Genomic DNA, 60,948 nt, shown 5'->3' with positions numbered 1-60,948 from the left:
CGTACAAATTTTCGTTGCAAGGACTGTAGGCGGGGTAATAACATACCATTTCCACGTCAACACAGTTTCAACATTGATAACGTGAGCTGAGAACCGGCCAGTGCCGCGCCTCCGCCAGTACAACTGTTTGTTTACGCGCGAAAACGCGTGTTCCGTGATTTGAAATTGAAATTTGGCGGGCATTCGTTTTTTTTATGAGGCCAGTGTTTCGAATACTTAGGAAAAGTTTTACTTAGGAAAATCTATGATGGATAGTGAAGGTAATTTTTGTTTTTTAATTTTTATTTTTTGTGTAATTTCTAAGGTATACTTAAGTTCTTTATTTCAAAAATTATATTTAATTAATCATTACAAATTGTTTTTGTAAAACTACAGTATTAAATTATTATTTATAAAATTTTGTCTTTACTACAGTATTAAATTATTATTTATAAAATTTTGTCTTTACTACAGTATTAAACTATTATTTATTAAAAACTTGTCGATATGTGTATAAAATAAATATGTTAAATTAGTGATTATTAAATTAAAATTCATTTTATAATGTTCGTATTTTTTCTCCAGATTATGAAATATAACAAAATAAAGTATAGTTATAAATTTCAATATTTACGATGTTACTATACTTTGTGAATATTGTAATTTATAAGACACATTTAAAAGGAGTTAGACTTAATAAATAAATAAATTAAATAATGATTAGAAATTATAATACATACATTTTTTTATTTAATAAAATTTTATATAATTATTCTATTCTTTAGTAGATGTAGATATTAATAAAGAAGTTGTTAAAATCTCGTGAAAATATCTACATAAATTAAAATACTAATCAGTTTCACTTGTTGATGATTAGGAGATTTCCTGGTGGCTTGCAAAGAATCGTTCACTTTCTATTTATTTTTTAATTTATTTTATATATATGGTTATATCCAATTGACCCAAAATTGCTTACCTTATATTAAGGACCATTACTAAAAAGCGACCGAATTTTATATAAGTTAGAAAGTAATTTAAATAATTATGTATTATTTTACCTATTAGCAATTTTCAAAAATCACGTAATTCTAGTGACGTAAATTATTAATCATTAAGTTTATCTATATAACTTTTTAAAAATATTTATTCAGTATTTAATTACATATATTACATACCATCATTGATCACATTTTTTTATAACAATGTTATGTTTTATAATATACTAGCTACCCGCCCTGGTTTCGCGCGGGTGTACATGTATTATACACAAACCTTCCGTTTGAATCACTCTATCTATTGCTAAAAACTGCATTAAAATCCGTTGCGTAGTTTAAAAGATCTTTGCGAACAGACAACGGAAGCGACTTCATTTTGTACAATCTAAGATTTATGTGAAAAATTCACAGGTTACTTTTTTTTAAATAAACAATTGGTGTTTATTAAAAAAAATGTGACCATTACTTTTCTCCAAGATGTCATAGTATAAGGAAATAACAAAGCAGTGTACGAGGAAAATTTTATACTAATTTCTTAATCATCGTGGTCGTTAATTTTTTTTATGTAACTCCAATGACAAACAAGGTGACTGCTCACCACATAGTAAATGGAAAGTACAGGTTATAGAGCCATAACGGACGATCGACGACCTCGGTGGTCTAGCGGTTTAGCACACCGTCTTACTTACAACTTACTATGGTCACAGGTTCGATTCCTACCCCGGTATAAACATTTGCATTAATAAGCTTGATTATTTGTATTAATTATACAAATAAATTATACAAAAAATGTAATAATAATAAGTAATAACAAATAAATAAAATTGATCTGTCTGTTTATAATTTCTAAGTAGGTAACAGCTTTATACTAAATGCATGTGAACGTATGTACATACGTTACTTACAGAAAAAAAAACCGTCTGTTTATTCTTGCTAATCTCTGAAACGGCTCGACCGAATTGCCTTCTGAATATTTATATTTTTTGAAACTACCAGTGATTCGGAACGAAAACTCATCACAAGGAGAATGCGAAAGAAATTGCGTGTTGTTCTTTTAATAAATGTTGTTAATAAAACTTATATACTAGCTGTTTACCATGAGTTTATCTGTGCGACTCCTTTTTAGCAAATGCTTATATTATAGTTTGTTATAAAAATCCTATGTACAAATGCATCTTGACAGTTATAGCTGTACGTGGATAGTCAGGACATACGATTTTACGCATATAGCTAGTACTAGCTGCACCCGCGACTTCGTAATTTTTCTAAAATAAAAGTAGCCTAAGTTACTCCTTATTACATCAGCTACCTGCCAATAAAGTCCCGTCAAAATCGGTCCAGCCATTTCAGAGATTAGCCGGAAAAAAAATTGTTATTTTTGTGTATGTACCGTATGTATATTAATATGCATGTAGTAAAAAACGGTTATTTCAATGTTACAAACAGACACTTAGATTTTATTTATATGTATAGATTATATTGAATCAGGTGTTGTTTTGTTTACTAATAGTCGGAGTTTGATCTCTAATAAGGTCAGTCTTTGATACTAGTCTAGTTGTAGTTCTCGCCACTCTATGGTTGTAGTCTCATAACCACTTTGTATTATAGTCTCATCACTTGTTCAAATATGAAGAAGTTTAAAAGTAGACTAGGCTGTACGGTCTAAGGATCTTTGCCTGTTCCATCACTGAAAAGGAGATGGACGAATATGGGAAAAAAAAGTCTCTGGTTGGACACTGTTTTTTTTTTTCTTTAAAAGGAGGCAAAGGATTTTGCTTATTTGATAAGTGAAGGATTTGTTTAAGCTTGTTGGGTCAAAGAAACATCTTAATCTATCTTCTATATATAATATATATAAAAATGAATTACTGTTCGTTAGTCTCGCTAAAACTCTAGAACAGCTGGACGGATTTCGCTATCTTTAGACTTGAAATATTCGTGGAAGTTCAAAGGTTTAAACGGTGATAAAATAAATATGAAGAAATTCCTTATAAAATAGTAATTAGTAATTTTTCTATATAAACTTCTGATACCTGTCAAACAGGGTGCGTTCAGAAATTTATTGCGTATCTAAACTTCAATAACATTTGACATATTGCATTTTGAGGCGGAAGGGAGTTCACGGTGTCAGCTAGATGTAGTTCTCGTCATTCTATGGTTGTAGTCTCACAACCACTTTCTAGTATGGTTGCTTGTTGGACACTGTTTTTTTTCTTTAAAAGGAGGCAAAGGAGCCTGCTTATTTGGTACGTGAAAGATTTTGTTTAAGCTTGTTGGGTCAAAGAACTTCTTAATAATATTATAAACGGGAAAATTTGTGAGTATGAATGTTTGTTACTCTTTCACGCAAAAACTACTGAACGGTTTTTGAAACTTTACAGTATATAAGCAATACTTTTTATTGAAATTTAACGCAGGTGAAACCTCGGGCACAGCTAGTCTTTTATAAATCTTTTTTTAACTGATATAAAACTCAAAATGTGTTTATATTTAACTTTATACTGAATAGATAAGCCACTCTTTTTTACTACTTATATAGACATTGATACATCCTAAGAAACGCATTTTGATATGGTTTTCAGTAAAATTTCTAGGAAATTATCGTGAAAGGTTTCTTTGTATTGTATATTACATACGAAAATTGACCGTACAAAGTTATCAGGGTGGGTATAATTTTATACCTATTTGACGGCATTGATGGTCTAGCGGTTTAGCACACTGCCTTACTTCCAATGGCCGCGAGTTCGATCCCTGGCACGGTACAAACATTTATGATTGTTATGATTGTTTCTATCGGTCTGGGTGTTTTCTATGTATAATATGTTGTTTATATTTTTGCAACATTTGGTTTTGTATCGATATATATATATATATGTATGTATATTAGTCTGTAGGTCACCCTCCCACATGTTTGCATTATAGTTGCAGTTGTCGTTCTATGTCTACGAATGACGTATGTAAATCATGTTTGTCTGTCTGACATGTATGACATATATAAAGATTGCGTTTTAGTCATATGACTACGGTACCATGAAAGTGATATATCATATAAGACTAGATGTGGCATCCGCACACTCGAGTAAAATTTATATTCAATGTGTTATTCTGATGTATAAGGTATATTATTGTAAAGTTTCATCAAAATTCATTCAGTAGTTTTTGATTGGAACAGTAATAAACATATATAATATATATCCATCCATACTTACAAAAGCTATGTACCATGTCAGGTTGACCACGCGGTTTGCCCTGAAAAACGTGACAAATTTACCAGAAATTGTCACAATGCGCTAATTGATCTGACCTCATCTTCATCTTTCCATCGTAAACCATTAGTGCAGGCGGGTGCACCATTCCATTGTCATCCATATTAAATGTAAGGTACTATTCATCAAGTTTAGTCAACTATTAAAGTTCAATCCTTCAAGTGAAGTCGCTGGCAGACATTTGTTTGCTTATAACAATGTTATTTTATTGTTAATACTTAGGACAGTACAATTCTTGGAAAATTTAATGCGTCTAATAGTCATATAGAGATTAAAGTATAATTAGGTTATTATTATTTATATGTACTTAATAGATAAACTCAGTTATCGTGTTTACTGTTTTAGAGACATCGTATAACTAACAGTTTATTATAAAAAAAAAATAACCTTAACCATGACAGAAATACCAACAGCGGATTAAACCTGATTACAAAAAGAAGATCGTAATAATATATTTTATAAAAAAAAAAGTTTTTCAAACCATTTATTTTTCTAGTTGTGTTGTTACTTTATAATTCTAATCGATTTTTCACCCGACTTCAGATAAAGAGGATTTCTCGACTATATTTTGCTTTGCGCATGTTGTCTCATAACTTTTTTGTACGTCTACTGATTTTCATAATTCTTTTTTTTTTCAAGTTGGTGCTTTTTTGAGTAAGATCTGAGTAGTATGTTATAATAATTTATCTTAATTACGTTTGAAATCGGTTTTTCATGTCCTGTTCATTGTATTGTGCCTGTTAGTACATAATACAATGAACTACCCTATTCTTTGTAAAATGAAGGATTAAGATCGTTTTACAATTATTGAAGATAAGGTGTGACTAATATACACAAATAACATATACACGAAAACAAATAAATACAAAAAATATAGTTCAATCGTAATATGTAGGTGATAAGATACTTATTTATATATTTGATAGATTTTTAAGAAAAAAAGCAAAAGTAAAAACGGAACCACTATGATGCGAAGTTACTCGCCCATCCATCGTTCATATTCGTTCATCTAATGTTTTTTTTATTATCTTTTGTGTTATTACTTTTACTTTTTTTAAATATACTATTTTGTTTGTAATTAATTTATACAAATTAAGATAAATACGGCATAAGTAGAATGTCTAATGGTTTTTTTCTTTCTTTCTTTTTTTCTCTGTTCTTAGCTAGTATATCATATCATATTGTTTTTAGCGTTTTTTTAGTGTATTAGGCAAGTATTTATATGCATTTTTTACCATAGTTATATAACTGTTACCTCAGATATCTATAATCTATATATATATATCCATCCATCCATTAAATTTGAATCCATCCAGTCTTATGAGTATGATTTAGTACCAATATAAATATATTATTATTAATTGTAATATGTTTATAATCTTTTGGTTTATATATTTATCACATATACAATATTAGTAGAATCTGTAACTTTACGTGAGCAGTAGAAGTATCTACACTTCTTTAATTGTTTAATTGCAACTGATTTGTGTGTATTAAGAGTGATTTTCCTTAAAGAAACCTAGCAAGTTGTCAGTTATTATCGTCTAGTCTTGATATTATGGATTATGTGGGATTTAATAACACGTCAACGAGTTGATGCGAGATTGTATCGCGGTCGGCCATTTTGTTTGTCTATGTTGTTTGTTGGTTGATGCTAAATGAACGTGTCAGCGTAAATAATTTGCGACAAGGACTTTACCGAGTTACATTGTAATAATGTAAACAAAGTACTGAGATAGACTTTGTACAAAGTGGGCTGCGTCTTATCTATTCATTAAACAGCTTTGTATTCCGGTTTAAAGGTTGAGCATATGAAAGTATAGTATACTAGCTGCGCCCGCGGTTTCATCCGTGTTAAATTTCAATAAAATATATATGTTATTCTGATACATACGCGATATTACTGCGAAGTTTTATCAAAATCCGTTTAATAGTTTTTGCGTGAATGAGCAACATACATCCATCGATACTCACAAACTTTCGCATTTATAATATTAGTAAGATGTGTATGTATATCGGGGTCAGTCTCGAGGGAAACCAGTGTTGTACTAAACTGGTCTCTATATTAGCAATCAGTCAGATGAGATTATGGATTTATTAATTTTTAATTAACCCAAGTCATGATTATGTAGCAAATACATAAACACTAATATAGGTATAGCATTGAAATTACAAGGGTTTAGGAAGGAAAAGGGAATTGTTAGTAATGGGGTAGTGACACCATTGTTAGCAATGTAATGTTAGATTCCCACGTGGGCCACGTGGGAATCTAACATTTGGAACCTTAAATTCCTGACTTAAAATACCTTAAAAAACCTCTGGATATACACTGTTTTACCTCAGGATACCTTAAATTTACCTAATCATACTCCACCCGCCTGCAATAATAGTATTCGCTCGTGGGCCAGGGATTGTTAGGGTAAGCGGGTTATCTCACTCGGCTATTCTAAGAGAGAACGTTGCCCGTATCTTGGGTACACAGTCTCCATGTGACGCGTTGGATTACAAGGATTGTTGTTGTTGTTTTATGTGTGAATTATATGAATTCTTTGTTCTTTTTATGGCAGTAAATGTCAAAATTATATATTAGTCAATTTTTATATTTACTCCCTTATAAGTGGCGTTCTTTCTTTAAAGCTTGAAGGGTGAGATATGGTATTGAAATTACAGGGTACGGATAACGTCTTAGTCCTCACACATGGCAACACATGAAGGGTAATAAGAGGTAAGGCTATAGGTAAAATTAAGAAAAATTACGGCATCATAACACTTTTATTGAATTCCCGATATTTCAACTGCCATGATTGCGGGTAACTGAAAAGAAGCTGGTAGAGTATAAAAAATTATGGGCTGGTATAAAACGTGGTAAGATCTCTGTTTTTCTTAATTCATTACTTAAGTAGTAGCATTGTTTTGTTAGGCATGCGAATTTGTCCGTTTGACCCGGTCACTTTATTTGACCGACCGGGTCAATAACCAAGACACCTCTGATGCCTGCCTTCTTGAAATTGAAGGTCAGCGCGCGGTCGAGGTATATATTTGTAAATAGAACCTTCATGTAATCCTCTCAACTAAAGTAGCTAACAAAACTGGATGGTAGGGATAGCAATAAAAAAATTCACGAGCATAAGTGGTAAAAAACGTATACTTATATTATAGACTAGCTGACCTGCGCAACTTCGTCTGCGTTTCATTTCCCCGTCTTTTACAATGTTTTCATTGCAGCTCAGCTCCTTGCTCCTTGGTCGTAACGTAATGTTATTAACTATATATATTAACGTAGATACGAAGGTGGATTGTATTATAATTGAGGACGTACTTAGAATATCTTTTATCTCAAGGACACCAGACGCAGTCACGAGTAGCAACTAGTGTTCTATATGAATAAATTATTTTCACAATATTACCACTTGATTACACCGCCTATGGGAAATACCACAGTAATCGAAGCGAGTTTGCAGCAGACGTAGTCGTCTTTCTAGGTACCCTTTCATTTTCCTGTTATGCATGAGCAAGCTTGTTTTATGTTTGAATGGTGAACATATATATATACTGTGTGGGACTGTGTATAGGGCGCTGGGGTCGGTGCAGCCAACGATGGTGGTAATTAAAGATGCAATATGTAAAAGTAATAGTATATTATAAAAATATATGTCCTAACAAACTATATGAAAGCAAGAGCAATACAAGGAATAATATAAGGAATAACAAAACCATAACAACCGATCTAAAACATAAATATTTAAAAATAAGGAAGTCGTACTAGCCAGCGGCCCGAATGTAAGGAGTCCCTGTACTACTACTAATATTACAAAGAGAAGAACAATTTTTTTGCATGTTAGTTTGTTTATCTATACTAGGCCGTACTAATACTGCAAATACGAATAATGTCTGTCTGTTTAATATATTTTATAGAATCAACAGCCGAACAGAATTTAATGATATTTGATATTTAAATTATATTTCAAACATCAATAGACTCAGAATTTATATAGAGAATTAATGCGCGCGAATTATTTGCGTATTGATATCCGCATTTGCGACTTTTTATTTTCCGTCAATAATTAAAATATTGTTTAGGTAATTTTAGATTTTTCCCTCTATAGGAATATTAGCGCTCTAACTTAAGCCTCAAATAAATATTATTTTAAGAAGGTATTCCAAAATAGAAATTTTTTATGTGTTAGACAGTTCGCAAATAATTTGATTATTACCTTTTTGAAGGATTTAATTCTATAAACCACATAGTCACACAGTAGGTCACGGTAGTAATTTTCGTTTATTAAAATACACCGTATAATGTACACATTGTTATTGTTATTATTCAATATTTAATTATATCAACCGACTCTTAATTTTCCAAAGGTAAATAACCTAAATAAATGTTATTACGTATGTATTGAATTAATCTGATACTGCTGCGTTAATTGACCACTGACCTAAACATACAATATTGCATTACAATCTCGTGCTATGCAATTAAAAACTTTAATAGCTGTGTTTGTGTAAAACATTAAAAAATTCATTCACCTAAAGGACAATCACAGGACAAAAAGCAATGATAAAATTATATGAAACTTTTAGGGTCAATAGGTTATAAATCCATTTTAGTTTTATGTTTTCCTCATATAGATAAGATGTAATAGTTATGTATTTTAAACCGAGACAATAAGAAATGTAGAAGGAACTCTTCGTACAATAAGAGGTTAGCCCCAAAAGTAATAAAAACATATAAGCTCAACACATCATATTTACGGTATAACCATGTTTTCGACAAATTTGTCAAAATTTTGTGACAATTATACATTTTTTTCAAATTGACACATGGTTCAGGGATCAGATATGAATCTGATCACGCTTATCATATTTAACCCCTACCATTGTCCTCATGTAGGTCTTTCCCATAGTATATCCCATAACTGCTACTTGGATTATATGTAATTTGGAATGGCAACTAGATAGGTCACCTAATAGTAACCATAGACCACATACATGAACAGCATTACCAACACTACGTCATCATGTGATTCCCGTGGTACGTTTTTATTCCGAAGCAATAGGATACTTCCCCATGCTGTAATTAAATTACTTTATCTCACCAATTAATCGAAGCACATTTTAAAAACCAAGGTGCACGGCGACAAAATTAGATGAGACAAATGTAATCAGTAGTAATTACGCAGGTCACTTTGTGGAAAGTCTACCTCGATCAACACATAATTTGTAGTGTGGCTAAATGTACATGATCATTACGATATCTGCATTTGGCGAAATTGTACCTACAGTAGCCCATTTGGCTCCGAATCCACTGTGTCCCACTTTCATAATTATATATGAGCACTACACTGTAACAAACAAATATATATATACAGTAAGTAAGCAAAGATGGAAGGACTGTGTGTAAGATGATGTGCATAAAAAGTGAGCTCAGATATGACGACTGATAGGGACTGGTCAAAGAAATGACACACTGCGCCGACCCTAAATAATGGAATGAAAGCAAGGCAATGATGATTATGTATAGTAATCAACTGCTACGTATCCTAATGTAGTAAGAATGTAATGTAATAATCCTAGAAAACTTACTGATGGAAAGAATTGACATAAAATACTAACAATGTCACTAATAGATACGTGAAAAATATGTGATATTGACATTCGACTATTAGCTACACTTCAAGTTTAAGTAAAAAATGACAAACGTTTATCGGTGGTAAATCACGCGAATATTTTTCTGGTTGTAAATACCATGTATGCATTCATTAGCAACAACACCCATAGAATGTTACTTTAAGTAATTACAATTATCATTGCCTTGCATTCGACCTATTATTTGGGGTCGACGCAGCATATCTGAGCTTACTCTTCTTTTATGCTATTTCACAGACCATCCATCTTTTCTTCAATCGTTCTCTTCCTTACATCCATCTGCGTTCATATTTAATACCTTCCTAACATAGCTTAGTCTATGTTAGGATGGTATTAAATTTCTAGCTTACTCTCCTTTTATGTATATCGTATCACAGTCCATCCATCTTTTCTACGATTATCTTCTCTCTTTCCTCTATCTTCATATTAAATACCTTCTTAACATCACGGTCCCCATTCTTCTAATATTACTATACATACTAGATAACTTATTATATCATCTTTCACTTACACTCCATGCATGGTTTCTTAGGTCGTGCTCTCTCTACATCCATTTACGTCCATATTCAATACCTTCTTTATATCTTGCTCTTCAAACCTTACTTTGTATTGTATATTGATAACTTTTTAATAAAAGATTTTATCTAATTTTCTCGGAATACTTGCAGTAGTCACGTCTTCAAGTAGATTATTGTAGTTGTCACGGCATGATGTATTTCAGCGTTACTGCGTCTTATTAGATAATGGATTGCACGAGTTTAAAATGACACATTCTAAACATCTTTGTTAAAAATATCACTATTTAAATATGCAGGTAAAAATTGCTCCTCTAATTATTATTATCTACCAAACTTGTTATTCATTCTAATCTAAACAGGTTTCGTGTTAAATATGTAGGCAACTGAACTTAGTCTTTATTTATGTTTTCTGTGAACAATCGTGTGTCTTAAACGTGTTTTTATTTTTTAAATGATTGATTCCTTAAATTAACAATTTTGTTCACCAAATAAAACAAGGAAAAATGTCTGTTTGACTATGTCCACACATTTATACGATTTTATATTAGTAATATACCAGTCTGTTTGTTACCTTTCACGGCTAGACTACTGAATGGATCTTAATGAAATTTGTCGTGTAGATAGATTGTATCTAGAGAACCCTTCTCGAAGTATGATATATTTTATCTCTTATAAAAAACAGATGATGTCACGGGTAATACCCAGCCATTAATAAGTGAAATAAACTTGTGCATTTGTGTTAATAATTGCTGGGTAAAACCTAATCTAAAATTATTAATAACGTTATTATCTGTATACTTACCATATAAAAATTATATATTTAATTGCCATTAGAAGGTCTTGGAGGGTTAGCGATATAACACTTTACTTTCGGTGCATAGTGCAAACATATCAATTTTTTTTTATCATATAGGTCTATTATAGACTCTTATGATATGTCAAATCTACCGTTAGTTCGTAGTGCTTTCGAGCTGAGTAGAATTGACAAGAATAAACTTGTACATGTTTACAATAATACAGATTCATTTATAAATTTACTAATAAAGTGAGCAATTTTGTCAAAAACAAATAGTCTGATCAGTATTCATAACCCGAACAGACCAGTCCCCACAAATAGCACCCGTTCATATATTCATGAGTATGATTGTTTGTATCAGTCTGGGTGTTTTCCTTGTATATTATATATATATTTAAATATTTAAATCAGTTGTCTAGTACCCATAACATAAGTTCTACTTAGCTTGGGGCTGGGTGACGCAGTGTGAATTGTCCAGGGATATTATAATTATTTAAATACAGTGTGGTTGGGGGGAAGGGGGTTGTTAGTAATGGGGATTAATAACCCCATTGTTAGCAATGTACCATGTCAGGTTGACCTCCACGCTGTTCCTCTTGGAAACCATCGTAATAAATTCACAGTGAATTTACCACGTTGGGGGCTAACTGACCTGATCTCCTGCTCTTCTTATCATCCTCTACGGGTGTCTCGCCAGCGTAAACCATTAGCGGGTGCAACATTCCATTATCATCCATAAGAAAAAATACAGTGATCATTAAATGATTGTGTGTTCTGTTATGTATGATCAGTGCCTTTGTAATGACAATGTAGCTACCATACGAAGATAACCTGCACATTATGTTTTTAATTGCCTATTTTTCATATAAGAGACATTAATAAGATAAATATAATTGACTATTCTAAGATTTTACTGCCGAGTAAAAAAAAATTATTATATAAATTTTATCGGTAAGTAACAAAAACTACGATGGTACCAAGTCGTAAAACTATTACTACTAAAATGTAGTAGGTACTATGTTTTAAACAATTGATATTATTTATTTGTTAACTCTATTACCAAACGTGTGATATAAGATTTTTTAAGATTGTTGTGTGCTGTTATTTAAAATTTTGTTACTGTATTGTATTCTTAGTATACTCTATTGTTAGAGTGTTACAAACTTACAAAACAAAATCAAACAAGAATTATAATTAAAAGTGTAATTGATTTACAGAAGACGGTCTTACTGCTCAAAGAATTTGGAAATTTGATATTTTTAAAATTGAAAATAAAATATAAAGTTTTAATAGTTTATTAGGGTATATTCTTTAAAAACCATGAACTATATCACTATAGTAATAAAATGTTTTTAAATCTTTTTCATTAATTATTAGATATATATACAATACAATTGTACATACATCGAATTACTATTTTTAAATTTAAATAATATTACAGTATATTAACTATATATTTTTATCTTGGTCTTAAATTTCTATACAATACTTTTTTATTTTTTGTCCGTATTTTGGCGCCAAAGTTATTTTACTTTTTTAATATTATTACTTTTTTTATATTATTTAGACTAAAGGCAACGGGACAAAACCAAAGTTATATTTACAGTATTACAATTAACAAATTGATAATAATTATAATATTGAGACAATATTCAAAGTGGGATATTTAACAGTAATCTAAGTTACTTCTTATAACATTAGCTATCTACGAGTGATAGAAGTGTACGAGTGATGATATTATTAAATAATATTACTTTGCTGTTGCCTCAAAGCATTTTGACACGATATTATTTCATTATGTATTGTTTTATTAAGTACTTGACATGTAATGACAACTGTCACTAAACATCAGAGCTGTCAATGGTACAAACAAAATAGACGTTACTACGTACATACGTCAATAAGTTTTTTACCACTCATTTATAGCAGTAGATAATTCATAGAAATATGTATGTACATACATCTTATCTTAATAATATAAACGCGAAAGTTTGTAAGTATGGATGTTTGTTACTCTTTCACGCAAAAACTACTGGACGGATTTTGATGAAACTTTACAGTAATATAGCTTATTGTATCAGAATAACACGTAGGCTACACATATATAATAATTCAGACCAATCAGTTAATTAGTCAAACTTTTAATATGAATAAATAAATAATCCTGGACGATTTACTCAGCGCCATCTAGTCCGGTAATCAGAGCTTGTGTTATGGGTACTAGACAACTGACATACATACTTAGATAACTTTTTTTAATACATACATAATACACATAGAAAATACCCAGACCGCTACAAACAATCATATTCACGAATACAAAGGTTTGAATCGTGCGAGGAACCCGCGACCATCGTAGGTAAAGCGATGTGCTAAACTGCTAGACCACCGAGGCCGTCAATAAGAAGATATTAGATATCGATGATTATATTATCGATCGTAATGTAATTAAAGAATATTCCTGAATGTGACATAGTTATTTATAACTATGAGTAACATATATAAACTATTAGTCTCAAAAAAAACCTTAGATTATGCTATCAAAAATGAAAATACTTCTATGTATGCTATCATGTAGGTACATTAAAAAACACCTATACAAATATAAACGCACGCAATACTCATGAATACAAAGTTTGTATTCTACAGGTATTTTACCGGAGACCGTCGGAATAAAGAAATAAATAATAACTCTGTTCAATTCACATGCGTCGTCTAATCCCAAGCTAACCTTGTTATCTGTCTTAGAAAAAACTTAGAAATAGTTTACATTTTTTTGTAAATCCATACATAATATACATATAGAACACCCAGACCAATACAAACATGAATACAATTGTTTTATTGGGCGAGAAATCAAACTTGCAACCACCGGAAGTAAAGTGTGCTAGACGGCTGAGCCGTAGAATTTTTTTAAATTTAATTAGAATAGCGAACAAGCTGGACATATACATGAACAGCAGAACAGCACATCAGTTTAGATGTAACACCCTTGATACCACTCAAGTGTTGCCATTAAAGTTGTCATGCCTCTTATCCTGTAATTTTACCGCCTAATCTGCACCCTACAAACACACAGCTAATAAAGCAAGCTGCTTGGCGGCTGAATTATAATAATACCTTTGGTTATTATTATTTACCTATGGTTAGGGTTGCCATCTCTAAAATTTGGAGACCAGGACAAGACGCGTGAAAACCCCGGATTTTAGAGTCCAGAACTCGGACATGTCAACAGGTTTTTTAAACATAGTCAGTGTAATAAAAACAGTTAATAATGTCATAAATCACCTTTTTATTTGTTTTAGACCTTAAAATTAAATGTAGTCGTTTTTTATCATCTTTTTAAATGTTTCTAACAAAATATAATGTTATTACAGTTTGTTACAAATTGTTTTAATAATCAGTTCTATTTTTTTGCTCTTAAAATAATACAGAAATTATTAATATACTTTATTATTAAATCTAAAAAAAATTACATTACCCCGGACACTCTCCGGATGCCCCCTAAACTAGGACAAATCTGGGGAAACCCACACGGATGGCATCCCTATCTATGGTAAATGTCCCAATAGTGGTAGTGGGTTACCGAGTTAGCGAGGTTGTTTATATTTCAATACAGTTTAAATCTTAATTATGATCATCACAAGTCAAGACAGATTAATTTTACTATGTTTACAAATTAACTATTACTCTAACGGATTTGCGATAACCGGGTACCGTTATCTTTTAACACAAATAACAATTATAACTACTAAACGGAAAATTACTTTGTAAGTTTGTTAGCATTATTAATTTATGGTTTAAAAAACGTTGGTTACAACATGATTAGGTGTGAAAACGTGCTCTGTTTGTTACGTAATAAGGTTATAATTCCCGTGGCGACAATATATTTTGCTGTATCATACCAAAATCATGGAATTATATAATGAACGAAGACGAAAGACGCCTCAGTTGCTAACATGTGTGATAAGAATGTATCATTGAACTATTTAATTATCTTTGTGTCACCAACTGTAGGTACCATAGACTACAGCCGTGAAACGGTAATGCAAGCGTTATGTTCCGGGCATGTATTTCTTATATATAATAGTGTTTTTTATAGACTAAATGCGGAAAGAATAGCTACATACATAATAATAGCTTTAGATAATTTAACGATTATGTACGTACTTTGTAATGATAATTTTGTATATATTTAGTTCGAAATAATCCCTTTCTGAGCCATTGACTTTCTCAATTTTATTTCTTCAATTTTAAATTAAATGTAATTATTTATTCCATTTATATATACTATGTATTATATATGTAAATAGCATTAACTGTCGTGGTCTAGCGGTTTAGCACATCGCTTTATATCGGATGGTCACGGGTTCGATTCCTCGCACGGTGCAAACGGTACTTACAAAAATGTATCTATCTGTTTGTATCAGTCTAGTATCCATAACAGAAGGTCTGCTTAACTTGGCACTAGATGGCGCTGTGTGAATTGTTCTGAGTTATTATTATAATTTATATTTTATATATTTCCCTTTGATGGGGTGATATACTTGTCATTGCGTCTGAAAATCACCAAACGATGACAACTATAAAAGAAATGATGATGATGAAGATTGATTGATTGATTGATTTTTTGCTCTTAAAATAATACAGAAATTATTAATATACTTTATTATTAAATCTAAAAAAAATACATTACCATTAGATGACAACTATAAAAGAAATGATGATGGTGAAGATTTTTTAAACGGAAGATTATTATTATTATTCTCTTGTCACATTTTCTCAGATATTATTATTATTAATAGTTGTCTATGGTTTGTTTCAGACGAGATGCCCGTGAAGGACGGCACCAAGAAATCGCTTGTTGGTGTCATTGACGACGGTACTAAGACTGTGAGATTTGTGGTAAGTGTATAATGACAGAATACATGCTAATATTATATATGTATGTCTGTCTGTCTCTATTTTCCCTTTTGACAACTAAACGGCTGAGCAGATCTTAGGAACTTTTTTAGCAGGAAGGCAAGCATAGGCTATATTTTATTTGAAAAACGAAAGTAGACGAAGTAGCGGGAAACAGCTAGTATATATATATACAATATCGGAATCTTAATAGGGCTGGCAGACAACCGACATTTATTCCTAATAGATAATAAACTTCGTACAAATTCGTCTACGCAAGTACCTTCATCCTACCTGTTTTAGCAGCCTACAAATAGTTTGCATTGTAAGGAGGGTGGGATAAAGCAGAAATTAAAGGATTTGGAGGCATGACATCGACATCGTCAAAATGACGTGATATCTGTAAAGTATATAGGCGACAGTTACCACTTACCATCAGGTAGGTCGACACCTTCTATTCCATTCCAATTATATAACAAACAAAAAAGCATATTTGGGCGGACAATATGTTTCACAGCGATATAAAAAAAATATTAGTCGGGAATTGGTTACAGATATACGAAGCGGAGAGGTCTGAGGAATTAGCGGCGTACCAGTTAGATAAGACAGAGGTACAACCTCAGGAAGGATGGTCGGAACAGGATCCCCTGGAAATCATTCACCACATCAGGATATGTGCCGAGAACGCCATAGGAAAACTACCAGATTTAGGTGAGATTAATAATAATGAACCCCATAATAATAATTCATAAAGAGCCATCTAGCTCCAACCCTATTTATTCAGACGAGCTCTGATTACGCGTAGGTTCTAGACAACTTTTTGTTTATGGCACAACGACAAACGATTTTGGGGTTCACCTGATGGTAAGTTATTACCGCTGCCCATGAGCACTCGTAACACTGGGAATTGCAAGTGAGTTGCCGGCCTATTAAGAAGAAATAAGCTCTTTTCGTGAAAGTTTCAATATAGTATCGGTTCGGATATACCATTGCTGGAAGGTGATTCCACAATGTGATGGTGTGTGCAAAATGTTTCAGAAAAAAACGCACTGTGGAGGATCGACATTCAATTAGATGATCAGGATGCTGTAACTGATATTTTTAAAGTACCCAAATAATGTACGTAGGAAATACCCAGACTAATACAAAAATCATACGCTATATGCGTATGTATGCGCAATACAAATGTTTGTATTGTGCAATGAATCGAATCAAATCTCTAAATGAAAGTTACTACACGTGTGTCTGCTCTGTTCTCTTCATTTCTATTTGAGTAATATGAGGTAGTCAGAGAGATTATGAATTGTGACGTTTTAGTGGAAGCAATACTGGACATTTCGCTGGGTATATTTGAATCTAACGTGGTTGAAAGCGAGGCTAGTCGTAGTAGCTTTAGTCTCTTGGACTATAATAGTTTGCTAGTCATATAAATTGTCATAAAGTTGTTTGTCAGTCAACTACTAGGCTGCGATGGGTGTTATTGATTTGTATATAATGTACGTGGATAACACTCAGGCAGATAGAAGTCATAGAATCATACTCATGATTATAGTCAGGGTAGTCAGATCGTAACGTAATCTAAATTATTTGGCTAATTCAGGTATTAACCGCGTCGTCTGGAGATCGACCTTGCAGGGTCCAATACTAAACATGGGGTTACTAACCCAACAATTAGAAAACCTATTCGTCCATTCTTACTGGTTAATACGGTTTGTGTTCTTAATACTTATATGATGTTCTTTTTCCTCAGGTTACACGAAAAATGACATAATCACATTAGGGATAACAAATCAAAGGGAGACGACAATAGCATGGGACAAAGTCACAGGTCAACCACTGCATCCTGCTATAGGTAAATTGTAATTTATGTATTTATATCCACTTTAATATACAAACAGATAACACACACACAGTTTTCACCTGATCATGATTTTAAGATGTTATCTATACATATAAATAAAATTGGAGTGTCTGTTTGTAATATTGAAATAACCGTTTTTTACTACATGCATATGAATATAAATACGGTATATACACCAAAATAACATTTTTTACAATTTTTGTCTGTCTATTCCAGCTAATATTTGAAATGGCTGGACCCATTTTTACGGGACATTTTTTGACAGGTAGCTAATGTAATAAGGAGTAACTTAGGTTCCTTTTATTTTAGAACAATTAAATTAAATTCCACGCGGACGAAGTCGCGGGAACAGCTAGTTATATATAAAATGTGTAAATATACAATAAATAAATAAATTTATTCCAGCATGGAACGACATCCGAACGAGTACCACAGTGGATGCAATTTTAGCAAAAGTGCCAGATAGGAATAAGAATTACTTAAAGAACATCAGCGGTCTTCCAATCAGTCCATACTTCAGTGCTCTGAAGATGAAGTGGCTTAAGGATAACGTGAAGGCAGTGAAGAAAGCCAACAAAGAGAGGAAGCTTCTGTTTGGTACGGTGGACTCTTGGATTGTTTGGGTATGTCAATGTAAATTGGACTCTATTCAAATCAAATCAAATCTTTTATTCATTTAGGACATTTATGCTGCTTATGAACGTAATTTTTTTTGTATTAATATCTTTTACCTTGTCCAGTTCATTAGAAATTTAATTGAGAGGAATTGGCAAGAATCTTCATTGTTTTTCTAAAAAGCCAGTTTATTTGCATTATGTACTTATATGGGTATCTACGCCTAACATTAAGTGAAAAACCACTCATTCATTCATTCATAATTTAAGAGCTACGCTCTTGTCGGTGGAGCTCTTGCCACTTTCCGCGATCTTGCATCATGCTCTTTAATTCTTCATATGACACGACTCCCATTTTGTCCTCAAATTGTTTGATGTAGCTATTCCTTGGTCTTCCCCTCCCCCTCTTTCCTTCTATTTTCCCCTCAATAATAATTTTCATGAAACCCATGTCACGTCAAAAAAAACTCATGTCAATTAGCCTCTCATATGGGCCGTTGTGCTTGTAGAGGATCGTTTGGTTATGTGAAATTTGTAATCAAGCCTCCAAATTTTTTATACTTTCACATCTATAATTCGATTATATTAAGGTAGACTTTATACAAAGTGGTCTGCGTGGGTGTCCCAGTCTCACCTATTTGAGCCGCCAAGCAAATTACTATGTAAGTTATGTTTCTGCTGAAGAGTTCTTACTCTATTACTTTATAGCAGTTAAATAACAGGGTACGGAGGCACGCTACGTCTTAGGCTCAGTCATGGAGGAACTAAAAATGGCAACACATGGATACTCTTCATGTGTTGCCATTTCTAGTGCCTTTATTTACAAGCATACGGCCCATCTGATGGTAAACATGGAATGGTCGTGTATCGTGTCTAAAATTAGCATTTTTTAATAAATGCTAACTGTATTAACAGTTTAATTAATAAATAAGTAACAATTGTATTAAAAAGATTATAGTATTAATCGAATCACCTTGTACCTATTGTACCACATTTTTTAACACGGGAAAAAAATAATTATTTACCTTTACGTAATATAAGACAAAAACACTGCCGCTATCTCTACGCTTAGATCTCCTAAACTACGCAGTGGATTTTAATATAGCTTACTGCAATAGACACTATAATATACATGTATTAATATAAACCTTCCTCTTGAATCACTCTTGATTCTTGATAGTACAGAAAAGCCGAGAAATATTTGTACTGTATAATTTATATGGTAAACGGATAGCTAGTAATGTATATAATAATTATATTAATGTATATAATAATTATATTATGCATATTAAAATATATTTTCAGACATTAACGGGCGGCGCAAACGGCGGTCTTCATATAACTGACGTCACAAATGCATCCCGGACATTGCTTATGAATTTGGACACCTTGAATTGGGATCCTATGCTTTGCCGGTGAGTTTAGAAATTGGCGCCATTTTGCTGGAATGTTTTGACTGTAAGAATAGAATCGAAAATACTTTATTCGCTGTCTTTCGAAGTCTCGATAAAATTTGTTTATTATTGCAGCTTACATTTCCTTAGAGTGTCAGAATTATAAATAGACACACATGTTTGTTTTGGTGTTTACTAGATTTGAACTCACGACCTTTATGGTCGAAGTCGGGCAGTAAACCACTAGGCCATGACGCTATTAATCATTCGGTATTATCTTATGTGTTTACTTTATTTATATACTTCTTATTTACCTAGAGGCATAAGAACTAGTGTAATAGTGTATAGTATAGTAAAGTAAGATATATCTTAACCTAACTATATATCAAACTCCTTTTAAATCCGTACAGTCTATTATTAGTCAGCATGACTAAGATTTTTTAAGATGTTAAGGTTTCTTAAGGTATTTTTTTTATTTTGTTTTTTTTTATGATGATAATGGAATGCGCTAACGGTTTACTCTACACGATGATAAGATGAGCATGAGGTCAGGTCAGTTAGCCCATCGTAACAAATTCACCATAAATTTATCACGATGGTTTCCAGGCGGAACCACGTGGAGGTCAACCTGACGTAGTATATTGTTAGCAATGGGGTCATCAGTCCACATTACTAACAACCCTTCCACCCGGTTTCTTAAGGTTAATGTAAAGGTAAATCTTAAGAGTAATGTTAAGGTTTCTACGCGCACGTGACAGGCGTGTTACCGGCATCCATAGACTACGGTCAGCGTTTACCATCAGATGGGCCGTATGCTTGTTTGTCACCATCATGGTATTTAAAGAAATATCTGAACTTTACAATTTTTCACATCTATAATATTACTAGTTTAACTACTAATCCATTTTTATGGATTTAATCTAAAACGAATATGATAAAATTATATCTCAATTATTACAAAACATTAACGTAACCTTACAATTACTGTATTAGAGGTAAGTACATTGTTATAAAAAAAACAAAGTGTCTATTAATCATATATATTCCGGATTGTATTCTGTTCTTTTACAGTGTTGAAAGACCAGTCATGTCAAATATACATCCGGCCCCCGGGCTCTATCAGTATGGCTCGCAATCGCATATATATTTAACAACCGTATACTATGTAATGTTATAATAATTTGGTACATTTTTTTATGGGAATCTGGCCCACCTATACATACTAAATTTAATATGCGACCCTTTGGAAAATTAGTTTAACACCTCTGGGCTAGACATTACAACCTACACAAGTACTTGATTATTATTTACCTCATTTATTTATTATTAGTTTAATATGTTATATATATCGTATATTATGTATTTATAAACTACATTGGCTCTGTCTTTATCTATTTGAAATTTCTTTTATATAGGTCTTTTAGCTTAATAAGAGTTTACCCATATTTGAGAGCAAAATACTCATATTTGGCAACACCACACTTGCCATTTCTAAAATTTTCATTACCATAATTAACATACTCTCGTACATTATTATTTATCTATAATAATTTTAACCATATGTATGTATTGTCTTGAAAATAACGATTTAAATGTTACATAAAATTTAATATTAATTTGAGAAATAATATTTTAAAAACAATAAATTGTGTGACACCCAGAAGTGTGTGACTTTGATAATACTGTAAATATTTAGACTAGCGTTCTTATGGTTTTGTTATATTTCTTAACAGTAAACAAAGTAAGCCTTGATGGGTCATCGTTATCTAAACACGAGATGTACATTTAAACACTACAGATGTATATACGTATATATGTATTACTAGCTGACCCTCACAACTTCGTCTGTATCACACATACTTGACATTTATCATTATACATCCAATTTACATAATATCTTTTTAAATTATACCCTATGTGTTATTCTGATGTATAAGCTATATTGTAAAGTTTCATGAAAATCTGCACAGTAGTTTTTGCGTGATACAAAGAATTGTCCATCCATCCATTAATATGTTTTTAAACAAATAAATATAGCCTGTGTATTAATCTGATGTATAAGCTATATTGTGAGGTTTCATCAAAATGTGTACAGTAGTTTTTGCGTGAAACAAACAAACGTACTCACTAACTTTCGCGTTTATAATATTAGTAAGATAAATTTCATAGAGCATAGCTTTCGACTTATGCCCGAAACTGTAAAAATTATATTTCTTATTGACGTACCGATAGCCTCTGATCTCTAATTCTAACACATGCCGTCGACCACAGATTAACTGTGTGCGCTTCCGGTCTTTACATAGAACTTACAGATATATTTTATGGGTGATTATAGAGTAGTACACCCGAAGTGCTCTAACAGTTTACGCTGGCGGTGCACCAGTGGACGCTGGCGGTGCACCAGTGGACGATGATAAAATGAGCAGGACATGTCAGTTGTCAATTTGTCAGATCTGTCAATTTGTCAGATCCATCGTGACAATGGTCAACCTGACTTGGTACATTGCTAGCAATGGAAGAACTAGTTTACATTACTAACAATCTCTTTCCCCCCAATATAAATATATTTAGTCTGTCCAAATTATAATCTTATTAATATTAAAAACGCGAAAGTTTGTGAGTATGGATGAATGTTTGTTACCCTTTCACGCAAAATCTACTGAACGGATTTTGATGAAACTTTCAGTAATATAAACTTATACACCAGAACAACATGTAGGTTATGTTTTATATTGAAATTTAAAGCGGGTGAAACCGCGGGCTCAGCTTGGGCACATATTAATTACGTTTAAATTAAAATTAACCACAATGTGTATATGTCGATGACCCACCCCAGTTAAATTACTTAATTAGGTAATTGAATTTGTGTCAGAAATGATACTGTTTGCTCTTTGTACCAATGTTTGAGTACACGCCTAAATAACAATTTGGAATGATAGACTGATAAAGTGTTGACTCATCTTTCGCTGTTTCTTCTTGGCAGATGACTGTCTTAATTGCGATAGAGAGATGCACAACGTGGTGTGATATACACGCATCATACGCATATATACATGCGCATATATACGCATCACATAAAATTACATTTTTTTTGTGTATGGCGATTTTGACTCGATGGTTTAGCGGTTTAGGACGCCCGGTAGTGCACCACTGTCACAACTCTCGTAGTAAAATTACTAATACTAATTGTATACATTTCCAGATTGTTCGGCATACATCCAGACTCCTTGCCGAATATATACAGCAGTTCTGAAGTATACGGTGTCGTTAAAGACGGTTCTATACTGGACGGCATTCAAATATCTGGTGTAAGTATATTGACTTCTATTGCATTCATAATAAAGTACACAATACAGGTACAGTCAAACAGTATAGTAATTGCCATTCCGGTAAAAGAAACTGTTATCGCACTATATCAGGTAAAATCAGTACTATATCTCCTCTCACAATTCATACCGAAACACAGATTCCGAAGGTTTGATAGATTAAGGTATTCCAGGGGACTGTGTACAGGCTTTGTTTGAGACTGATAAAATTTGATGAGCCTATGTTCTATACCTTATAAGTTTGACCATTATTAAGTTCTATACTATAAGTGAAAGACTATGCGTATGTGTGTTAAATACATGGTAATGTGCGTAATGTTTTTTTTTATTGATTCAGTGTATATTATGCATAAATTGAAAAAAAAAAAACCATTTTGCACTCCTCTATTGTAATGTGAAAATTTTATACTCCTCCATTCATTTTAGTAAAAAGGGGACAAAGATTTTGCTTCATTGTATGAATGTCATGATAAAACAATGTGAATAAATGTTTACAATAGTCTAATTTGTGCCTATAGGTATTAATTCATTTATTTATTTCAGGCTACTAGGCCTAATACACTAACATAAACGGGAATTAAAAATATAAGTAACATAAAATAAAATATGAATATATGATATAGCAATCCGTCATGTGCACCTTTATTTGTGTATTTGTGCATTAATATATATAATAAGTTTAATAAATAAATATATATTTTACGACCAGATACTAGGCAATCAACAAGCTGCATTAGTGGGTCAGAATTGCCTTCAAGCCGGACAGGCTAAGAACACGTACCGTAGTGGTTGCTTCCTACTGTGCAACACTGGTTCCCGCCGGGTGCAGTCCACCCATGGACTACTCACTACCGTCGCCTACCAGCTGGGACCAGATACGCCTGCCGTTTATGCTCTCGAAGGTATTTAGATAGATAAAATCGTTATTCGTATTGAAAATATTACAAACACTGCTATAAACTATAAGAAATACAAGAGCTATTTTAAAAGATGATTCTTTTTAAATGAGCTATTTTATAAATTAATAGGTTGCTGGTTTATAATTCAATAACACAGGGTTGAATTTATGAATTTGTATAAATAAAAGATATTTTGGATACCTTTCACTGAATATTTTATAAAATTGAAGGTTCCTGACTAAAAGTTGAACTGACAAACAGCTAGTGCTCAGGCCGTCTGACAAGATCGCGTTACGTCTTGATGATGAATGAATTAATATTTATTTATAGGTTCAATAGCAGTTGCCGGTGGTGCCATGAAGTTCCTCAGGGACAACCTGAAGTTAATTAAGGATGTCGCAAAGGATACAGAACAAATAGCCGGTCAGGTGTTTTCGACAGGCGATGTGTACTTTGTACCGGCGTTTAGTGGTTTATATGCACCGTATTGGAGGAAAGACGCTAGAGGGTGAGTTTGTCTATATATTTATCTCTCCCTCTCTGTATCTTTTTTCTCTCTCTCTATTTTTGCCTCTCTTTAAGATAAAAATCTTAGTAATATATATATAAACATATTTAAGTATAAACATTGATATTAGTAAACGTATAAATTAGTAGATTTCCATAACTAGACAATATTATATATCCTTACTAATATTATAAATGCGAAAATAAAAGTCTGTCTGTCTGTCTGTCTGTCTCGCTTTCACGCCAAAACTTCTGAACCGATTTAAATGAAATTTAGTACGCAGATAGTCTAGACGCCGAGGAAGGACATAGGCTACTTTTTAATGCGTAAAAAGGGTTGTAAGGGGTTCAAAATGGAAATACAAGGTTATCTTTATGCGGCTAGAATATTTATTCGTCATCTTTACATTTCACTAGCTAACAACCAATCAACACATCGCGTGCGTTTGCGCCATTCGCCATCTTTTCATTTCACTAGCTAACAACCAATCAACACATCGCGTGCGTTTGCGCCAATAAGGTATCCATCACAGAGAAAAAACCCACAGATAACATAATGTAAAACGAAAGATCTTGCCGAAAACATGACGTTGACGTTTAGCGAAAATATTGTTTTTTGACACTTTTTTATGATAAAATCATATATCGTGTGTATGTGTTTTTTAAACCTGAAATTGGCCGATTGCGAGACAAATTTGGAGACTTTTTTTATTAATTTGTTTTACGGCTCTGTACACAAGCCCTGTTTAGCCCAACTTAAAGTTTTACAATATAAATTACAAAAATTAAAGTCAATATCAAATGTCAAATAATAATAAATGTCTGTTGTTTCTCTGTTCTGACGAACTTATTAAAAAAAATTTAATAACAATCACAATTTCTCTCTCTTATTATTTACATTTTTTAAAGTGTTGTGGTGTGGCACTATCCGAAATTAAATTATTTACCCATTTTTGTAGGTTATACAGAAATAATGTGTGGGTGTTTATTTAAAAAGTATTAACACAAAATTAATAAAGTATAGGTATTAATAAATATATGGTTGTTGTATCAAAATAGAATTTTCTTATTTTTAACTAAAATAAAAACTAACTGCCTTTTTTATAAAATAAATGACTTTTTCATTGTGTCATATATTATGAAACTATTTAAATTATTTAGCTGATTGTAAGAAACAAAATGTTGGTTTGTAGATTAATACTGTAAAATTACTATTTGTACGGAAACGATAAAAATATATTTTTGTGCTGCGACAAAAACTAATATAAATGTGAAAGTAACTCTGTCTGTCTGTCTCGCTTTCACGCCAAAACTACTGAACCGATTTGAATGAAATTTGGTATACAGATAGTCCAGATCCTAAGAACGGACATAGGCTACTTTTTAATGCGAAAAAAGGGTTGTAAGGGGTTAAAAGGGGGATGAAATATTGTATGGAAGAATCGTCATTTTTGAAGCTAGAAGCTTGAAACTTATTTTTGAGGCTGTTGATTAAATATAAATAAAAATGACATTCAATGTTTGTAAAAAATTACCCTTAAGGGGGTAAAGTAAAATAGGGGATGCAAGTTTTTATGTAAAATCGTCATTTTTGAAGCTAGAAGCTTGAAACTTATTGTTGAGACTGTTGATTAAATATAAATATATATGACATTCATTGTTTGTAAAAAAATTACCCTTAAGGGGGTAAAATAAAATAGGGGATGCAAGTTTTTATGTAAATTCGTCATTTTTGAAGCTAGAAGCTTGAAACTTATTGTTGAGACTGTTGATTAAATATAAATACATATGAATATGACATTCATTGTTTGTAAAAAAATTACCCTTAAAAAATAAAATAGATGCAAGTTTTTATGTCAAATCGTCATTTTTTAAGCTAGAGGCTTGAAACTTATTTTTGAGGCTGTTGATTAAATATAAATAAAAATGACATTCAATGTTTGTAAAAAATTACCCTTAAGGGGGTAAAAAAAAATAGGGGATGCTAGTTTTTATGTAAATTCGTCATTTTTGAAGCTAGAAGCTTAAACTTATTGTTTGAGACTGTTGATTAAATATAAATACATATGACATTCATTGTTTGAAAAAAAATACCCTTAAGGGGGTAAAATAAAATAGGGGATGCAAGTTTTTATGTAAACACGTCATTTTTGAAGCTAGAAGCTTGAAACTTATTGTTGAGACTGTTGATTAAATATAAATAAATATGACATTCATTGTTTGTAAAAAAATTACCCTTAAGGGGGTAAAGTAAAATAGGGGATGCAAGTTTTTATGTAAACACGTCATTTTTGAAGCTAGAAGCTTGAAACTTATTGTTGAGACTGTTGATTAAATATAAATACATATGAATATGACATTCATTGTTTGTAAAAAAATTACCCTTAAGGGGGTAAAATAAAATAGGGGATGCAAGTTTTTATGTAAAATCGTCATTTTTTAAGCTAAAGGCTTGAAACTTATTTTTGAGGCTGTTGATTAAATATAAATAAATATGACATTCATTGTTTGTAAAAAAATTACCCTTAAAGGGGCAAAATAAAATAGGGGATGCAAGTTTTTATGTAAAATCGTCATTTTTGAAGCTAGAAGCTTGAAACTTATTTTTGAGGCTGTTGATTAAATATAAATAAATATGACATTCATTGTTTGTAAAAAAAATACCCTTAAGGGGGTAAAATAAAATAGGGGATGATAGTTATTATGTAAATTCGTAATTTTTGAAACTAGAACGATGAAACTATTTTCATTGGTGCTTTTGGGGTAGATTTTTAAATACCCCACTAATGTTATAACTGTGAAAGTAACTCTGTTTGTCTTTCTGTCAGTCTTACGCTCCAAAACAAAACAAAAATTTAAATGAAATTTGGTACACAGTTAGTTTACACCCGGACAAAGAATATTATAGGGTACTTTTGAATGTGAAAAAAGGATTGTAAGAGGGTTGCAATGGTAAGCTGTATGGAAGAATCGTCATTTTTTAAAACTAGAAGTTTGAGACTCATTTTTAGGCTGTTGTTTAAATATCAATAAATATGACATTCAATGTTTGTAAAATTTTTACTCTTAGGGGGGTTAGTAAAATAAAATAGGGAATGAAAGTTATTGTGGAAATTTGCTGTTTGTGTGGTTGTGGAAGCTAGAACGATTAAACTTTTTTCTTTGTCTTTTTAGAGTTAGTTTATTAAATACCTTACTGATATTATAAATTTGAAAGTAACTTTGTCTGTTTGTCTCGCTTACACGCCAAAAATACTGAACCGATTTAAATTGAAATTTGAAACAGATATAGATAGACTAGATCCTGAGAAAGGACATAGGTTACTTTTTAATGTGAAAAAGGGTTACAAGAGGATTGAAAGGGTAGATCCAAGGTCATATAGATGTATCGTCATGTTTAAAGCTAGAAGCTTGAAATTTATTTTTTAGCCTATTGATTAAATATTTATTTTTATTTTTTATCATTTTTTAAGCTAAAATGATGAAACTTATTTATTTGACTTATATTGTGTTGAGTTAAATATTTTTTCATTATTTACGCGGACGAAGTCGCGGGTACAGCTAGTACGTATATAAAATATATCTATGTCGTGGAATATAAAGAAGTAAAGAGAAGCAAAAACCTAAACGAGAAAAAAGACAGGTAATGTGATTTTTAACAATATTTCTGTGACGGATAGGGCTTATTTTAATTTTGACACTATTAAATTCGCTTTATTTTCGGAATATTAGCTGTACACATATATTGAAAATTTAAGTTATTGTTGTCTGTACATTGAAAATAAATATTATTGATGAATATGATAAAAAATATTATTGAGGAACCCAAAACAAATAATATACTTATTGTTTGTTTGTTTGTGCATTTGTAGTATCAAAAGTGGCTTAACGATTTAGATACATATTTACTAATGTATTTTTAAGAATACATTACGCGGGCTCAGCTAGGATTAGTATTATTTTTTCTAATAATTGATTATTATATAGAAAATACTTGTACCGACATTATTAGAAATGGTATAAAAGTATTTATCGTTTTTATTTTTTTATTTTCAGAATTATCTGCGGTTTAACAGCATTCACAACAAAAAATCACATCATCAGAGCGGCTTTGGAAGCTGTGTGTTTTCAGACGAGGTAAATCTGGTTTTATCATTATAATTGTATCATTGCACTTTTTTTATACAACCATGCCACCATGGGGCAATTAAACATGCGACCCATTTGATGGGAAATGGTTACCGTCAGAATAGTCAGAATTAGGTTAGACTAATGTACCCTCATAGAACAAGCAAGCTTTGTAAAGAGTTTGTGAAAGAATCTGATCCCTATTAAATATCATATTATATTTTTTATTTTATTTTTATTTACACAGGGATATATTAGAGGCTATGAACAAAGACTGCGGTATGCCTCTATCGAAGCTACACGTGGACGGCAATATGACGTCCAATAACTTACTGATGCAGTTGCAAGCTGACCTCATCGGTATTCCTGTCTGTGAGTGTTGTACCACATCTTTTATTAATGTGGAAGATCCGATCACTTTAAGAAATTGGCGGGTCTTTTAGGGAATAAATCGCCGGCTACTTGTACGAGTTAACTGCCCAATATCGCCACGGAATTCCTTCTTTCCGCCATAGTGGTAGGGTTGGGGGAATGGAGATATATTTTTATATACAAGATGAAAATCCGGCTTCGTGAAATGTAACTCATAATACACATCTAGGTATGTATATTATTAGATATTTCTTCTATTATTTGATTTAAAATCCCTTCATTATTATGCCAGTTGATTAATGTAACGCAGCAGGCTACGCGCGTTTGTCGATTTACTCTATTGAATTTATGAGGGACCCACTTTTCAAGCTTTTTCACCTTCCCAATTTGCTAAAGGATTAAAACAGTTTTGTCACTAACACCGCAGCCTGTAGCTAACTCGGACGAGTTTGCGATGATCCGCTTCCACAATAGCCTTCAATTCTTCATTATCAACCTTGGATTCCGGCCGCCCACGGAGATTGCTTAGCATGTCGAAATTTCCATAACGAAAACGTTGGAAACAAAAAATGCATGTTTTCTTATACGAGACCACTGCCATACACATAATTAATACTTCGAGCTGTTTAACACCGTGTAGCACTGGTGCCACAACGGAACTCGTACTCGTAAATAACGCGATATTTTAAGTTTTTTCATTTTGTATGCTGTGAGTGACCCAAAGTGAATAGCTGTATAAATTTGGAAATGGAATTCCTAACCAAAGAGGAGATATTTGAGATCAAAGTGGCTAGTACGACAAAACGCCAATTTCATATATAAGGACCTAATATTATTTCTCTATTAAAAAAAATAATATTCATAATATTAATGTTTTTAAATTCACATATATAGGTTCATATACAAGCAGTGTACATTATAATATGATTGAATATGGGTAAACCTGTGTGTGTTACTGCAAAACAAATGTATTATATGATATTACTTTAAATAAGAGCGGACACTGGGCCTATAACCAGTTTGATCGTGTCGGTCGGGTGTGCAGCGCGCTCTCTAGTATATATATATATAACAAATATATTAAGTAATATTCCTTTTGCTGTAAATGAGAGTGTATAGTGAGCCCATAACCTTTTTATACTGAGATGTTCTGAAAGTACATATACTTTAAATGATATTCCTCTCGCAATTAAGGAGGGCGGGTTCTGGACCCATAACCTTTTGAATATGTTTTTTTTTAACGTGTCGATCGGTCGTGCAGTGCGCGCTCACTCGTGGGACATGTCGGCGCTGGGGGCGGCCGTCGCGGCCGGCGGCGCCGCGCGCGTCTGGAGCGTCACGCGCTGGCGGCGGCAGCCCACGCCCACCGACACCTTCCTGCCCACCACCACCCACGACGGTAACACTCGCACGCGGATCTCCCGGGGCCCACCCGGGGGACGGGCGGCACGCGGCGGAGGCGGCGGCCCACGCCCACCGACACCTTCCTGCCCACCACCACCCACGACGGTAACACTCGCACGCGGACCTCCCGGGGCCCACCCGGGGGACGGGCGGCACGCGGCGGAGGCGGCGGCCCACGCCCACCGACACCTTCCTGCCCACCACCACCCACGACGGTAACACTCGCACGCGGATCTCCCGGGGCCCACCCGGGGGACGGGCGGCACGCGGCGGAGGCGGCGGCCCACGCCCACCGACACCTTCCTGCCCACCACCACCCACGACGGTAACACTCGCACGCGGACCTCCCGGGGCCCACCCGGGGGACGGGCGGCAGGCGGCGGAGGCGGCGGCCCACGCCCACCGACACCTTCCTGCCCACCACCACCCACGACGGTAACACTCGCACGCGGACCTCCCGGGGCCCACCCGGGGGACGGGCGGCACGCGGCGGAGGCGGCGGCCCACGCCCACCGACACCTTCCTGCCCACCACCACCCACGACGGTAACACTCGCACGCGGACCTCCCGGGGCCCACCCGGGGGACGGGCGGCACGCGGCGGAGGCGGCGGCCCACGCCCACCGACACCTTCCTGCCCACCACCACCCACGACGGTAACACTCGCACGCGGACCTCCCGGGGCCCACCCGGGGGACGGGCGGCACGCGGCGGAGGCGGCGGCCCACGCCCACCGACACCTTCCTGCCCACCACCACCCACGACGGTAACACTCGCACGCGGACCTCCCGGGGCCCACCCGGGGGACGGGCGGCACGCGGCGGAGGCGGCGGCCCACGCCCACCGACACCTTCCTGCCCACCACCACCCACGACGGTAACACTCGCACGCGGACCTCCCGGGGCCCACCCGGGGGACGGGCGGCACGCGGCGGAGGCGGCGGCCCACGCCCACCGACACCTTCCTGCCCACCACCACCCACGACGGTAACACTCGCACGCGGACCTCCCGGGGCCCACCCGGGGGACGGGCGGCACGCGGCGGAGGCGGCGGCCCACGCCCACCGACACCTTCCTGCCCACCACCACCCACGACGGTAACACTCGCACGCGGACCTCCCGGGGCCCACCCGGGGCCCACACGGGGGACGGGCGGCACGCGGCGGAGGCGGCGGCCCACGCCCACCGACACCTTCCTGCCCACCACCACCCACGACGGTAACACTCGCACGCGGACCTCCCGGGGCCCACCCGGGGGACGGGCGGCACGCTGCGGAGGCGGCGGCCCACGCCCACCGACACCTTCCTGCCCACCACCACCCACGACGGTAACACTCGCACGCGGACCTCCCGGGGCCCACCCGGGGGACGGGCGGCACGCGGCGGAGGCGGCGGCCCACGCCCACCGACACCTTCCTGCCCACCACCACCCACGACGGTAACACTCGCACGCGGACCTCCCGGGGCCCACCCGGGGGACGGGCGGCACGCGGCGGTGGCGGCGGCCCACGCCCACCGACACCTTCCTGCCCACCACCACCCACGACGGTAACACTCGCACGCGGACCTCCCGGGGCCCACCCGGGGGACGGGCGGCACGCGGCGGAGGCGGCGGCCCACGCCCACCGACACCTTCCTGCCCACCACCACCCACGACGGTAACACTCGCACGCGGACCTCCCGGGGCCCACACGGGGGACGGGCGGCACGCGGCGGAGGCGGCGGCCCACGCCCACCGACACCTTCCTGCCCACCACCACCCACGACGGTAACACTCGCACGCGGACCTCCCGGGGCCCACCCGGGGGACGGGCGGCACGCGGCGGAGGCGGCGGCCCACGCCCACCGACACCTTCCTGCCCACCACCACCCACGACGGTAACACTCGCACGCGGACCTCCCGGGGCCCACACGGGGGACGGGCGGCACGCGGCGGAGGCGGCGGCCCACGCCCACCGACACCTTCCTGCCCACCACCACCCACGACGGTAACACTCGCACGCGGACCTCCCGGGGCCCACCCGGGGGACGGGCGGCACGCGGCGGAGGCGGCGGCCCACGCCCACCGACACCTTCCTGCCCACCACCACCCACGACGGTAACACTCGCACGCGGACCTCCCGGGGCCCACACGGGGGACGGGCGGCACGCGGCGGAGGCGGCGGCCCACGCCCACCGACACCTTCCTGCCCACCACCACCCACGACGGTAACACTCGCACGCGGACCTCCCGGGGCCCACACGGGGGACGGGCGGCACGCGGCGGAGGCGGCGGCCCACGCCCACCGACACCTTCCTGCCCACCACCACCCACGACGGTAACACTCGCACGCGGACCTCCCGGGGCCCACACGGGGGACGGGCGGCACGCGGCGGAGGCGGCGGCCCACGCCCACCGACACCTTCCTGCCCACCACCACCCACGACGGTAACATCGCACGCGGACCTCCCGGGGCCCACCCGGGGGACGGGCGGCACGCGGCGGAGGCGGCGGCCCACGCCCACCGACACCTTCCTGCCCACCACCACCCACGACGGTAACACTCGCACGCGGACCTCCCGGGGCCCACCCGGGGGACGGGCGGCACGCGGCGGAGGCGGCGGCCCACGCCCACCGACACCTTCCTGCCCACCACCACCCACGACGGTAACACTCGCACGCGGACCTCCCGGGGCCCACCCGGGGGACGGGCGGCACGCGGCGGAGGCGGCGGCCCACGCCCACCGACACCTTCCTGCCCACCACCACCCACGACGGTAACACTCGCACGCGGACCTCCCGGGGCCCACCCGGGGGCCGGGCGGCACGCGGCGGAGGCGGCGGCCCACGCCCACCGACACCTTCCTGCCCACCACCACCCACGACGGTAACACTCGCACGCGGACCTCCCGGGGCCCACCCGGGGGACGGGCGGCACGCGGCGGAGGCGGCGGCCCACGCCCACCGACACCTTCCTGCCCACCACCACCCACGACGGTAACACTCGCACGCGGACCTCTCCCGGGGCCCACACGGGGGACGGGCGGCACGCGGCGGAGGCGGCGGCCCACGCCCACCGACACCTTCCTGCCCACCACCACCCACGACGGTAACACTCGCACGCGGACCTCCCGGGGCCCACCCGGGGCCCACACGGGGGACGGGCGGCACGCGGCGGAGGCGGCGGCCCACGCCCACCGACACCTTCCTGCCCACCACCGGCCCGGGGCCCACCCGTGGGACCCAGGCCGCCGTACCTAACATATGTTGCCATTTTTAAAATCTAAAACTTCACCCTATAATTTCCCTGTCATCACCCCCCAAACTGAAAAACAGAAGTAAACCGCTTGGCAATTAAAATATGAGACAGTGTTAAACACACAGACTACTTTATACAAAGTCTACTTCACGTCTTATTGATCTTTACACTTTAATTTATATTTTATTTCAGATCGTGACGCGCGGTATACGAAGTGGAAAATGGCTGTGCAGCGCTCCCTAGGATGGGCGACGACTAAAAAATCTATCACTATGACAGGTCAGACTAAAAGAACTAGCATTATACAGCTTCCAAACCTTAATTTCGATAATAACGTAACCGATAGGAAAAACTCCATCAACGATGAACAGACCATAGAGCAAGATAGTAGAAAAGATTCCCTCGCGAATCACGTCATAGACAATCCAGTAAGCGTAGACGGCGAAATAAATGCGTACGAGGAACTACTTAAATATGCGGCGAGAAAGTTCTCAATCTTGGTCCCACTTAAAACACCCAAACATGAGCATACTATTTTGGATGATGTAGATTATTTTATGAATAAAAAAGAGTGTGACTATGGTATGTGTCAGTGTTGCCCTATAGAGAAAAAGTTGCAAACTAACTGGCAATCTATAGAGGAAATCATAGAGAATGACCCTGAGATCATATTCGATAGCGACAATAATCCTATTGTTATTGAACGCGTTAGAAGTCAACTATGATATTGAATTGTGATTAGACTAAAAATAATATTAATTAACAATAAATTATTTAAAAAAAATGTTAAATATATACCAATGTTTAATTAAATAGAATATGTGCATGTTCATAATCGTAATCATAGTTACAAGGTGTTATTACAAATGTACTTAAAAAAAAAACGTTCCTTATAGTAATAAAATGTCCGGAATATTCGGCCGCCTACATTTGTAATATACGCCAAAATATACAAGGTGTAATTAAGCGTGTAGTAATCCGTAATTCATCAAAAACGATCAAATTTCATGAAAGCTTAACTTTAAAAACAATCCTCGCCAATATATGTTTCATGTTAAATTAATTACTTCTCGGCAGTATGTATAATTATTAGGAATCTATAATATTTGAACATAGGTTTATATATTGATTATGAAACTTGAAGAGATTGTATATCTAACTCCCAAGCGCCACCAAATAAAATATAAATGCATACAGTTTTAATGTTTTTAAAATGAAAATAGTTATCAACTGCATTGCCATAATTAAGTGCCTGATTACTGATTTAGATCCAGATTAATTGCACGTTATTTTATTTAATGGATTTCGGATTGTTATATCTTCTATATTCATTACATCTTGTATAAAATATAATTAATTTTAATGTGCGTGTGTACTTAAACATTATTTACGGCAATAAATTGATATTTGCAGACATATTCCTAAAACAAGCAATGCAAATATAATTTAAAAAAATATACAATTTAGTTATTACTTATAAAAAGACCAGAAAATAATGTTTAAAATATTATGTATAGATATGATTTTGTTATTATTTAATTATTGATTTAAAACATATCTGCTTATTAAATCTATCGATAAAGTATTCGTTCATCATGATAGTCTACTTTAAAGTATAAACTTAATATATGCTTTATTGCACTCATAATACAGTGCTAATTATAATTATAGACAACGCGAGAAAAGATAGACTTACCTAATAGAGATCTCTTCCATTTAATCTTAAGACAGTGTGACATTGGCAGTAGTCAGATGCGAAAGTAACGATATTTTTTCATCGTGTTCTTGATTAAATGCATAATTATAATTTATATATTGATTATAATTATATATAATATCTGTTAAATTCAGAAATAAACTATCAAAATAAATGGATATTATAAAAACATATTTTAAATTAGTATATCTGAAATGTAAGATTTTATACTCATTGAAATTACGCTGTTGATCTGAATGTTTTTGGACGCTCGTGAACCTAATTATGTTACCGTAAGGTTCAAGTTAGTTGGACGGTATTCAACAAACCACGTTGCTTAGTATACAAGTAGTAGTATAATTCTGTAATCAGTTTCTACTAACAAATAATTTTAAGGTTTATTAACATCTGTCAAATAAACGTATTATTTTTCTCCTCTACTGAGTTTTTCATTTTCACTCCTTGCATGAGGTTTTGATTGTTGGGTTCTCATTGGACTTTTTTTGGTTGCATTGTTATTAATATGTTTCTTAATACTTTTTGGGTTTACATTCTAAATTTGAACATTGGAATATGCATTATATTTATTATTTTCTTAATATATGTGTCATAGAGTAAAAATATAAAATTACAGTGTGCCAGTATTTTGTGTTATTTTGAAAAAATATATTATGAGAACTTTTGTTTAATTTAATATTTATACAACTTATTGATACTGTGATGGCGTAAATATTTATATTTGGATCATTTAACATCCTTCATCCCATTTCATAATTCATATCATTCGATTTAGCCATTTTCAAACAATCATTAGAGGTGTTATGAAGTTAGAATACATACACATATTAATTACATACCTAAAGTGTTGTGGTATAAAAATATATACTGTAAAATATAATAATTTACTTACTATTTTTGTGATGAAAATAAATATTTTCTTAACAAATAGCTTTATCTATAAAAATAATACACAGTATAAATGTGTTACGTTTTATTTAATTGCAGATAAAATAAGAGATAAGTTTTTAGTATATTCTTTTACTTTGAATAGTTATAAATGTGTTGTTTATGTATTAATAGATTCAACATTTTGTGTAGCTAGTCGATTTTAATTATAATTTTTTTGTTTTCAGACGAAAGATACCGACTTCTTGCTTCAATACCAGCGACGTTGTATGTTATAGGCAGCTTTACAATGCTAGTGGTATCAACTATGCTCAATAATAGATGATAAGCGAAATATTTGTATTTATAGCACGCATAAAGAAACTGCATCAACTCGGAAATTAAATACTTTGGAAAATTGGTTCTAATATGAAGGTATTAAAGTACATTTAGTACCCCGGGTGTTACAGGCGTCCATAGGCTACGGTAACTGTTTACCACCAGATTGGCCGCATGCCTGTTTGCCACCTACGTAGTTTTAAAAAAACATTTTCTAAAACAATTAGTTTTTGATTTAATGCGGTCTTTTTAAGCGAGCTTTATGTTTATTTTTAATCAATTCCAATTGAACATTTGTAGTCATTCTGTTATTTTGACATTTATTAATTTATTTAGATAATTTTACAAATTCAGTAATGAAAATCAATTAGTTATTTAATATTATTTCTTTGTTACAATCGAATGAGGTTAGAACAATATACTCGTGTTTCGAATCCTTTTTTTTTTAAATAAATTATTATACATTAAAACTTTTAACAGTCCGGTGATGGAAAACATTGTTAACAAACAAAAAACGGCGGTGTCACCCAAACGTACCAATGTTAGATTTAGACATTTTTGCAATTTATAGAATTTTTCATTCCACTATAATATGACTGTATTAATATAAACAAACATAATCATGAGTAATATAAATAAATCCTTGTTTTATGTTTCTATTAAGTTGTGATTGTACCTCAATAATAGTTTCTCTCTCCCTTCCGTCTACAGAAAACAATGGATTACATTTTTATTATATACTAGCTCGCTCGCTCGGTTTCACCCGCGTGAAATTAGCCTATATGTTATTCCAATGTATAAGGCATATTACTGTGAAGTGTCATTAAAATCCGTTCAGTAGTTTTTGTGTGAAAGAGTAACAAACATCCATCCATACACACAAACGTTTGTGTTTATAATATTAATAAGATAAGCTACGGTGACTCGGAAAACACGGGCTATTTCTATTAACACAAAATGTGACTGTATCAAATTAAACCATACACAATAATAAATACAACCTAATACAGTGAGTGAGAAGACATTAATAACTGTGATAAAGTTCTAACGTCATTCTGCTTGTAATGAATTCGAGATTCGTTTGTAACAAATGCAAAACAAGAGATTTGTTTCTTTTGTTAAAAGTGATGTAATAAAAATATTATTTATAGGGTACAAAGGCATGATACCTTAGTCTTCCGGAACAGAAACGTATAAGAGGCATCATACTATTCATGTAATAGTGACGTCTTCCTATAAGCTGTTCTGCCTTGTTTGCTATTTCAGTTACATTAAAAGCAAAAGTATAAGCTACAGTAACTATTTGCCATCAGGCTCGACGTATGCTTGCTTGCCACCGTTGTAGATATTATATAGTTAATAATGAAAAATGTTAATAGGTATATTGTACTCTTAAATATTTGCATCACATGATACAAATATTTGAAATCATGATTATGAAGGAAAAATAATATTTTCCACTAAAAAGTGCCGTAAAGATAACTAGCGTAGCGACCCGTTAGTGTGTGCCTGCCCTTATTTATTTTCATAGCGTAATTTTGTTATTTCATTTGTATTTATTTCTTTTATCACAATTAGGTATATTATGTTTGTTACTTCTATACAGATCATGAGAAGTGAACAAATTTCGAATTTTATTAATATCTTTTAATGCAACTGTATGTACCCAGTGTTGTTTAAAACAAATTGTTGTACTTACGTGTTGTTTATTTATAATGGAAATGGTTGATTTTTTAATATTTTTTTATATAAATCATAGGCTGTTATAGGTTAGGCTTTGCGTACACGAACCGTTTCGGTGATGTTGCGATTGTGGGTAGTTGAGTGAATAAATTAAGTTAAGGACCATAGATGTAGATATAAGTTTAAAACAAATAGAATTGGCTTATTTTTTTTGTTTGTGATGTTTGGATGAATATTCAATAGTGGTTCCACCAGCTCTAACAGATTACGCTGGCTATGGACTAGAATGACCATGAAAGGTAGTAAATGAAAAAACAAATTTGTACCGCGACTTACTTAGAGGAAACGCCACTACACATCCTATGTGATTGTAGCCCACTCATGCATAATCGAAATATCTCCTTTGGAAAGTTTACACTCTATCCTGAGGAGAAAAACCATCACTCCTAAGAATATCCTTCAATTCTTATCCCTCACGGGTCTAGCTAACTTTGAAAAAGCGAGCACAATAGATCTATGCAGGTCGCAGTGCACCTGTTAATAACACAAAACCCTCAAAAATAAAACATTGTTATGGCTCGATCTCATTTATAGCGGATGCTCTATTTACAAAAGAAAATAAGTAAATATCTCTATCAGTTATTTAGTATGCCCACAATATAAGCTCTACTTAGTTTGGGACTAGATGGCACTGTTGTCCAAGTTTATTATAATTGTCTAAATGAAAAACATATGCTAATTCTATTTGATCCGTTGTTCCTTTTTCCGTTTCTTGTTAAATTAGTAAGATTCGACTGATTTATTTATTATTAAGTAAATATGGTTTAAATTTTCTAATAGCAAAACCTATTTCTGCTTTTGGCTGTGTATTCAGTTGTTAATTAATCTATGTAGTAGACAGAATAAATTGTCACATATCGCGCGACTAATCATAAAAGGCATTAACTTAAAAATATAGGTAATGGAAATACGACCTTACTATAATGTCTTTAAAATTCATTTTTGTCTATATATTGCTTGAGATTCGGTCAAAAATGTTAACATGCAAAAATACTCATTAAAAAATAGTAACGGAAAATCAACTCTAAGTGTAAAATATTTAAATATAATTTGTCAATTATATTTTTACATTCGCTCAAAAACTCAAAAAAGATATTGTAATTGAAAATCGACTCTATAGCAAAAAGTTATAAAGTGCGTTCTCAATATTTTTTTATAAAATGTAGTCGTTTGTACATACATATAATGGATAAAATTGCCGACTTATGAAGTTATTGCAGCATTTTTATGTCCTAAAACTGTGACAGTTTCTTGTGTAGACTAAGAATAGTGTAGTTAGGTCAATTTGGGTTTCTAATTTTTTTTTATGACTAAGTAATGCAGACATCCAACATGTAATATCAAATATCTTTTTAAAAATATTGTACAGCTATCATTATATACTATGTCATAGCACCAGTTATATTCAAGCAATAATAAATACAGATTAAATTACTGCTCACAGAAAAATATTCAATCATCCAGGACGATACGTTTTGCGTATTTATGAATTAGTTATTATTTATTATTGGTTGTATAGTTATGAATTTGAAAAACCTTATTTGTGGATTGTATTATAATAATAGGTGTATATATTCTAACATATTTTCCATTTCATTTAAAACGAAGCTAACTGTGCCATATTTTACAAAATCTATAGTCCAACATACAAGTATTTTATAAACACTGTACTGTGTGTACTTATATATCAGACAACTACATACGCAAATAACACGTTTTATACATGTAAATGGAACATGTTTCATAAAGTTTTTTATATATAGAATTTTATACACGGCATGTATATCTATACATGTAGGTAATGTCATCTGTTTGTATGATACATAAACTGTACAAGCATGAAACATGTATAAATGTATATGAAGCATGTTTCATATTTTATCAGACATCCTATCTTACATAAATGTGGTGAATATTTTTTACCCCTATTAGGGGTGTAGGCGGGTACTAGTAGGTAACCCCTAGTAGTTCTCCTAACTACGATATGATCGTTGTTTTTTTAATAAGTCACAATGTAGGTGGAGTGAAGTGAAATTCGTATTGGATCTATACATGAAATCACGATGAAATCAAACTCATGACAATGTTAGCAATAACAGCTAACTTATTATTATTGACAATAAGACCCATTTCCTGTAATCTAAAAGTAATTTATTACTGATGTGCCAGTTTCTAAAATCACAGCTTTACATATTATTTTGTAAGGATATAAGACTACTTGTTGATTGTTAAGTTACTCACACTTTTCGTTTGAAACAGATTACAATTGACACTATAAACAAGATAAACACAATACAATTGCAAATTAGCTGTATTTATACAATTGCTGATTATATTGTGTTGTCTTAAATAAATTGCAGAGAAATAACAGATGGCAACTTAAACTGTCAGAAAGGTATTTACATAATCGCTAAGCTGTCAATTTTATCTGCTTTCAATGACTAGTTACCAATATAGAGACAGTCATAAACTTAATGGCATCGATAAATTAATATAATAGGTTCTTTATAATAAATTGTTGGGTTGTTCATATTGTTTTATTTTCAATTCTATATCCATTTATAGGACTGGTAAATAAGAGCCCATCCTCAAATCGCCTCACATGTATTTAATGTTCTTTTACCTCTTACATTTTGTGAGTCTCTTTCTCCCTAGTCTGACGTCACATATTTTAGTATTTTATTTAATCTCTAGTGGTTTTGCACACCGCCTTTCGATATTCGCGGGTTCGATTCCTCGCATGGTCTAAACATTTGTATTCATGACTGTATCTGTATTGATCTGGGTATGTAGGTATAAATATATTCTATATATATTTTTTAATAGAATAAACTATATATTTAATGATATTTATATCTGTTGTCCACTATCCATAACACAAGCTCGGCTTAATTTGGGACTACATATGATTTAACCATATGACCTATTGTATGTACCTACGACTCAAAAGACATTCTCTAAAAATTGTGTAAATTCCAATTGGATTCTAACAATAATTAGATCTAGGATCTAGGAGCTTAGCTCAAGAGTGAGAGATACGGTAGTAAGCTTTCTCTTTTTGTAAGCTTTCTTGTATTGAAATAAAAACCTCATTAATAAAACCTTCTTTAGGATAACAGTTCTGATCGTATATGTTAGTGTTTGTAATCGATAATATAAAAAAATATTTAGTCGTTCTTCCACATTCAAAAGCAACACCTATTATTATTAGAATGCAACATGGTTTATATATTAATACTTTTTAATCATATTTATACCCATGCGAAATCGGAGTGACTAGGTAAGTAGGTACAGTAGTACTAGTCAGTTACAAAAAATATACTGCTTCCTATTTCCAGTGTCGTGTACTGCTGTTATTATCGATATAAGGAACAGTTGTTATGACATTTTTAACTAAATACGACCTATAAAGTCTTTAAAACGTAATGAATATTTATTTTATTATGAATATTTCCATTCATTCCATTATTATTTGCTTTGAATTAAACTGATGGGCAAGTAATTATATACACAGAAGTTGGCCAGCCTGAAATTAATTTTTACAATGGCAACATTCCATAAACGTCAAAGTCACGAGATTAGAACATCTTTCATACAGAATTATAAATTGGCGAAAAATTTAAACAAAATCATAAATTATGAATTAAATTCATTGTTGACAGTATTATAAGTTGAATATAATTAAGCAATATTTACAAAATAAACGATAATTAACTTATTTATGACTATGTACATGTAAGTAAAATATTTTCCGTGTCGTGTTTTGTTCGTAAAACTTTCAAGAGGCATATTAGAAAAATAATTATAATATCATTAAAATGATTGATATAGGAAGTTTACCTGTGGAAACGTTATTAGAAATACTCCTAAATACGAACGGTGTTACTCTGGGTAGGTGTAGAAGAGTTTGTAAACAATGGAAAGCAATCATAGACGAGTCGGACTTGATTTGGTACGAGATCTGCAGAAAAGAGTTTATGTATTCTTCTAGAATTGCAAAGAGTAAAGCAGGCGATGAATGCAGCTGGTATCATATATATAAAAATCTAAGAATGTGGTGCAGTGTTACCTCTTTTCAGAGAAACATAAGAGAATTTTACAATTTTTCATTGCACGACAAAAATCATGCATTACCCATTAATTATAATGTATTACCCTTGAAAGACACTAGAGGTGTTGTACTTTATGATATGGCTACATTAAAGAATATTCCAGTATCAGTTCCTGAGAGAAATTGTCTTAAAGTTGAGAGCAATGATTCTGTTACAGTAATACTGTTGAAGTCTGGCTTATTTCTACAAAGAACTGTACAGTCAGAAGGAGAGATGAGCGAGGCTTTTTTTAATGCCGATAATTTTATTCTAACTTGTGATGTACTATATTTTTATAATAACAGAGATGTTTACAGATGTGAAATAAAACCAAATAATTTATCGTCACATCTAATTTTACATTGTGATTATGACATCAAGGTGATGCAATATGATGATGGTACATTACATTTGTTTACGGATTGTGGAAGGATTGTTAATGTTGGTAAAGATAAGAAAGTAACAGTGAAGTCAATAGATTGTCCACCAGAGTGGGTGAGACAAATAAAACATATTTGTGTTATAAATGATAAAAATTTTGTTTGTTACTCACGAAATCTATTCAAAATTGAGACGAGTAAATATCAACATTTATATTTGGATTTCCCGCTAATTACAGCATTATTTTTTTATGCTGATATAGTATTAATAGGGACAAAGACTGGTCAGATACTGCTATATCGTTTGGCATCTCAGAAAGTAGCAACCAAACCTATATTTGAAGAGATAGCTGTTTTGCCAAATGGGAAATTTGCAGTACATATAGATGTCTGCGAGAGAAAGACGGGACCAGTTATAGTAATAGGTACATTCTTTAAAATCATGGTTATAGAAATTGATTTCTTTCCACATGTAAGTATAGTTATTTTTATATTTATCTTATTTTTGTTGTGTATCTTTATTAATGTCTATAACAGAATTCATTCATTGTAACAGAATTCATCCAAATTGGTTTAGATTATGTGTGAAATTATTTAAAGATAATAACTTAACAGTAAATGAATAGACAGTAAAATATATTCCAGTAACCAAACAAGACAGGAAACTATTGTATAGTGAGCTTCTGGGACAACATATAGGATCAAGTTTAATATTTTTTTTTATTCCAATACATAATGGGTATACTCAACTATAACAGTGGAGGAAAATATAATAATAATAAATTAATCTACAAAACTGGACTTGCTTTATTACATTCAATTTTTCAAAACTTTATTAATGATTACTTATTATTTTTCAGGAAAAAGAAAAGAAAACATCATTTGGCTCCAGTAAATTACGAATGTATAAAAGATTATTAAGATTACGGGACAGACTGAAAGTTAGCTAATTATACTTATGTATTACAATAGAAATATACTGTGAAAGTAGACCAAAAACACATGAATTAGAGAAGATGTATTTATAATCTATTTGAAATCATGTTTTAAATTACTTCAAACAGAATAATATAAAGAAGTACAATAAAGTATAATTTTATTTATGTATTGAGTACTGTTATGTAACATTTTTCATGATTTATAAATATAATAAATTCTCATATATTTTTAACTAACTTTAAGTATTCATTATTTATTACTGAGAAACTGTTAAAATGTTATTCTGTACGTCTGTATTGTAGAAAAATATAAAAATGTGACTGTTAAATTGGAGTTTTAATCACATATAATCTATTCAAATATAACTTATAAATTGGGTTTTTTTAAGTTTTGAGTAGCTTTGAAATTTAAGTGACTTTGAAATAACTTTTTATTATATTAGGTTTATAAATACATTTCATAATATATTTGTGTTTCCTGACAAGAGATTACAGCAAGGGTACACATATAATTTTTTAAGGGTAGCCAACGTACACGTGACACCCTTGGTGTGTTTCAGGCCTCCATAGGCTACGGCTACGGTAACCGTTTACCATTAGCTGGGCCGTATGCTTGTATGTCAATATCGTAGTACAAAAAAATTACATATGAAGGAATACTAACTGTATCTATAACTCTACCTATCCTATGTAACACTCGTGATATCACTCAAGCTTTGTCATTCCAAAGAATTAAGATGTCATGCCTCATATCCAGAAGTTTCATTGCACTGAAACTTCATTTCATCAGCACCCTACAACCGAAAGCTAAAATACAACCTGCTTGCGGCTGTTTTAGGTGACTCTGAGATACTCACGCAGATAATTTTTTACAGTTTACCTTTGAGAGAGACTTCAAAGTTTACTTTTGTATAACTTGTTTAGAGCGATCGAATTTACCTTACATATAGTACTTGAAGAGACGGGCATACGCGTATGCCTCCTGGGCCGTAAGGGTGGTGCCTCTCAAAGCAAGCACCGCATCTCTACACACATCAAACACCCCTAGATGGCGCGTTACCCCGAAATCTGAAACTCGATATAATTTCGTTTTTGCAAAAGTGTATGTATTGGATCAGATAAAACGGAATTAAATTTGTAAACTCTGAAAATAACTTATCTTAGTATTACTGATGGTAACCAGTAATCATAATTTTTGGGTCTCGACTATACGTAAGTATAGTCGGGATAATAAATAATAAAAAGTTGATTAATAAGTTAAATTATTCAAAGTCGTTTAGGAAATAATATGACAATTATGTCATTAAATAAAAATGATGAAAATAATCGATGGTTTTTTTATCTGATCTGTTAAATAATTTTTATGACAAAACATGGAAATAATTGTTAGTGCATGGAATTTTCATTTAATGTTAGGCATGGGTACCTCCATAAATACACAATGTATATAAAATTGGCTTTTAAAAAAAGAAAATCAGTTGAGTTTCTTGCTAGAACTTCTCAATTGAATATGTAAGTATACTGAAAAAGATTGTATATAGGGAAAAAATATTAATATAAAAATATTGACTACATGAATAAATGATTTTTTATTTGATTTAATTTATAACACAAACATCAGTAACAACAATCTATCTTTCCTAAAAAATCAACTATACCCTATAAAATAACAGAGCAAGATCATAGAACGGATTGCAATCAATACTATATTTTCAATGTTTCAGGGGCTTTATAAGAACTGAAGACAATGCACGAGAGTTTTACATGCATAATATAACAATAGTGCTGTACATGTATATATCACATAGCGCCAATTAATCTGACCCAAGTTAAGCTAGTTAGAACTTGTGTTATGGGTACTAGACTACAGACACAATTACATTTACAGTAATTCAAAAACTATATTTACTACAACATATTAAAAACTTACCATTGAGTTACATGCTTCAACAAACACAAGCCACGACAAACAATATGCAAGGGAAATTAGTTGTATGACTAGTAGATTAAGATCGATGGCTATTTATTTTGGTCCTGGGTTCTACACCGTCGCCTGACGACCCAATCAATCACTTAGCTAATACATAATTAATTTATTCGATATCCTCTTGTTGCACTCCACTAAAATGGACTAAGTGCCCCATTAAATATTAACGGAACAATTAATATGACTACGAGTTAAGAATTTTCATTTCTTTATTTACTTCAGAGTACTAATGACTCTTATAATGTTAATATTAGCATTCTGCCATCTTTCTCAATAAAGTTATAATAATAATAATAATCTCAGGACAATTCACACAGCGCCATCAAGACCCAAGTTAAAGTAGCTGAAGCTTGAGTTATGAGTACTAGATAACTGATACAAATGCATAGATAATTTTTATTTTCGTAAATACATACATATTATATATAGAATCACCCAGACCGATACAAACAATCATACTCATGAATACAAATGTTTGTGTCGTGCGAGAAATCCAACCCGCGACCATCGGATGTAAAGCGATGTGCTAGACCGCTATACCACCGAGGTCATCAATATTATAAACGTGTCTAAAGTACTTTCATGGATTTTTTGTAGATTTCTCTTTTACGCAAAAACTACAGAAAGAATTTTAATGATACTTTACAATAATACATCAAAATAACACAGGCTATATATTTCAAGCAGCTGAAACCGGGGGCACACCCTGATAAAAGAACTGGGTGATGATGTACATAGATATTTTGAAACAATCGTATAATATAACTATCTTACTAATATTATCAACGCGAAAGTTTGTGAGTATGGATGAACGATTGTTTCTCTTTCACGCAAAAACTACTGAACGGATTTTGATGAAACTTTATAGCTTATACATCAGAATAACATATAGGCTATAATTTAAAAAGATATGTAAATTGGGCGAAATATAATGATAAATGTTAAGTAAGTGTGATGCAGACGAAGTTGTGTTGTTCAGCTAGTATAATGTATAAATTATGATATTGTGTGACAATCGGGTAGCAGAGGTCCTAGATTTCGTGATGTTACATTAAAATATATTATATCACAGAATCAAAACGAAATATGAACTATTTATGAAAATCTTTAAAATATTTCCATTACCTATATTTAATAATATTGCAAAATATATCAAGTAAGGAGAGCAACCTGTCTGTGACCAACTGTGACAAAGATTGGGAGGTCAAATTATAAAATTCGACGGAATTTATGGATGGCCTATAGATATGTGTATGTAAACAGGAGACAAACGGACATACATATAAATACAAAAAGAAATACATTAGCTGCATGTCAAGAGTGCTGAATAGTTCATGCACACCACTCTTCTAGTCTGGCCGTGTTTCAGTGGATGGCCCAATGTATTAACGGCAGCGGATGAATTCATCATAAAAGATAGTGACATTTTTTTTATTATGATAATGAAATGGTGCACCCGCCTGAGCTAACGGTTTACGCTGGCGGGACACCAGTGGAGGATAATAAGATGAACATGAGGTCAGTTCAGCTCATTATAACAAGTTCACCTGGAATTTATCACGATGGTTTCCAGGGGGAACCGCGTGGAGGTCAACCTGACATGGTACATTGCTAGTAATGGGGTCATGAGTCCACATTACTAACCTTCCTACCTACCTTCTACCTTCCTAAGATAGTGATATTTAATTTTATAATGTGAAAAGAATTGATATCTCAACCATCGTGTAGTAGGAAAATTATGATGCTGAATAGCTGCAACGGATGCGGGTTAGTTTCTAAACCTCCACGCAAAAGGTAAGTTAAAATAAATAAATATGTAAGGTAAAATAAGTAAGTAAGGTAAGTTCATTTTGATTTTATGATAATGAAATAACACCTGCCTGCGTTTACGGTATACGCTGGTCGAGTAGTCGATGAGCGTGACTTTTGCTAACTGAACACTAACCGGTGAGAAATCACGATGGTTTCAAAAGGGAACAATGTGGAGGTCAACCTGACATAGTATATAGTTAGCAATGGGGCAAGGGTTCTTTGTTCCTTCACCCTCTCTGTTTGTATAATATTCACGAGTATTCACGACTAAAATACTCAACGGATCTTAATCAAATTTACATGAAGATAACACGAGAACCGATACCGAGAGCCTGTATCGGTCTTTTATCTAAAAGTAGTAGACAGAATCGCGAAAATCTTATGAATTGTGGCACAACATTGCGGCTATGTACCGACACGTACCGTCGCTTCTCCAACACGCGTGTTTACAACACGAGCCGAGTAAAGAAAGCTCAAACACTCCGACGCGTTTTGAGTGTGTTTTTACATGTTTTTCACTGCTGTTTATGAGTTGTTGTCCACTGTTCGAAGAGAGTCGACCTGAATTTGAATTCGCGTATAATTTTCGGTATTTATTGCATATTTTATACATACCGTCACGACTATTATTAAACATAGTATAATCAAACTTTAGAGGCATTATCAATTGTCTATTGTGGTTGTGGTGATGTGGTCACCACAACGCATGACTACTCCATATTTCGCCCGATATATTTGAACTTCCGTTTCTCAGATTAATTTTGTTTATGCTATCGATATATCCTTCCTATATATTTCTCTTCTTATAATCTACCAGGCAGTCAATCAGAAATATGTAAAATTATATTACACAAAGGTTTTTTTTATGTAGTTCAAATGTTAACTCAGTATGAGTTAGTCCAAATTTGTAAAACAATCTGTGTTTACTTATTTTGTGGACAAAAGTTCAAGTCAGTAAAATTTATCCTTTTTATAATACTTAATAATATCTCAGGACAATTCACATAGCGCCATATAGTCCCAAGGTAAGCAGAGCTTATGTTATAGAAAATACACAACTAATATAAATACATAGATACATTTTTTTGTACATATTATATATAGAAAACACCCAAATCCATACTTCTCACCGATGACCTTTCGAGAAATCGATGTAAATCAGTGTGCCAACCGCTATACCACCTATATGAATATGTAATTAGTTTAGAAGATAATTGTAATTTTAAGCTCCTAAATAAATAAACAGAAAAAGCAAATGCAACGTCGACAGTTGTGGAAAACGCATCTGCAATTAGGGGACCGCGCGTCGTTACTGTCGCAAGTGTAGCTGCCTCACGTTGATACAGACTATTGCATTGTGTAAGATAAGCATCTGTAGTGAGTACACTGTACATTTGCCTACTGTATTCTCAACGCGACGTCTGACGAGATGGCTAGATATTATACAAAAGGTGTAAATCCAGCGTAGGTAGTCTGATTATAAACAAGCCGTCTAATTTTGTGCTTCATGTATTATTATATTACAAACATTAATTATGTTTTTATTATAGTAACAGCACGGTTTATAATAATAATAATAACCCTGGACAATTCATACACCGCCAACTAGTCGTAAACGAAGCAATGCTCGTGTTAAGGGTGCTAGACAAGTGATAGGAATACTGAAATATTTTTTTTGTAAATACATAACATACCTACAAACAGATAGTAGAAAACAGATCAATACAAACTATGATACTCATGAATACAAATGTTTGTATCGTACAAGGATTCGAACCTGCGACCATCGGAAGTGAAACGGTGTGCTAAACCGCTAGACCACCGAGTTCCAAAGGTGTAAACCGAGCATGGACAGCAACTATGGTAGACTTTGTAAAATGACCTCTGCGTCACCTATTTCAGCAGCAAAGCAATATGCTTTGTACATCATCGTGATAAATTGCTGGTGAATTTATCTCGATGGCCTAACTGATCTGACCTCATGCTCAAATTATCATCCTCTACAGGATCCGCGCCAGCGTAAACCCTTAGTGCAGGCAGGTGCATCATTCCATTATTATTACAAAAAAAAACAAAATACTATTGTACTACGTTTAAATGTGTGTAGATAAATATTAAATTAAAAATTTGCGCATAGCATAAACGAGATATATACAACGATAATATTGTTAATGAGCTCCCGATATTTCGACGTTACAAACATCTTAGTCGATTCAGTTCAAAACAGTGTTTAAATTAATGCCGTACAGAATTATAGATTAAACCCGATGTTACACCACTCGTGTACATACAGGTACAAAAAATTATATAACTATGCAGTCTTGTGTTATAACGATATAATATATAGGGATATACCAATGTAGCAATTGAGATTCTCTACTGCTAATGTCATGTTTCGCCAGAACGAAACGTTACGCAGTTTTACTTTTGTACAGTGCCATCTAGTGGAGGGTATGTAAGTTAGCAGTCACGTACATTTTTCATGGTATGAAAACTATGTTATTATTTTATTGCAAATCACTTATTTCAGACACAGAGGCATTGGTAAATATTATATATATATATGTATAGATAGAAGAGAAACATTATATATATTTTGGAATCATTACATTTAAGTATCAACCCTCCCTGGCTTTAAGTGCATTCCTAATAATTAAATTTCTCAGATTTTCTGTGTTAAACACGTAAATCTTCCTCTTGAATAACTCTATATATTGCTGAAAACTTCATTAAGATCCGTTGCGTAGTTTATAAGTTATATAATAAGAGTAACAGACAGCGGCGGTAACTTTGTTTTATACTATGTAAATATTTATACTTTAAACATATATATTACTTAATATAAAGTTATTTATTAGTAGTAGTAATTAATAATCTAATTACTAATAAATTATTTTACTAAAATAAGTATATCTAATCTCTAGTGATCTCTAGTGATAAAGAGATTGTATTGCTAACAATATAATTGCTAATAGTATATCAGGTTGACCTCCACGCGGTCACCCCTGGAAACCGTGATAAATTCTTAGTGAATTTACCACGATGGGTTAACTGATCTGACTTCATGATCATTTTATCATCTTCCACTTGTGTCTGCCAGCGTAAACCGTTAGCGCGTGTGTGGATGATAATGGAATAGGCGGATGCACTATTCCATTATCATCCACAAGAACTGTGAGAACACGTCTGCGTGCATGGGTACTACGTAGTAACCTATTTTAGCCGCTATGCAGCTTGCTTTCACCCGAATGGTAGAGATAAGGCAGTGAAATTACAGGGTATAAAATTATTACATCTTAGTCCTCAGGAATGACAACGCATGAGTGGTATCGCGGGCGTCACATGATAATGTAGATGTCCGTAGTGCTACTCATGTATATCGGCGACGGTTACCACTTACTTACTTTCAATTGCAATTACATCAAAAAATCATACCAAATTTTATAATAAAAGTTTAGTCATTAAAGAACCTGAATAATTAGTTTTATTGATCACACATTAAATGTTATAATAATGGCTCTAATAATATAAATAACAAGCTGTACCCGCCTTAAATTTCAATATAAAATATATGCAGATGCATAACCTATATTACTGTAAAGATTCATCGAAATTCGTTTAGTAGTTTTTGCGTGAAAGAGTAACAAACATCCATCCTTACAAACTTTTGCGTTTATAATATAAGATGTAATGCAACAATATCAGTCATAGTTAAAAATGAAATAGATTGGTATAATATACATTTAGTCAATGATTTGGAATTTAAACACATTTAAAACAAGAAAATTGAGTTTTCAATTCTTCTTTAAAGTAATTATTCTTTCATTCCATAATAATAAAGATGTTTATTTAGCATTACAGTATTCTTATATACTATCTATTTTATATATTATACAACTTAAAAGCTAAAACATACTAGTAACGTAAAATCAGCGCTGAATAACTATACTATAGTATAGACTATACTATAATATAGTTATACTACAGTATAGTTATACCACAGCGCTGATAATAACAATAAACTACATATATAGAATATAGTTCTGGATGTCTGAAAATCTCATAAATTATTTGATAGAGTTTCAAAGTAATTTTAAAACGATTTTTAGATAAAAATTCTAATAGTTTAAACAATTTTTAGTATAAACATTGTCTCTATCAGATTTACCCGTATAGAAACGAAAAAAATGTTTCTAGAAAAATTAAGGAGAAATAATAATAATCCTTCGTTTTTGTCTAGTTTACCTTTGTCATGCGTAAAAACTAAGAACAAACTTTAGTGTTACCAGAAAAATAGCTGGAAAGATATGAACATTGACAAAGAGACGGTTCACAATGATTCAAACTGCACGTAGGGTGTGTTTACAAGTTGACCACAGATGCAAAATCGTCTAGATGTACCTGATGATACTAGGTATCGAAATATATATCGTGCATGAAAGACTTCTGTATATAGGTGCTGTAATTAGGAACAGAACCTGAATAATAAAAGTAAGTTTTGAGTTTAGGATAACATTTTATATTCTATTATATATATAACTACCCGCCACGCCTTCACAAAGTTGTATGTATTCTACATACAAACATTCTTCTTGAATTCACGCTATTGCTAAGAACTGTATTAAAATTCGTGGTGAAGTTTAAAATATCTAAGGGAGCAAAGCGAAAGCGACTTCTTTTTATATAATATAGAGCCATCTAGTTCCCAGCTAAGAGGAACTATATGCTATGGGTCCTAGGCAACTAAAACTTACTTATACACAACTTAAATTCTGTCAACCAAGAATTTTCGATATGGAATTTATCTACTGGTCCATTACGAACTCTACTAAAAAAATCAAATATGCAAACAAAACTTTAGAATATTTCGGATTAAAAAAAAGAGTTATTTAATTGTTAAGAGAATAACGAACAGTAATTTATTTATACACTTAATTGTGTAGAGGATCTTAGCCCATATAAAATTTCCCGCACGATCACGATGTCATTTTCGTTGGATGACATATCTACGTTCTTATGATGGTAACACAGGTACACACTTAGGGTTGCCAGGTGACAATAAAACCATAGTATTTTTGAACTATTGTAGGACATTCAATCCGCCGCGCCGCGCGCCGGTCCAAACGGTGTATAGAAGTGGGTCATCTGAGAAAGATAAGATGAACTGTAAATGTTTGAAGAATTAACCACGAAGGTTTCCTCGTGAACTGTGAATTTGTGATGAAAGGCGTAAAATTTCTGTTATAATTAAATATTAATTGTTTTTTCGTTTTTAAACATTGCAAGGCGGCCCTATCCACAAGCCACTCAGTTGTATATCTTACCTACAGAGGCGACATTGCAGTTATATCTATGCAGGAGTAGAACTAAACAATACTGTAGCGTCTGCGAGTTGTCTGCTCTTTCTTAATTACTTGGTGGATGATTCAAACAAGTAGGTACGTAGGTTCAAGACACGAGTCCATCGCATTATTAAAGGTAACTCGAAAACTACTAGTCAAATCAAATCAAAAATATATTATTCATGTAGGACATTTGTTCCGCTTGAACGTCAAGTTGTTTGTATTAATATTTTTTCTCTAATGTCTATCAGATCTTCATCAAATTTATACGGGCCCACAGAAAAGTTTCAAAATCAGTTAAAATGCAAAGAATCATCAAAACTGGTCACCTAGAAAGTTCTGAGATAACACACGAATAAAAATACAGTCTAATTAAAAAAACCTTTCCATTCTTTATTATTTACCAAACGACTGAACAAATATTAATAAAAAAGTTACAACAAAATTGTACCTTTTTCTGAAGTCTGAATTTATTAACTGTAGTTTAGTTATACATTACAGTGGAATAATTAATATTTTTAAAGCTTAGACTGTTGATTAAATATAAATAAAAGTGACATTCAAAGTTTGTAAAAAAAAATTACTACATGGTAAATTAAAATAGGAGATGATTGTTTGTATGGAAATTCGTAAAAATTTTTTAAGTAACATTATTAAATTTAATGCTATCCAATGCCACTATTCCACGCAAACGAAGTCGCGGGCACAGCTTGTATATAAATGCATGAGTACTCATTTGTAATCATTTCTTCTTTTAGACACTCTTAATACGAAATAGTGAAAAGAGAATATTACTCTTGCCTAAATCACCTATAACCTAGTTATTATTTAACAGTTAAAGTAAAGTATAATATAAACCCGACAAAGTTCATTCCATCACCTTGTTGGGATTCAAAAATTTCTTCGTATAATTTCAATAGAACTTCACGTAAGGTAATTCTTCAAACGTACAAAGAAAACACATTGAGGTCATTTCTGAGCAAAATGAAATTATAGCGCGTTTTAATTTTGCATCAGCGCCATCTATCTGTTCCGGGCAAAAGTTTACGTTGGTTCGGTGCCCGGTATCAACACAGAATAAACAATTGTTTCTAACTAAATTTGTTGTTGTGTATCACTGTAATATTAATAAAATAACAATATACATTCACGCCTGTAATCCCATAAATGGTAGACAGAGACATAATTAACTATAAAAGTCATTATGAATCCTATACTTGACACTAAAACTATTATTTGAATTTAGCGTGGCCATGGACTCATCTCCTGCTTTCACTCAGATTAATTCGGTTTGTTATTAGTGTTTTCACCACCGGAAGTTACTCAAAAATTTTGAAACTGTGTTTCAATATTTTGTTGTCTACTGTATTCAAATGGGTGCAAGTCGAGTTTTAATCCATTTTGCCATAACTTTTACAATTACATATCGTCGGTAGAAAAATGGCAGTACTCAAAATGTAAATTTTTTACAAGACAAGCAAAATGCTTTAAAATGTTTTTTTTTATTTATTTAAATTATTTTTACCTTTAAAGTTTTAAATGTACACAGAAGTATTATATATCATTATAAAAGTATTTACATAATGATTAAGACGGCGTGGTTAATTTTATTGACTTATAAATATAGGAGGCAATTCTAGTTTCTAATTTTGAAAAATGTCATTTTTCTATTTAATCGACGATATATCCATTACATAAAAATATTTTTTAATTCTTAGATCATCTATATTGATATAATAGATTCATAATCAGCTTTAAAGATAATGAGGAACCCTGTACATGACATTAAAGCTAATATTTGAATTCAGTATGGTGTGAATTCACTTGCTGTTATCGGTTTGTTATTGGTGTTTCCATCACCGGAGGTCACTCAGAAATTATGACACCCAGTTTTTGGTGTCTGCTATATTCATACTTATAACCAAATGGTCCAAGTCGAGTTTTAATCCATTTTGCAATTATGTTTATAATTACATATATACATACATTACCATAACATAGATATTTTAATTCTTAGACCATCTGTACTAAATAATTAGTCTAATAATAACTGTCAGTGGTCTAGTGGTTTAGCACCCCGCCTTAATTCCGATGGTCGCGGGTTCGATTCCTCGCACGCCACAAACATTTGTATTGATGAGTATGATTGTTTGTATCGGTCTAGGATTATTATATGTTTAATATGTATGTATTTAGGAAAAAAAATCTACGTATTCGTATCAATTATCTAGTACCCATAACACAAGGTTTAGCTAGCTTAACTTGGGTCTAGATGGCGTTGTGTGAATTGTCCTGAGATTATTATTATTATTAAGTGTCTGTCTGTCTGGTTGTTAAATTTCGCGACTAAATAATTCTTTAAGGTTATTTAACAATTCTCAATTGTAGCAGTAATTGAATTACTAAACTTCAGTAATAAACAACAAAACTTTGGTTATATTCACAAAATTGTAGTTTATACACAATCAAACTATTTTAGTAAACTTAGTTTGTCTGACACTATTTTATTTATTTTTAATTACTAATTAATAATTCAGTGTTTATTACCAAAGTTGTACAGTTACTTTTCAAAGTTTTCTTTCATGGGGTATAGGATTGTTAGTAATATGGATTGATGACCCCATCGTATATTGTACCATGTCAGGTTGACCTCCACGCGGTGCCCACTGGAAACCATCATGGTAAATTTCTAGTGAATTTGCCACGGCCTAACCTACTTGACGTTATGTTCGTCTTATCATCATGGCATGGTGCACTGCCAGCGTAAACCGTTAGAGTAGGAGGGGCAGAAAAAAAGGAGTTGCTTCAACAACTCGAACTTTATACAAGTCATAATTAAGTAATTAATATTATATAATTAAAATACTTTATTTATTTGGAACGGTAAAGAAGCTGACGGCCCGAACTGATGGTAAGTGGTCGCCTGTGTGTTCCTGACTGTCGCCTGTATACAGGATATACATTAGTAGCATTACAGACATCACATGTGATACCCGTGATCTCGCTAATGCGTTCCTATTCCGAAAGATTAAGATGTTAGGTCTATATATATTAATATTTAAAATTGCAACTACCTCATTTCAATCCACAATAAACACAGCACACAATCGAGCTATTTGTCAGCTGAAACAGTAGAGTCTGAGATACCCATGCAGGTGACTTCATACAAAGTCTGGCCCGGTAGCTTCATTATTAATTGATTAGACAACCCAAACCTTTATTAGACAGAAGGGCGCAAGCTTTGGACAAACGGATTTTTCTTTCGGACGGAGAACGTGTCAAATAAAACACTTCCCACAATGGTCATTGAGGTAAGAACATACTGTTTTAGGTAACTGAGTATAAATATTAATGATGGTTACTTTATTATAATTACTAGCTGTAACACAATTAATCATTACATAGACTATAAATTTGATGCAGTTACACCTGCATCAAATTGACAGCCTATGTGTTATTCTGATGTGTAAGCTATATTACTGTAAAGTTTCATCAAAATCCGTTCAGTAGTTTTTGCGTGAAAGAGTAAACATCTATCCATCTATTTATTCATCCTTTCTCACTAACTTTCGCGTTTATAATATTAGTAAGAATAAGATTATTCAATTTATTTAATTTTATTTACTAGCCATACACAGGTCATAAACTTTTAACTGCTTGTAGGGACTGGTCTGCACTGATAACTTATAACTATTTATTTTGTTACTCATGTAATTATTTATATCTATTTCGCTATTTGTCAGTTTGTATTCACAAACAATTCTTATAAAGTAAATCGGAACAACATTTATATAACAGGTCATTCTTCTTGTGAGAACATCCGTTGCGAATGAGTGATAGATTAAAAAAAATGTTACTCTTCATAAGTGCCTATATTACATTTATTTAAATAAATATTATTACTGTTGTTTCTTACCTTATTCCAAACATACAAAACGACAGCAATAATATACATTAACAGCACCACGGATATCACGTCATCATGTGATACAACTCATGCGTTGCTATTCCCATCTGCCTTATACCGTTTAACAGCAAAATAGCTTACAAAGCAAGCTGCTTGGCGGCTGAAATACAAAGTCTACCTCCGGAGATAAAAATTTGCTATAAAATTTCCTACTACTTCGCTTACTACTGTTAGATAGCTAAAAATTATTTTTTCAAGAAACTTCACTCCTATTTTTTTTTTTTTTTTTTTTCGGACTACTCTAATGCTGTTGGCCGTAGCTGGCCATTACAGCTTCACCGGACGTTATGGGGCGAGTGCAGATGGCACTCCAAACCCGCGGAAGGACTTATGGAGCGGCTGAAGGCCAACTCCTGCCCGACGGATACGACTTTAGTCTGAGGGCACCACTAGGGGTTCGAACCTCGGCTCAGGCCGTCGTAATTTCGATCCCCGTTTGAATTGGACGGGGGATCGATCGGAGGGGCGCCCGGGGCGCCGGTGTGGAGCGCTCGGGCGCGCGCAGGCGCCCGGTTGAATGCGCGATATTGTGTGTTTGAGGTACTTCACTCCTATCACAATTATTAATATATGTACTCTCCATTTGTTTCTCAGATCGCCGTTTGAGATAACGCGTTGTAGGGGTTGAAAAGGGTGCTAGAAACGCCTGATTAGGGAAAGAATCCTTTCCTGCTATGTGTTGCCATTATTTTTCCTTTTTATTTTTCCTCTTAAGGTCTATTTGACATTTATTGGACGCACATTAAAGTGAAATAAATCCAGATGTTTTTAAATAGAGTATACGAGTATACAGATCACCTTATGCTAAGTTGTCTTTTTTCACACTATTCAATACTTTTGGCAATATAGTTTTACAGCTTCACCTTGGTTAGAGAGAGATGTCGTAATTTCGCTTACTGTTGTAATGAGATAGATGATGGAAAGGATCGATCTAAAAGGCTATCGCTGCCGAGAGCCTGCATGCTAGTAGTCACTACCTACCTACTAGTAGAAATAACATGAAATGATTATTTTACAGGAATGTAGTGGCGGAATGTTCAGAACTATGTATATTGGTACATATTTCTGAACGTAAGTACAAAGTTTCCGCCTTATGCTTGAGCTTGATGAAGCTTTAAATATGTGAATTATTATACTTATATTCTGATAAAATTTACCATTTGTAAATACATATAGTCAATATTTAGAGAGAGAGAGATTTGGAGATCTCTTTCTTAACTCTGAAAGCCCACCCTTGATCAAATTATTTTTAATATTAATGTGTATTTTTAATTGTATTTCTATGTATTGTTATTATTGTACTAATGAAATTTATCATTTATCATCCATTACAAAATATGTATTATTTAATCCCTAAGTACATAGATTTTTCTTGAGAAAGGAGTTATCATAATTTCTATAGGTATATAGATGAAGTAAATGTTACCGCACAGGTAAACCCAGTGTAAATAGCAAGTATTTTATTTACTTATCTCTCAGTAAAGAATACGGAGGGAGGCTGTGCGTGTAGGAATATCACGCACCTAACTGATAAGGCGAGCATTACCAATTCAAAGTACCTATTAGATAGTTCAAAGGCTTCAAAGGTCAAAACTAGGGCCCACGAATTTCACGATATAAGTATTCTTTAGGTTATTTTGTCGAATATTTTACTCATATTTTAATACTAGCGATAGATCTCGGCTTCTCACGAATGTTAAATGGCTGTGAAAAGATCTACCTGCGTCTTTAGAAATGTTTATATTTCTCAAATCTCTTGAAAATTTCCTCAACATACGTTGCGTCGTTTTCTAAGTATATAAGAGGCGTAACAGACGGACTAAAATAGTGGCTAGTTTATTACTAATTATTAGAAAACTAGTTGCGCGACCTGGATTCGCACGGGTGTAGTAAGTGAGCTTAATTCTTTATATGAGGATTGGAAAGAAAATAAAATAATATCGATAATATTTATTGTAACGCATTGTGAATAATTGAAAGTTAATAAACGAACGTAAATCTGATATTGGGTATTTGTGTTACACAAATTATAATTTTTAAATGTACAGTTGTGTAAATTTGTATAAAAGACTAATAGGCAAAATTCTGTACATTCTTCTTGACTTATTATGTATTCTAATTGAGTCGTAGAATAAAAAAAATCTACATAAGAACTAAAAATTAAGCTTATTTCTGTTTAAAAATTATTCTTACTCCATTATATTCTAGTAGGTAAAAAGTCCTAGATAAATTAGATAGATACCTATGTAAGAATTTTAGATGTATCTTGAGTACATATAAAAGTTCATGCAGTGCTACTTGTGACGATTCTGCTTTCCAAGTGTAAAAACTATTTAAATTAAAATTATTTTATTAAAAAAAAACTATATTTCTGTACTTTGTTTGTTTTTCTAAAATCTGCACGTGTGTGCCACAAAAATACAAAATGGCTGATAGCTTAGTCTGGAGAATCACTCAAGTAGCAAAACACTGATTTTCAGCTTTGACCGCGTGGGTGAATTGTGAATTAAAATCAGAATTTTGATAATAATACAAAATAAACAAATAAAAAAGAAACTGAAATTGAAGTGACACTTTATCAAGTGTTTTTATCAAGTGTGTTCGCTTCTAAAATCTCTCAGAAAGCTTTAGGAGATGATCGCGAAGTTCTGCGTAGTAGACGCACGGAAAGCCCATTCAATTCAAATGCCACATCCAACCTCACTCTATGCCGACCCTAATACACTTTAACGTTAATAGTCGTATAAGATTTTGTTAGAACGAGATAACCGCCGCGAATGGGGCGCCTTAGTACCAGAAATAATGATAACAATACTTATTTATTGTTACGTTAGCGGAATGCGTGTAGAAGAAGGGTTGCCATCCCAAAAACACCTTATACGATTAAATAAAAAATCTGATAGCTCAATTTGGTTCTCTAACCTTGCATATCATAAAATTTTAACTAATTTTTATAGGTCAAAACTTCATACAATTATGAGGGTAAAAATGTTAATGTAATATTTATTATTTAATACTTTCTTTGCTTAAACATGAGTACAAATTAGTTCTTACAATGTCTTCGTACCATAGTCCGAAAATCTTTTATTTATATGATTGGCATCCCTGGTCCTGGTACCGTAATTTCATTGCTTCTCATTATCAGCGGTTTCATTATGTAAAACAGTTGTAATCCTTTTTTAAATTAAACTACCTTTACTGAAGTTGACTTTGCACAAAGTCATCTGCGTGGGAGTTTGTATCTCACCTTATGATGCCAAGTAGCTTGTTTTTGAACAAATTACACGGTATGGAAGCATGACATTTTAGTCCTTCAGAATGTATTGATATTACGGTGATGATATTTGGTAACCCTTGTTATTTTCCATCAGGTGGGTCACTTGTTTGCCATTCCAGTTACGCAAAAGTTTTTTTTATAGCATAAGGTACAAACGAGATTACGGCTTAGCTGATGGTAAGTGATTATCTCCGCCCATGACCCGCGACAGCAGGGGAATTGAAAGTGCGGCACGCACTTTCAATTCCATATTTCTCAGAAGGAATAAGCTCTTCTTTAAGGTTTCAATATCGTATCGGTTAGGAAATACCATTGCTGGAAGATGATTCCATAATGTGGTTGTGCGTGGCAAAACATTTCTAGAAAAATGGCACTGCCATTAATCCAGATGATTTTTATTAGATTTTTTTTTTAATCAAAACACGTAAATGTCAGCTCATTTTTATTTGTTTTTTTTTAAGTAGCAGTCAGTAAATATGTAAAGTATTGTAGAGTTTAAAGTTTGATTAGGAATATTTAAAAGTTAATTGTTAGTTATATAACAAGCAATACTCGTTCACGAGTATGTCGGATAAATGTGAATTTTAGTTCAAAGGAGATATAAACAAGATTCGTGCTTATTCTTGTTAGAAGTATTGTCATTA

The 60,948-nt window shown here is 34.4% G+C and overlaps 2 protein-coding genes across 2 annotated transcripts; both read left to right on the top strand.

Moving 5' to 3' along the window:
* Positions 1-235: 235 nt before the first annotated feature.
* LOC131841552 (glycerol kinase) lies at positions 236-36,858 on the top strand. Its single transcript, XM_059189870.1, has 14 exons — positions 236-260; positions 16,029-16,108; positions 16,660-16,816; positions 17,856-17,957; positions 18,372-18,589; positions 19,886-19,995; positions 23,177-23,282; positions 24,010-24,202; positions 24,530-24,707; positions 28,763-28,843; positions 29,082-29,206; positions 30,468-30,605; positions 34,040-34,126; positions 36,677-36,858. Exons 1-14 carry the CDS (start codon positions 245-247, stop codon positions 36,772-36,774), a joined length of 1,689 nt encoding a protein of 562 aa, XP_059045853.1. The 5' UTR covers positions 236-244; the 3' UTR covers positions 36,775-36,858.
* Positions 36,859-42,173: 5,315 nt separating this feature from the next.
* LOC131841598 (uncharacterized) lies at positions 42,174-43,997 on the top strand. The gene is made up of 2 exons (XM_059189918.1): positions 42,174-43,453; positions 43,842-43,997. The coding sequence occupies exons 1-2, from the start codon at positions 42,329-42,331 to the stop codon at positions 43,929-43,931; spliced, it is 1,215 nt and encodes a 404-aa protein (XP_059045901.1). The 5' UTR covers positions 42,174-42,328; the 3' UTR covers positions 43,932-43,997.
* Positions 43,998-60,948: the final 16,951 nt, after the last annotated feature.

Source organism: Achroia grisella, unplaced genomic scaffold, assembly GCF_030625045.1.
Source record: "Achroia grisella isolate CSIRO2021 unplaced genomic scaffold, CSIRO_AGI_Agris_v1 utg1847, whole genome shotgun sequence".
NCBI lineage: Eukaryota > Metazoa > Arthropoda > Insecta > Lepidoptera > Pyralidae > Achroia > Achroia grisella.
The sequence above is the reverse complement of the archived record's forward strand: the minus strand, read 5'-3'. Positions and strand labels throughout refer to the sequence as shown.

What these genes read in the sequence shown, in the direction of transcription:
- LOC131841598 (XM_059189918.1), top strand. Translation starts at nt 42,329, where the DNA reads ATGATTGATATAGGAAGTTTACCTGTGGAAACGTTATTAGAAATACTC. An exon ending in AAATTGATTTCTTTCCACAT is followed by an intron (nt 43,454 to 43,841) that starts GTAAGTATAGTT and finishes ATTATTTTTCAG; the next exon opens with GAAAAAGAAAAGAAAACATC.
- LOC131841552 (XM_059189870.1), top strand. An exon ending in ACGGCATTCAAATATCTGGT is followed by an intron (nt 23,283 to 24,009) that starts GTAAGTATATTG and finishes TTTTACGACCAG; the next exon opens with ATACTAGGCAATCAACAAGC. An exon ending in GCCCACCACCACCCACGACG is followed by an intron (nt 30,606 to 34,039) that starts GTAACACTCGCA and finishes ATTTTATTTCAG; the next exon opens with ATCGTGACGCGCGGTATACG.